The sequence below is a fragment of the Arachis hypogaea genome, chromosome 19, assembly GCF_003086295.3.
Source record: "Arachis hypogaea cultivar Tifrunner chromosome 19, arahy.Tifrunner.gnm2.J5K5, whole genome shotgun sequence".
Lineage (NCBI taxonomy): Eukaryota > Viridiplantae > Streptophyta > Magnoliopsida > Fabales > Fabaceae > Arachis > Arachis hypogaea.
Window position 1 is genome coordinate 22193575 of NC_092054.1, and position 72089 is coordinate 22265663.

The window sequence follows — 72089 nt, forward strand, 5'->3', positions numbered from 1 at the left end:
GTTGCTAAGTCAAAGAGGCTCTGCTTAGAAGTCTCCATATTTTACTGAGAAGATGGGAATGGTTTATTACTGTTAAACATAATCTCATTTTTTCCACCTTGATTATTGTTGAAGCCTTGCTGAGGCTTCTGTTGATCTCTCTATGAAAGGTTAGCATGATTTTTCCATGAGGAGTTGTAGATGTTTCCATAGGGTTCTCCCATATAATTTACCTCTTCCATCATGGGTTGATCTGGATCATCGGCATCTCCATCATAGGAGGTGTCTTGAGTGCTGCCAGCTACAGCTTGCATTCCAGTCAGATGCTGAGAGATCATATTAACCTGTTGGGTCAAGATCTTGTTCGGAGCTAATATGGCATTCAGAGTGTCAACCTCCAGGACTCCTTTCTTCTGAGCTACCCCATTATTCACAGGGTTTCTCTCAAAAGTATACATGAATTGGTTGTTTGCAACCATTTTAATGAGTTCCTGCGCTTTTTCAGGCGTTTGCTTCAAGTGGAGTGATCCACCAGCAGAATGGTCTAATGACATCTTGGACATCTCAGATAGACCATCATAGAAGATTCCTAGGATACCCCATTTTGAGAGCATGTCAGGAGGACATCTCCGGATCAGTTGCTTATATCTTTTCCAAGCTTCATAGAGGGATTCACCCTCTTTTTGTCTGAAGGTTTGAACTTCCACCCTGAGCTTGTTCATTTTTTGAGGTGGAAAGAACTTGGCCAAAAAAGCATTGACCAACTTTTCTCAAGAGTCTAGGCTTTCCTTAGGTTGAGAATCCAACCATATCCTAGCTCTGTCTCTAACAGCAAAGAGGAAAAGTATAAGCCTGTAGACCTCAGGATCCACTCCATTGGTCTTAACAATATCACAGATTTACAAAAATTCAGATAGGAATTGATGTGGATCTTCTAGTGGAAGTCCATGAAATTTGCAATTTTGTTGCATTAGAGAGACTAACTGAGACTTAAGCTCAAAGTTATTTGCTCTAATGGCAGGTATGGAGATACTTCTTCCATAGAAGTCAGAAGTGGGTGTAGTAAAGTTACCAAGAACCTTTCTTGCATCTCCTCCATTATTCTGTTCGGCTGCCATGTTTGTATTTTAGGTTTCTTGTTCGAAAAGTTCTGTGAGGTCTCTTCCGGAGTGTTATGCGTTAACTTGTTGTAAACACTTCCTTAGGGTCCTCTCAAGTTCAAGACCATGATCAAAGAGTGGTTTTTTATCTCTGTTCCTTCTCATAAATAAGAAAAAGAAGAACAGGAAAGAAAGAGAATGGGAGTTTCTATGTCAAAGGATAGAGAACTCCCTGTGAGATGTGAAGAAGAAAGAAGAATGAAGATAGGGGAATGAGAAGAAGAATTCGAATAGAGGGGTGGAAGAATTCAAAAATTTAAGTAGTAAAAAAGAGAAATTAGAATTTAAAATATTTTTGTTTTTATTTTAATTATTAATTGAATTAAAAAGAATTGAAAATTTTAAGTGTGATTTTCAAAAAAAGAGGAAGAGAGAGAAGTAAGAAGTTTTCGAAAATAGAAGAGAGAGTAATTAGTTAGGAAGTTTTGAAAAAGAGGGAAGAGAAAATAAGTAACTAATTAAGAAAGATTTGAGAATAAGATACGATAGGAGATTTGAAAAAGATTTTATCTTAAAAATTTTGAAATTTAAATTTGGAAAGAAAAAGTCAACAAGATAAGATAAAAATTGAAAAAATTTGAAAAAGATTTGATTTTGAATTTTGAAATTGAAACAAGATAAGATAAAGAATTGAAAATAAGTTGAAAAGATAAGATATGGTGAAGATTTGAAAAAGATTTGAATTTGAAATTTAAAATTAAGATAAAATAAGATAATGATTTGAAATTTAAAGAAAGATAAAGCAAAGATAAGATAAAGATTTGAAAAAATTTTGAATTTTAAAATTTTGAAAGAAAGATAAGATAGGAAAGGATCAAATTAAAAGAAAAGATTTGAAAAGATTTAAAAAGATAAGATTTGAAATTTGACTTTACAAACAAAAAAACACCAAACTTTAAAATTTTTAAATTAAAATAAAAAAGAAAGCAAGATTTTTGAAATTTTTGAATAAAGATAAAAAAAAAGATATTTTTTTTGAATTAATGAAGAAAGAGAAAGAACCAAAAGAAACCAAACTTAAAATTTTTAGATCAAAGACACTAGCTTTTTCGAAATTTTAATGAAGAACAACCAAAAGACACCAAACTTAAAAATTTTAAGATCAAAACAAGAAAAGAAACAAGAATAACTTGAATACCAAGAAGAACACTCAAGAACAAATTCAAAAATTTAAAGAAAATAAAGAACACACAAATGACACTAAACTTAAAAACTGACACTAAACTCAAACAAAAGACAAAGAAAAGATGGATTTTTGAAAAATTTTTTCAAAAAGAAAACAAAAGATACAAACAAAAGTAAAAAGTACCTAATCTAAGCAACAAGATAATCCGGTAGTTTGTCAAATCCGAATAATCCCTGGCAACGGCGCCAAAAACTTGGTGCGCAAAACTGGCTCCGCATTATTCAGCACAGATAGACCGGCAAGTGCACCAGGTCGTCCAAGTAATACCTCAGGTGAGTGAGGGTCGATCCCACGGAGATTTTTGGTTTGAGCAAGCAATGGTTACCTTGTAGATCTTAATTAGGCGGATAGAAAAGATGATTGTTGTGGAAAAACGCATAAAACAGAATAAATAAATAAAACGTTACTACATAGGTGTGAAATCAATGGTATGAGAACGGTTGAGGCTTTAGAGATGCTTATTCCTTCTGGATCAACTTTTTTCACCATCTACTCCAACTTCTGATTGATTCATTCCATGGGAGGTTTTAAATGATTAATGTCGGGTCAACGGTCACTAATCTCCTCTGCTTCAGATCAAACGTCGGGTCAGCGGTTATTCAATCTGAATGGAGGTGAAGCTCTAGCAGTCCATTCCCTTGGTAATCCTACTCAAAACACCACAGACAAGGTCGGATCTTCCAGATCAGAGAACGCTACTCCTGTGATTCTAGCCTATACCACAAAGGCCCTAATCACCCCGTATCTCGGATGTATTGATGTCTCCACGTACCCAACGAAGTCGTGGATTAGCCGTCTAAGAGATGTATAATCAAGCTTGTGGTTCAGTACTATCCCGTCAAGGACTCGCAAGAACCCATGTGAATAGGGATGACGGTCAAGTTACACTCCCAATCCATTAGGATGAAGAACAAAGATACATCTTAGAATAGAATCAAGCATAGATTGAAATAGAATAGTGATATTATTAATCCATAAGAATCAGCAGAGCTCCTAACCTTAACCTAGGAGGTTAGTGACTCATTTCTCACAGAAAAAATGTAAAATGTGTAGAGTAGGCAAGAGTTTTAAATAAGGGTGAACTCTTGTCTATATATACTAATCTGATAACTAAGAATTACAGAAATAAGATAAACTAGTCTTGTAGTGCAAAAATCCACTTTCTGGGTCCACTTAGTGAGTGTTTGGGCTGAGCATGAGTGAAGCTAAGAGTTGGTACTCCCTCTGGGGCGTTGGACGCCAGCTTGGGACTCCTGAATGGGCGTTAGATGCCAGCCGCTCCATTTTGGGCGTTGGATGCTAGGAATGGTGTTAGTGGCTGGCATTAATTGCCAGTTTTGGGCCTTCATTTTCAAAGAAAAGTATGTATTATTATATATTTCTGGAAAGTCCTGGATGTTGGCTTTCCAGAGCATTTGAGAGCGTGCCATTTGGACTTCTGTAGCTCCAGAAATGCTCTTTCGAGTGCATGGAGGTCAGAATCTGATAGCATCTGCAATCCTTTCTCTGTCTCTGAATCAGACTTTGCCAAAACTCCTCAATTTCAGCCAGAAAATACCTGAAATCATCATAAAACACAAAAACTCAAAGTAGAATCCAAAAATATGTATTTTGCACTAAAACCTATGAAAATATAATAAAACTTAAACAAAATATAATGAAAACTATATGAAAATGATGCCAAAAAGCATATAAATATCCGCTCATCAGGAATTTACGCTGAGTGAAGAGAGGTGAGAGAGGGGTTAGAAGACGCTATTCACCGCCAACTTCCGTCGCTGTAACTTTCAATTCGGAGCTCAGATTGACGAGCCGACAACGGCCATGCATTCATGTCGGAATCCTCTACAAAACCTACTAAACAATTTGGTAAGAAAATCTCAATGTCACACTCGGTTCCTCCTTTCCCCAATTGGAAATCTTTGAGTAATTGTGTTGAGATTTTGTTAAATTTCGGTGTTTAGGATCAAATTAGCTTTGTGGGCTTGCTGGGTCTTCTCTCCAAATGATTGACGGTAAGGTGAGGAACCTCTAACCCTTATGAAATTATTGGTATAGCAAACTCGTTGTTGATTTAGTGATGTTCACATGGTATTAGATTGAATTATGAGTTTTGAATGCAAATTGGTGGTGTTTGGAGCTTGAAATTGGATCTTGGAGGCTGAGTTGCTGTTTGGGGTGCTTCGGCATTAGTAAAAAATCAGCCAAGGTATGGTTTTGGTTTCTCATAGATAATATATAATGTTTCATGAAAACTTAGGCTAGATGACCATAGGATAGGTTGGAATGTACAATTAAGTTAATGTTTAGTAATCTTGATAAAAAATGTTGAGTTGTCTTGATAATAAATTGATGATTGATGCTTGTGATGAGGATGATAAATATGGACTATGATTGTTGATATATTGATGAATTATGTTGCTTGATTTTGGATTGTTAGGAGGAGAGTATGAATTTTGAGTATTGACATGTTGTGCAATAAAAGAAAGGTGTTTAGTTATATTTTGGATATGGTAGGTTTAAGTTTGAACTTGAAACTTTGGTTTTTGAAATGGAAATTTGTAACAAAATAGAGGTTTGTGATTTTATGAAAAACCTTATTTTTTACCAAACTTCAGCGGCCCATAACTTGGCTTCTGGATCCTTAAACTTTATCAAACTTATTTCAAATAAAAATTGAGTCCGTGAAGTCTATGTCGTTTGAAGAACGGACTAAAAATATTTTCTAACGAAAATGTTAAGCACATCGAAAGTTTGGTGTGTAAAAGCATTTCTACAAACTATAACAGCTTTTTGAGAAATCACAAGGCCCGCGTATGCGGACACATGGCTGTGTACGCGGGAATTTGCCTCAGTCAATAGGACTTGGGTATACGGACAATGGTCGCGTACGCGAGATGGGTAATGACACTCGCGCGTACGCTAAGACATGGCATGCGTATGCGGCCTTTCCCCTCTGTCCAGTGTACTCGCGTACACAGACAGAGCTCGCCAACACGAGACCCCCTGTTTTTGGGAAAATGTATTTTTGTGAACTTCAACCTATTTTCTAACCTCTAAACCTCTATTTTTACTCTCTAATGTCCTTAAACTTAGTTTTAACCATAGTGAAGGGGGTGAATCTTGAGGGGGTGGTACCTTGGAAGTGAAGAAAGCTTGTGAAGTGGTGAATTATTATTATTGATGATTGACTTGAGATAGAATGAATTTTTGATTGAGATACCTGTGCAGTAGCAAGCATTATGGTTCGTCCCGCTTGCTCTAGGTCAGTGATTGTAATACCTGGGTAGTAATAGTAGTAGTGGATTATTCCACTTGCTCCAGTTTGAGTGTTTAAACACCCGCCTGGGTAGTAGCAGCAGAAGTGGTTTATTCCACTTGCTCTGGGTTAAGCAGGTAGTAGCAAGGGGGTTGTGGCTCAAGTCCACTTGCTCCGCAATGGGTGTTTCTATTCAAGTTAGCTATTAGGATATGTCGGGTTGGCTATATAACTGACATATGATATCATTAGCCATAGGGCAGGTTGTTTGTCTTGCTTGAGTTTCCATTACTTGGGTTTGCCTATTTTATTTACTATGTCAAATTGCTATATGTTCTACCTGCTGTATCTGCATTCTACCTGTGTTTTTTTTTCTATATTGTTTGTCTGTGCAACTGAGATATCCCTTGTCTGGTGGAAGAGTGATGAGGGTAGTTCCACCAGAGTTCAGAGGGTTGGAGGAAGCAAGATTTGAAAATTTAAGTTAGAATTTGAGTTATAATTTGGAAACCTTAGATTATATATACCCAAAATCTGGTTTAGCTTATTCGTTAAGTTTAATTCTGAGTGTCAGAGTTCTAGAATCGCCTCTGGCTTTCTCGAAACCTTATATATTATGTATGTGAACACCATTACCATGCTGAGAACCTTCGGTTCTCATTCCATACAAATGTTGTTGTTTTCAGATGCAAGTCAAGATGCGCCTCGGTGAGCGTCTGGAGGTTCCTATGACAAGCGAAGTTGGGATGTTATATTTTGGGGTTGTCAGTTATGTATTTGTATTATAGACTCTCCTATGTATAAATAACTTATGTTTAATCTTCTTAGAGGCTTTCCGGAGAACTAGGTGCTTTCATGTATGTATGTTGGGATATTTTGGGATACACTTATATACATGTATGTATGTACATATTCTCTGGCTGGCCTTGACTTCGCAGGTCAAGCCTAAAGCTTGATATTATATATTTGTGGATACTTTGCTCTATGTGTATATGTATATATCCTTACTTTTCTTCCTATCTAAGTCTTCTGTTTACGTGAGCGTCACACTTTTCGTTTTGCGACTTTTGTTTAAACTTTTCTTCAAAGCTCCTGATTATAAATTCTTTCAATTATATATATATATATATATATTTTAGAGGTTGTAATACCACATCACCTCTGTTTTACGACTTAAGCGTAAAGCTCTGTGTGGTAGGGTGTTACATTTTTTCTATATTTTCATGCCCAAACATCTAAACAATCTGCTGTAAAAAAAAATCAAAAAGAGAAAGGAAGAAATTAGTTATAAACAGGGGTGGCCAACCATCAGAGACAAGGAGGAAGAGATCATCTTCACAACCTACTGTCCAATCTGCTATTAGAAGGAGGAAAAGATCAGTTGTTAAACAAAAATCAGATTCATAACCCCAACCCACCATATCCACAACACCAACAACAAGGTCCAAGTCATCCCAATTCAACTCCAAACCCACACCACCATCTCAGCCCAACACATCAATGGCAGCTCCTCTCAACCAAAGGCTCAAGATGAAGCCCATCAGAAGTTCAAACCAACCACCACCAATGCTCAAGGAGAAGGATACATCAATATCAAGCCAACCAATTCTAAAGAATTTCTCTATTAGCCACAACCTTGCACCTCATGTTTCACCAAGGAAGTTGAGGTTGATGGCAAAACTACCTCCAAAAGCTTAAGGAAAACTCTAAAATGTTGATTATCTGGATTTGTTGTTATGTGAAAATTTTATACTCTAAGTATGTTGAGAGTTTATTTTAGCTTAAGTTGATTAGGTACTTTTGATTCTTTTTTTTTTTGTTTACATAGAAATAGAGTTGCTTTAGTGTTAACTTTAGGCTTATAATGGTGACTTGGTTATTATGTTTGATGTTGTTGCCTTTTAGGTAGAATATTTTGTGTTGTCTATAAGTGTCAACTAAGACAACTATTGCATATGTTTATGAATTGATTGGGTTGTGTTTTAAGTTATTTGTCTGTGGTGCTCAATTGTGTTAATTGATATTGTATCTATGTGAGTTATGAATGAACCAGAGTCACTGTATAAGTGCAAAATGACTGAAAATTATATATTACTAAAGCATGTCAACATATACAATTCTTGTCAAAGATCACACCCTGCAACACAATTTCATTAACACAATTCGTGTCAAGCTATAAAGTCAGATTTCATTAATAGAAATCTTAGCAAGCTAAAAATCCAATTTTATTAACACAAATCTTCTCAAGCTACAGCCACATAATTTCATTAATAGCCTAAATACATACTAACTCAAAGAGCCCTATTTTCTCAACTAATTTCATCAAACCATTTTTAATGGTATTATACATGGTAGCCCCTGCTTCTGACTCAATAAAATCTAGAACCAGATAAAAAGAAACCCAACCCAACCAACCATGTCCAACACAGAAACAACCTTTAACTTCCACTCAAAACTCCTTTACTTTTGCTTTTAGTCCTACAACTTTCATCTTCAACCTTGCAATCTGCGGATCTTCAGTTCCAAGTTCTGGGTCTACCCAACGAAAAAACCAACATCTCTTCTTGAATTTATATGATCCCACCATAGTCAGTTCAACACCCAACAAAAAAACAAAATCATCAATCAAGAACAAAAATCCAAAAACGCACCTCATAGCAAACATAGTCCCAAAATTGTTGACCAGGGTTCTCTTTCGTGCCCAAAATTCACAGCACAGGTCTCTCACCATGCCCACAAAGAAGCTCCCTCTTCTACCCAGACGAGCGACTCCAAGACGATCATGAGATCTAGGAAGCCATGGCAGCACTACAAGCTTTAAAACGTTACCAGACCTTCTAATTTTTGGTTGGTGGTGACATTGTAATTTAAGCCTTTTTTCGTTCTGATGATTTATACAATCATATTTAACTTATTTTTTTAAATCAATAATAAAACCATTAACTACTAGTAACAAACTAAGGGGCAAATTTGTTAGAAAAAATTCGTTGCCGGAGAGAACGATGATTTTAAAGCGTTTTTTAACGTTGAGGATGCTTTTAATAAGAAAAAAGTTGGGGACAATTTTGATTTTGACCCCAGACCTTAGGGACGAAAAAAGTACTTAACCCTTAATTTTACTAAGTTTGTTGCAATTTACTCATTTAAATATATGAACTTTGATTTGTTTGTTTAATTATTATTTATGTGTTGATTATGTTTATAGTTTGCAATTGAAGCTGTAAAGTCTACTATTTTAAAAAATGCTCCTGTAGATAGTAGGTTTATGATGCAAAACCTGCAACTGAATTTGTAAGTTGCTAAAATTGTATAAGCTTAAATAGATATACCATTTTAAGAGTTATACATATGCAAGTTATTGGATTACTTAGAATCTTAAATAGATATACCATTTGTATAATTAATTTTTTCGTTTTAATATTTATTGTCTAGAGAGTTTCAACTGTGCAATTTACTTAGCCACTATGAGGTATATTGTTTTCATATCTAACCTTATATAAGTTAATCTTTTTTGGATTTAGAGTATATGTTTATAGTGCTACTTTTTTTCATACACAAGTAATTATTATTTTTCTTCTTTATTCTTAAACTTTGATGTGTGAAATTATTTGTGAACTTTTAACAAAAAATTATGGACAAATTATTATGAAAATTATAAAATTTTAAAATTTGTTAATTTAAAAATTATTGAATTTAAATATTTAAAATTATATATTAAATTTTTAAACAAATTTTTTAAAAAAAATAAAATTTAAGATTACTGTCGAATTTACTGGGAATAAATCTGACGATAACTGTAACACCCTACCACACAAAGCTTTATGCTTAAGTCGTAAAACAAAGGTGGTGTGGTATTACAACCTCTAAAATAAAATGAGTACATATAATAGCAGAAGAATTATAATATGCTAGGAGCCTTGAAGAATAGAGGAAACGAAAATCGCAAAATAAAAGCGCAACGCTCGAGAAATGAGTTAACTTGCGTGCTAAGAAAGCTACAGTTGTCAAGTGTAAATTAACCCAAAACAGGAACAGAGAGTCAATGATACAAAATAACGAGCTCCTGACTCAACCTGCGAAGTCAAGACTGGTCGGAGAATATACACACATATATACATATATATACATATCCAAAACCCAAAACTTCATATACACAATCCTGCCTCTCCATAAACCTCTAAGAGAATAAAAAAGAACAAGTTATGCGAAGAGAAAACTAAATACACATATATACATCACTGTACAGCAAAATTACCCAGAACCACTCCACTTCAAGAGTCCAGACGCTTAACGAGATGTCTCTCGACCTGCATCTGAAAAATAACAACATAGTATGGAATGAGAACCAGAGGTTCTCAGTATGGTAAAGGTGCCACACACATAATATATAAGGTCCTGGGAATGCCAAAGGCAATCCTAGAACGCCGATACTCAGATTGTAGAGCTTAAAGTATTAAATAGAAGCCATAAGAGGTGGTTTTCTAAGAATATTTAAACATAACTTAACCTTAAATATAAGTCATATACTACCATTCCTCCATACCTCCAACTCCATCATGCATTTTCACAGACAAATAGACAGATAAAGGCAAACACAAGAAGGTTACAACTACTGCAGGTAACAAATACACATTTAGCATGGCAAATACAGGTAGGCAATTAAAGCACAAGCAAGTAATTCAAGTAATATGCATATGATGCATGCCTGTCCTATGGCTGATGAGGTTCATCTGTCAGTTATCCAGCCAACCCGACAAGTCTGAATTGTCCTTAGACTGTCCCCCGACGTGCATCCCCAAGAGTCTATGCATAGCTTTTTCTCAAATAATCAATATTTCTCAATTGGGGTAACATTCCCAGGAATTTATATAGTGCCCGGTCACACTTACGTCGTAGGGTCAACAGAGTATCGAGTTTTCAACCTGGTACACGTGGTGGCAAGCCACGGCACTTATTCCAGGGAATCTCGTATCTCAGATTATTCAAATTCATAAGCCATATAAATAATTCAATTATTATTCATCAACATCCACATCATTCTCAATCGCATCTCATTTATCATTATACGTCAATCATATTCAATCCTTATCCTTCATTATCACACCTCCCATTCCGTCCATCAATAGTTCCAATTCAAAACATAATTCATTCTTTTCCAAATGAATCAAACTTAAAACATGCTCATTTTCTTAATAACTCAAAATCAAACCATATAACCTTTGAATCTGAATCTTTTTAAATAATCATATAAACAAAACCTCTCATTTTATAAAATTTCGGCAGCATCTCCTCTAAAACTCGGACTTTGCCACCCTTTTCGGGTCCAAACCTACATTCTTTTCAATTCTACATACCCTTCCTCATCATCATAACAATCATCACAATAAATCTACCTCAGATCAACAATTATACTCATACAATATTCAAATCCAACAACCAAAATTCAACTAAAAACCATAGTTCACAAATCCTATTACCACCAATCCAAATTGCCAACAATAATCCTCAGCAAGCTCCATATCTTTTCATCAATCATCATTCAACCAAACCAAAATATAGCCATATAATCAACAATTCAATCACATATCCTTTCAAAGATCCAACTAGCAACCAATATCATCTTACAAACAAATCACCAAACCAAACCAAGCATATTCATCAACCCATTACTAAACATTAAATATACACCTGCATTCCAACTTATCCTATGGTCATCTAGCCTAAGTTTTCATAGAACATTATATATTAAATGCAAGAAACCTAAAACATACCTTAGTCGATTCCCACGTAACGATCAAGGCACTTTAATTATAATAAACACAGCCCTTCCAAAACAAATACAACCCTTCTAGAATTCAATAAACACTAGGCTCAGCTTCCTCCAAGTTCCAATATCCACAATTCTAAGCTCCAATTATTTATTCATAACCTAATACACATTCATAACACATATATATCCAATTTAATACTCAAAGCTCAAATTCAAAGAAAATGAAATAGAATTATCATATCCTCACCTTACCCAAGCTTCACATAAGCAAGAGTGAACATTTTTCTCAAGCTAATTGGATCCTAAAACATCAGAAATCAAAGAAATTCAACCTTCCCATTAAAAATTCAAAAATTGGGGGAAAAGAGTGCCTGAGAATATTTAAGGGATTACCTATGAAATTGTTCTGGTAGAAATGTAGAGCTCGATGCGGTGGATGCGTGGCCGCAAACGGTGCGGCGATCGGAGCTTGGACGGAGAAGTAACAGTGAATTGAAATTTGCTGTAGGGTTCGGGAACGTTTCTCTTCTCCCTGGAGCTTCAGCTGCATTTCTGCTGAAATGAGGGAGAAGGAAGGCTTGGGTTCATTTAATGGGGCTGGTCCGGTTGGACCGACAGCCCGGTTCGGGTTCGGTTCAACCAGTTCGGTCCGTTCGATCCAATTTTGGACCGTTTTCTTCGAAATTGGTGTCAAAATTCTTGTTTCGATGAGCTCTTTCCTAATTTGATATAATATTCGAATTTCTAATACTCCTTATTAAAAACTAATGTATTGACTAATTATCTACTAATTTAACTGGGGTTTACATCCTACCCACCTAATAAAGAATTTTGCCCTCAAAATTCAAATCTAGTTACCTGAAAAGAGATGTGTATAGTCCTTTCGCATATCTGATTCGAGCTCCCAGGTATGTTCCTCGATACCAGCTCGACTCCAAGCTACTTTTACCAATGATACTTCCTTCACGCGTAATCGTTTAATACTAGTATCATCAATCCTTACTGGAATTACTGGAAGTGTTAGATCTTCTCTTGTTTGGACTGGTTCCGGTTCTAGAACATAACTTGCGTCGGGAGTATACTTTCGAAGCTGTGACACATAAAACACGTCGTGCAAATTCAAAAGATACGGTGGTAAGGCAATTCTATAAGCTACTGGCCCAATTCTCTTCAGGATCTCAAACGGTCCAATATAACGGAGATTCAGTTTCTTAGTCTTAATAGCTCTTCCCACTCCAGTGGTTGGTGTAACTTTCAGAAGGACATGTTCTCCTTCTTCAAACTCCAAAGGCTTCCGCCTTTGATCAGCATAGCTCTTCTGACGACTCTAGGCTATAAGCATTTGATTACGAATCTTCTTTATCTGTTCAGTAGTTTCAGCTATTATCTCAGGCCCTAACAAACTTCTTTCTCCAGTTTCATACCAACATAGCGAAGATTGATATTTTCTGCCATACAGAGCTTCATATAGCGCCATTCTGATGCTCGCATGATAGCTATTGTTATAAGAAAACTCTATTAATGGCATATACCGATCCCAGCTCACCGGTTGGTCCAAAACACAAGCCCTTAGCATATCCTCTAAGGTCTGAATAGTTCTCTCTGACTGACCGATGAGCGGATAATTTATACACTTTTTGACATTGTTTTTAGGTAGTTTTTAATATGTTTTAGTCACTTTTTATTATATTTTTATTAGTTTTTAAATAAAAATCATATTTCTGGACTTTACTATGAGTTTGTGTGTTTTTCTGTATTTTCAGGTATTTTTTGGCTGAAATTGAGGGAACTGAGCAAAAATCTGATTCAGGCTGAAAAAGGACTACTGATGCTGTTGGATTCTGACCTCTCTGCACTCAGAATGGATTTTCTAGAGCTACAAGAGTCCAATTGGCGCGCTTCCAATTGGGTTGGAAAGTAGACATTCAGGGCTTTCCAGCAATATATAATAGTCCATACTTTGCTCAAGGATAGATGACGTAAACTGGAGTTCAACGCCAGTTCCATGTTGCAGTCTGGTGTTCAGCGCCAGAAACAAGTTACAAGTTGGAGTTCAACGCCAGAAAACAGGTTACAACCTGGCGTTCAACTCCAGAAACAGCCCAGGCACGTGAGAAGCTTAAGTCTCAGCCCCAGCACACACCAAGTGAGCCCCAGAAGTAGATTTTTGCACTATCCATCTTAGTTTACTCATTTTCTGTAAACCTAGGTTACTAGTTTAGTATTTAAACAACTTTTAGAGACTTATTTTGTATCTCATGACATTTTTAGATCTGAATTTCATACTCTTTGACGGCATGAGTCTCTAAACCCCATTGTTGGGGGTGAGGAGCTCTGCAGCGTCCCGATGAATTAATGCAATTATCTCTGTTTTCTATTCAAACACGCTTGTTCCTATCTAAGATGTTCATTCGCGCTTCACTATGAAGAAGGTGATGATCCGTGACACTCATCACCTTCCTCAATCCATGAACGTGTGCCTGAAAACCACCTCCATTCTATATTAGATTGAATGAGTATCTCTTAGATTCCGTAATCAGAATCTTCGTGGTATAAGCTAGAATTGATGGCGGCATTCATGAGAATCTGGAAAGTCTAAACCTTGTCTATGATATTCTGAGTAGGATTCAAGGATTGAATGACTATGACGAGCTTCAAACTCGCGATTGTTGGGCGTAGTGACAGACGCAAAAGAATCAATGGATTCTATTCTGACATGATCGAGAACCAATAGATGATTAGCCGTGCTGTGACAAAGTATTTGGACCATTTTCACTGAGAGAATGGGAAGTAGCCATTGACAACGGTGACACCCTACATATAGCTTGCCATGGAAGGAGCCTTGCGTGTGTGAAGAGGAGTACAAGAGAAAAGATGAAATAAAGAGGACAAAGCATCTCCAAAACTCCAACATATTATTCATTACTGCATAACAAGTATTTATTTCATGCTCTTTTATTTATCTGCAAATTCAACTGATAATTATAATTGGTATCCTGACTAAGAGTTGCAAGATAACCATAGATTGCTTCAAACCAACAATCTCCGTGGGATTCGACCCTTACTCACGTAAGGTATTACTTGGACGACCCAGTGCACTTGCTGGTTAGTGGTACGAGTTGTGAAAAGTGTGATTTACAATTCGTGCACCAAGTTTTTGGCGCCGTTGCCGGGGATTGTTCGAGTTTGAACAACTAACGGTTTATCTTGTTGCTTAGATTAGGAAAATTTTGTCTTTTGGGTCAGAGTCTTTTATTATTGTTCTTGTTAAAATTTTAGAATCCTTATTTCCTTTTTCTTAATTATTTTTGAAAATTTTTAAAACCAATAACTTCATGATTTAGTCTTCTCTTTGAGTTTAGTTTCATGTTTTAAGTTTGGTGTCAACTGCATGTTTTTATTTTCCTTTAAATTTTCGAATTGCATGTTCTTTGTTCTTCCTTGATCTTCAAGTTGTTCTTGTCAATTTTTCTTGTTTGATCTTTATTTTTCTTATTCTGTGTCTTTTCTTGTTTTTCTTGTGCTTTTTCAAAATATCAGTTTTCAAAAAAAATTATATTATTTATTATATACCTTGTTAAAACACGTTAAATTTATAGCTCAATTGGCTAGAGCGTGGTGCTTATGTTCTTGGTAATTGGCTAACTTCTTTTTAAAACTTTTTCAAAAATAATTTTCTTTGAATAAATCTTGTGCCAAACTTTAAGTTTGGTGTTCTCCTGTTAACTTTTCTTTAGTTTTCAAAAATTTTATTTTGGTTTTCTAAAAATTTTAAGTTTGGTGTTCTTTCTTCATGTTCTTGTGTTCTTGTGAGTCTTCAAAGTGTTCTTGAGTCTTTCTTGTGTTTTGATCTTAAAATTTTTTAAGTTTGGTGTTCCTTGCTGTTTTTCCTCCAAAATTTTCGAAAACAAGGAGCATTAGATCTAAAAATTTTAAGTTGTGTGTCTTTTGTGTGTTTTTCTCTTTCATCATAAAATTCAAAAATCAAAAAAATATCTTTTCTAACTATTTTTAAGCAAATATTTCGAAATTTTTTATAAAAATTCAGATTTCAATTTCAAAATTTTATCTTATCTTAGTTTTAAATTTTCAAAATTCAAATCTTTTTCAAAAAAAAAATCATATCTTTTTCAAAATCTTATCTTATCTTATTTCAAATTCAAATTTCAATTTTCAACTTACAAAATTCAAAATTCAAATTTCAAATTTCAAATTTTAATTTTTAAACTTAAAAATCAAATCTTTTCAAAATTTAAATCTCTTTCAAATCCTTATCTTATATTGTTGACTTTTTCAAAATTCAAAATTCAAATTTTAATTTTCAAATCTAAAATTTAAATTTCAAAACTTCCTAACCACTTTCTCTCTCTTCATTTTTCGAAAATCCTTACCCCTTATTTTTCAAATCGTTTTAATTAATTAATTATTTCAGTTTTCAATTTCCTTTTAATTTTTGAACTTATATTCGAATTTTCACTTATTTTATTTTATTTTATTTTATTTTATTTTCGGTTTCCAAAAAAAATATTTACAATCCACGTCATCTCCCTTTCTCCATCATAGATCTAAGTGGAAATGAACAGTCCAGAAGGACTCTGGGGTCATATACTAACCCCACTACTGCTTCATATGGGAGTAGTATCTGTATACCCTCCATCAGAGTCAGTAGTTTTGAGTTGAATCCTCAGCTCATTATCATGGTGCAGCAAAGTTGCCAGTATTCCGGTCTTCCACAGGAAGAACCTACAGAGTTTCTGGCACAGTTTTTACAAATTGCTGACACAGTACATGATAAGGAAGTAGATCAGGATGTCTACAGATTATTACTGTTTCCATTTGCTGTAAAAGACCAAGCTAAGAGGTGGTTAAATAACCAACCTAAGGCTAGCATAAGGACATGGAAACAGTTGTCAGAAAAATTCCTGAATCAATATTTCGCTCCAAAACGGATGACACAGCTAAGGATGAACATCCAAGGCTTTAAACAAGGAGATAATGAATCTCTTTATGATGCCTGGGAGAGATACAAAGAGATGCTGAGAAAATGCCCTTCTGAAATATTTTCAAAGTGGGTGCAGTTAGACATCTTCTATTATGGGCTTACAGAGAAAGCTCAGATGTCTTTGGACCACTCAGCTGGTGGATCTATACACATAAGAAAGACAATTGAAGAAGCTCAAGAGCTCATTGATACAGTTTCCAGAAATCAGCATCTGTACCTAAGTAGTGAGTCTTCCATGAAAGAAGAGGCTAAAACAGTAACTGCTGAACTCAGTCCTGCAGAACAAGTTACTGAATTCAATCAACAATTAGATTTTCTAACAAAACAGCTAGTCGAATTCAAAGAGATACTACAAGACACAAGAATGGCTAATATGAATATGGAAGTACAGTTGAAGCAAACAAAACAGCAGTTATCAAAACAAATAACAGAAGAGTGCCAAGAAGTTTAATTAAGAAGTGGGAAAATATTAAATACCTCACTTCAGAGCAGCAGAAAGCCAAGAAGAGAACAACTTACAGAGGATGAGCAAAATACTATCCAAAATCCCTCTGAGGATAGTAAGAGCCCAGAGAGGAATAACTCTGGCGTTCAAATGCCAGAAAAGGGTGCAAAGTTGGCGTTAAACGCCCAACCCACGCACAGTTCTGGCGTTCAAATGCCAGAAACAGGTAGGAAGTTGGCGTCCAATGCCAATCAAGCTTCCAACCCTGGCATTCAAACGCCAGTGAGGGATCAGACACACACAAGTGCTGATAACAACCCCTCTAAAAAGGCTTTCCCAACCACTTCTGTAGAAAATAAACCTGCAGCAACCAAGGTTGAGGAGTACAAAGCCAAGATACCTTATCCTCAAAAACTCCGCCAAAAGGAGCAGGATAAGCAATTTGCTCGCTTTGCAGACTATCTCAGGACTCTTGAAATAAAGATTCTGTTTGCAGAGGCACTTGAACAAATACCCTCTTATGCCAAGTTCATGAAAGATATCTTGAGTCATAAGAAGGATTGGAGAGAAACTGAAAGAGTTCTCCTCACTGAAGAATGCAGTGCAGTCATTCTGAAAAGCTTCCCAGAAAAGCTTAAAGATCCCGGGAGCTTTATGATACCATGCATATTAGAGGGTAATTGCACCAAGACAGCTTTATGTGATCTTGGGGCAAGCATTAACCTAATCCCTGCATCCACCATCAGAAAGCTTGGCTTGACTGAAGAAGTCAAACCAACCTGGATCTGTCTTCAACTTGCTGATGGCTCCATTAAATACCCATCAGGCATAATTGAGGACATGATTGTCAAGGTTGGGCCATTTGCCTTCCCTACTGACTTTGTAGTGCTGGAAATGGAGGAGCACAAGAGTGCAACTCTCATTCTAGGAAGACCATTCCTAGCAACTGGACGAACCCTCATTGACGTCCAAAAAGGGGAGATAACCCTGAGAGTCAATGAGGATGAGTTTAAGTTGAATGTTGTCAAAGCTATGCAACATCCAGACACATCAGACGACTGCCTGAGCGTTGATATTATTGACTCCCTAGTGGAAGAGGTCAATATGACTGAGAGTCTCGAATCAGAGCTAGAGAACATTTTTAAAGATGTTCAGCCTGATCTGGAGGATTCAGAGGAATTGAAAGAGCCTCTGAAACTTCCTCAGGAAGAGGAAAAACCTCCTAAACCTGAGTTCAAACCATTACCACCATCCCTAAAATATGCATTTCTGGGAGAAGGTGACACTTTTCCGGTGATCATAAGCTCTGCTTTAAATCTCCTGGAAGAGGAAGCGCTACTTCAAGTGCTAAGGACACACAAGACAGCTATTGGGTGGTCCATAAGTGACCTTAAAGGCATCAGCCCAGCAAGATGCATGCACAAGATCCTATTGGAGGATGATGCTAAGCCAGTGGTTCAACCACAGAGGCGGCTAAATCTAGCCATGAAGGAAGTAGTGCAGAAAGAGGTCACTAAGTTACTAGAGGCTGGGATTATTTATCCTATTTCTGATAGCCCCTGGGTGAGTCTTGTCCATGTTGTCCCTAAGAAGGGAGGTATGACAGTGGTTCATAATGAAAAAAATGAACTGGTTCCTACAAGAACAGTTACAGGATGGCGTATGTGTATTGACTACAGAAGGCTCAATACAGTCACCAGGAAGGATCACTTCCCTTTACCATTCATAGACCAAATGCTAGAAAGACTAGCAGGTCATGAATACTACTGCTTTTTGGATGGCTATTCAGGTTACAACCAAATTACAGTAGATCCTCAGGACCAAGAGAAAACAGCATTCACATGTCCATCTGGAGTATTTGCATACAGAAGAATGCCTTTTGGTCTGTGCAATGCACCTGCAACCTTTCAGAGGTGCATGCTCTCTATCTTCTCTGATATGGTAGAGAAATTTCTGGAAGTCTTCATGGATGACTTCTCAGTATTTGGAGACTCATTTAGCTCCTGTCTTAACCATCTAGCACTTGTGCTGAAAAGATGCCAAGAGACTAACCTGGTTCTAATTTGGGAAAAATGTCACTTTATGGTGACTGAAGGAATTGTCCTTGGGCATAAAATTTTGAACAAGGGAATAGAGGTGGATCAAGCTAAGGTAGAGGTAATTGAAAAATTACCACCACCCACCAATGTTAAGGTAATCAGAAGCTTTCTGGGGCATGCAGGATTCTATAGGAGATTTATAAAGAATTTTTTAAAAATTCCAAAACCTCTGAGCAATCTGCTAGCTGCTGACACGTCATTTATGTTTGACATAGAGTGTCTACAGGCGTTTGAAACTCTGAAAGCTAAGCTGGTCACAGCACCAGTTATTTCTGCACCAAACTGAACATTACCATTTGAACTAATGTGTGATGCCAGTGACCATGCCATTGGTGCAGTACTGGGACAGAGGCATAACAAGCTTCTGCATGTCATTCATTATGCTAGCCGCATTTCAAATGATGCCCAAAAAAATTACACAACCACAGAAAAAGAGCTGCTTGCAGTGGTTTATGCCATTGATAAGTTTAGATCATACTTAGTAGGATCAAAAGTGATTGTGTACACTGACCATACTGCTCTTAAATATCTACTCACAAAGCAGGATTCAAAGCCCAGGCTCATAAGATGGGTGTTGCTTCTGCAAGAGTTTGATATAGAAATAAGAGACAAAAAAAGGACAGAGAATCAAGTAGCTGATCACCTGTCCCGGATAGAACCAGTAGCAGGAGCATCCCTCCCTCCTACTGAGATCTCTGAAACCTTTCTGGATGAGCAATTGTTTGCTATTAAGGAAGCTCTGTGGTTTGCAGACATTGCAAACTATAAGACACAAGGTTCTCCTTCTGTAATCATGGAGAGGAAGCATGAAAAGCTTCTCTCAATACAGAGTCAAACAAAACCCCCACATTCAAACTCTAAGTTTGGTGTTGGGAGGCCACAACCAAACTCTAAGTTTGGTGTTGGGAGGTTCCAACCTTGCTCTGATTATCTGTGAGGCTCCATGAGAGCTCACTGTCAAGCTATTGACATTAAAGAAGCGCTTGTTGGGAGGCAACCCAATGTTATTTAATCATATCTATTTTATTTTCTTTTTGTTATTTCGTGATTTATTAGGTTGATGATTATGTGAAGTCACAAAAACTACTAAAAAATCAAAAACAGAATGAAAAACAGCATTGAAAACAGCACACCCTAGAGGAGAGCAGTCTGGCGTTTAAACGCCAGAAACAAGCATCTGTCTAGCATTTAACGCCAGAAACAAGCACCAAGCTGGTGTTTAACGCCAGAAACAAGCATCTGCCTGGCGTTAAACGCCAGAAACAGGCTACATTTGGGCGTTTAACGCCAGAAACAAGCAGCAGTCTGGCGTTAAACGCCAGGATTGCACAGCAAGGGCGTTTTACACGCCTAATTGGAGCAGGGATGTTAAGTCCTTGACCCACTTGATCTGTGGACCCCACAGGATCCCCACCTACCTCACCATTCCAATTTAAACCATTCCCATCCCATACCCACCCATTCACACTTCTCCTTCTACTCCCTTCTATCTTCTTGTGCTCGAGGACGAGCAAACCTTTTAAGTTTGGTGTGGAAAAAAGCGTTGCTTTTTATTTTTCCATAACCATTTATGGCACCTAGGCCGGAGAGACCTCTAGAAAGAGGAAAAGGAAGGCAGTTGCTTCCACCTCCGAGTCATGAGAGATGGAGAGGTTCATCTCAAGGGTCCATAGTTCAGTGGTAGAGCATTTGACTGTAGATCAAAGAGCTATAAGGGAGGAGCAACAAAGACAAGGAAGAAACATAGAGGAGCTCAAGAGCACCATTGGTTCTTCAAGAAGAGGAAGATGCCACCCTCATTAAGGTGGACCCATTCCTTAATCTCCTTGTTCTTATTTTCCTGTTTTTCATTTACTATGCTTCATGTTTAATTATGTTTGTGTCTTCACTATATGATCACTAGTATCTAAGTGTCTATGTCTTAAAGATATGAATGTCCTATGAATCCATCACCTTTATTAAATGAAAATTGTTTTCTGAAAAAGAAAAAGAAGTACATGAATTTCGAATTTTAAAATAGTTTAATTATTTTGATGTGGTGGCAATACTTTTTGTTTTCTGAATGAATGCTTGAACAGTGCATATGTCTTTTGAATTTGTTGTTTATGAATGTTAAAATTGTTGGCTCTTGAAAGAATGATGAAAAAGGAGAAATGTTATTTGATAATCTAAAAAATCATAAAAATGATTCTTGAAGCAAGAAAAAGCAGTGAAGAACAAAGCTTGCAGAAAAAAAATGCGAAAAAAAAAGAGAGAGAAAGAAAAAGAAAAAGCAAGTAGAAAAAGCCAAAAGCTCTTTAAACCAAAAGGCAAGAGCAAAAAGTCAATAGCCCTTAAAACCAAAAGGCAAGGGTAATAAAAAGGATCCAAGGCTTTGAGCATCAGTGGATAGGAGGGCCTAAAGGAATAAAATCCTGGCCTAAGTGGCTAAACCAAGCTGTCCCTAACCATGTGCTTGTGGCGTGAAGGTGTCAAGTGAAAACTTGAGACTGAGCGGTTAAAGTCGAGGTCCAAAGCAAAAACAGAGTGTGCTTAACAATCCTGGACACCTCTAATTGGGGACTTTAGCAAAGCTGAGTCACAATCTGAAAAGGTTCACCCAGTTATGTGTCTGTGGCATGTATGTATTCGGTGGTAATACTGGAAAACAGAGTGCTTAGGGCCACGACCAAGACTCATAAAGTAGCTGTGTTCAAGAATCAACATACTGAACTAGGAGAATCAATAACACTATCTGAATTCTGAGTTCCTATAGATACCAATCATTCTGAACTTCAAAGGATAAAGTGAGATGCCAAAACTGTTCAAAAACAAAAAGCTAATAGCCCCGCTCATCTAACTAAGACTGATCTTCATAGATGTTTTTGGAATTCATTGTATATTCTCTTCTTTTGATCCTACTTTATTTTTAGTTGCTTGGGGACAAGCAACAATTTAAGTTTGGTGTTGTGAAGAGCGGATAATTTATACGCTATTTGGCATTGTTTTTAGGTAGTTTTTAATATGTTTTAGTCACTTTTTATTATATTTTTATTAGTTTTTAAAAAAAAATCACATTTCTGGACTTTAATATGAGTTTGTGTGTTTTTCTGTAATTTCAGGTATTTTCTGGCTGAAATTGAGGGAGCTGAGCAAAAATCTTATTCAGGCTGAAAAAGGACTGCTGATGCTGTTGAATTCTGACCTCTCTGCACTCGGAATGGATTTTCTAGAGCTACAGTAGTCCAATTGGCGCACTTCCAATTGGGTTAAAACGTAGACATCCAGGGCTTTCCATCAATATATAATAGTCCATACTTTGCTCAAGGATAGATGACGTAAACTGGCGTTCAACTCCAGTTCCATGTTGCAGTCTGGCGTTCAGCGCCAGAAACAAGTTACAAGTTGGAGTTCACCGCCAGAAACAGGTTACAACCTGGCGTTCAACTCCAGAAACAGCCCAGGCACGTGAGAAGCTTAAGTCTCAGTCCCAGCACATACCAAGTGGGCTCCAAAAGTGGATTTTTGCACTATCCATCTTAGTTTACTCATTTTCTGTAAACCTAGGTTACTAGTTTAGTATTTAAACAACTTTTAGAGACTTATTTTGTATCTCATGACATTTTTAGATCTGAATTTTATACTCTTTGACGGCATGAGTCTCTAAACCCCATTGTTGGGGGTGAGGAGCTCTGCAGTGTCCCGATGAATTAATGCAATTATCTCTGTTTTCTATTCAAACACGCTTGTTCCTATCTAAGATGTTCATTCGCGCTTCACTATGAAGAAGGTGATGATCCGTGACACTCATCACCTTCCTCAATCCATGAACGTGTGCCTGACAACTACCTCCATTCTATATTAGATTGAATGAGTATCTCTTAGATTCCGTAATCAGAATCTTCGTGGTATAAGCTAGAATTGATGGCGGCATTCATGAGAATCCGGAAAGTCTAAACCTTGTCTATGGTATTCCGAGTAGGATTCAAGGATTGAATGGCTGTGACGAGCTTCAAACTCGTGATTGTTGGGCGTAGTGACAAACGCAAAAGAATCAATGGATTCTATTCTGACATGATCGAGAACCAACAGATGATTAGCCCTGCTGTGACAGAGCATTTGGACCATTTTCACTGAGAGGATGGGAAGTAACCATTGACAACGGTGACACCCTACATACAGCTTGCCATGGAAGGAGCCTTGCGTGTGTGAAGAGGAGTACAAGAGAAAAGCTGAAATAAAGAGGACAAAGCATCTCCAAAACTCCAACATATTATTCATTACTGCATAACAAGTATTTATTTCATGCTCTTTTATTTATCTGCAAATTCAACTGATAATTATAATTGGTATCCTGACTAAGAGTTGCAAGATAACCATAGATTGCTTCAAACCAACAATCTCCGTGGGATTCGACCCTTACTCACGTAAGGTATTACTTGGACGACCCAGTGCACTTGCTGGTTAGTGGTACGAGTTGTGAAAAGTGTGATTTACAATTCGTGCACCACTGACCATCTGTCTGAGGGTGATATGCAGTACTTAAACTTAATTGAGTCCTAAATGCACGCTGAAAAGCTCCCCAGAACCTTGATGTAAAGCGAGGATCCCTGTCAGATATAATGGTAGAAGGCACGCTATGTAACCTGACAATGTCTTTGATATATATTCGAGCCAATTACTCCGTTGTGAAACTTATTCGGATAGGAAGAAAGTGAGCTAATTTCGTCAGTCGGTCCACAACTACCCAAATAGCATTACAACCAGATCGGGTTCTAGGTAAACCTATCACAAAGTCCATTGCAATACTCTCCCATTTCCATTGTGGAATCTCCAAAGGCTGAAGGGTCCCTGATGGTCTCTGATGGTCAATCTTAACCTTCTGACACGTTAAACATTTAGATACATGCAATGCCACATCATTCTTCATCCCTGGCCACCAGAACATCGCTTTCAGATCCTGGTACATTTTAGTGCTCCCTGGATGAAGTGAAAACCCGCTCTTATGAGCTTCCTTAAGATTCTCTGTCGCAGGTCTCCAATATCTGGCACAACAATCCGGTTTTTGAACCTCCACAAACTATCCTATCCTTCTGACACTCTCCATTGTTTTCCCTGTTCAACTGCTGGTAATACCTTACGTAACACTTCACTGTCTCGATGAACTTTCAGAAGTTTTGATTTAAAATTACTTGAAATCTACAACTGACTCAAACACAAAATTCCATATTCTTTTCTGATTCCCAAATTCAAACCTTGAAATTCCCTTAGTAATTCTTCTTCTCGTAGCATCATCCAAGCTGCATATAAAGATTTCCAACTCAAGGCGTCTGCCATAACGTTCACTTTTCCTGGATGATAATTCAATTCAAAATCATAATCTTTCAGAAGCTCCATCCGTCTCCTCTGACGCATATTCAACTCTTTCTTCTTAAAAAGATACTTCAAACTCTTATGGTCTAAGAAGACATGAAACTTAACGCCATAAAGGTAGTGCCTCCAGATCTTTAAAGCAAACACAACAGCAGCAAGTTCCAAATCATATGTCGGGTAGTTCATCTCATGCGGCCTTAATTGCCGTGAGGCGTATGCTACAACATTCTGGTGCTGCATTAGAATGCACCACAAACCTTTCAGTGATGCATCACAGTACACTTCAAACGGTTCACTTGGTTCAGGTAATACTAACACGGGTGCAGTAGTCAACCTGTGCTTCAATGCTTGAAAACTTTTCTCACACTCCGAAGTCCAGATAAAAAGCATATCCTTCCTAGTCAACTTAGTTAAAGGTAAGGCGAGCTGTGAAAATCCTTTAATGAATCTACGATAATATCCCGCCAAACCTAGAAAACTCCTTATCTCTGTCACTGAAGTTGGTCGCTCCCAATTCATTACTGCTTCCACCTTAGCAAGATCCACAGCTATTCCCTACTTACTCACCACGTGGCCGAGAAACTTCACTTCACTCTTCCAGAACTCACATTTAGATAACTTAGCATATAACTTCCTGTCTCTCAGAATTTGCAGCACAGTTCGCAAGTGATCAGCATGTTCCTCTTCAGACTTAGAATAAACAAGAATGTCATCAATGAAGACAATAACAAACCTGTCCAGGTACGGTCGGAAAATCCTGTTCATATAATCCATAAATACTGCCGGAGCATTGGTTAACCCGAAAGACATCACTGTATACTCATAATGACCATAACGGGTTCTGAAAGCAGTTTTCGGAATATCCTCGTCTCTGACCCTTATCTGGTGATACCCGGACCACAGATCAATCTTAGAAAACATACCGGCGCCCTGTAACTGATCCATTAGATCATCGATTCTAGGCAACGGATATTTGTTCTTCACAGTGATCTTATTCAACTGCCGATAGTCGACACACAATCGCATACTCCCATCATTCTTCTTACCAGTAACACTAGCGCTCCCCACGGAGAAATACTTGGTCGGATAAAATGCTTACCCAACAGATCTTCCAGCTGAGCTTTCAGTTCAGCCATTTCTAAAGGTGACATCTTGTAAGGAGTAATTGAAATCGGACTGGCCCCAGGAACCAACTCAATTGCGAATTCCACTTCCCGGTTAGGTGGAAATTCATTAATATCATCCGGAAACACATCTGGAAATTCACATACAACCGGAATCTACTCTAAACTCTAATCATCACCTGATACTCCCGCAGTTAATAACATAATACTCTGACATTCAGTTCCAGAACAGTTTACTATCATAGAATTCAGATAGTAACTATTCACCACAACTGGTGCTTCTGACCCTTCCGGCAGAAACTGTACTGACGTTTCAGAACAATCAAGCAAAACATGATTCTTAGATAACTAACCTCCTGGTTATCTCAGCGCCACCTAGCTACAGGATATGTCGGGTTCCCTGCCACCAATACTGAGCTTCACCTTGCAACTGATAAGTTCCAAATTCAACCCATTGCTCTTCAGAAACCTGCTGTGCCTGTAACGCCCTTTCCATAGCCTAAATCTAATTATCTGCATCAGTGAGATTTGAGGTTCCCCTAAAATTCGGAGGGTGAACTTTCAGAAATGTAGCAAGTGTCATAGAACCGTCCTCCTCATTATTGTTCCCATGATTACTCTAATTTATCTGGTTACCCAGCACCTCAGCTGTTGCCTGCATAGCTGCAGCCATATTTTCCAGGGTAGCCATAAAGTCTACTGGATCAGTCCCTGCTAAGCCAGGAGTAGCGTTGCCTATCATATCTATACCTCACCCGTGACCGCGTCCGCGAGTCGACATATGGTCCTTATACACACTAAACAAGTGATATTAAGTTGATCAGTCTAAATATCACAGGTCTAATGCTTTAAGTCCCAAATGCATGCTCATAAACGTTTATGCTATATATATCAGTCAGATATCCTAATAGCACATAAACACATATACAGAGAATGAAAAGAAGCACAATCAGTCCGTCTTTCAGGCTCTATAGGAACGAACTGCTCTGATACCATAATGTAACACCCTACCACACAAAGCTTTACGCTTAAGTCGTAAAACAGAGGTCGTGTGGTATTACGACCTCTAAAATAAAACGAGTACATATAATAGCAAAAGAATTATAATATGCAAGGAGCCTTGAAGAATAGAGGAAACAAAAATCGCAAAATAAAAGCGCAACACTCGAGAAATGAGTTAACTTGCGTGCTAAGAAAACTACAGCTATCAAGTGTAAAGTAACCCAAAATAGGAACAGAGAGTCAATGATACAAAATAATGAGCTCCTGACTCAGCTTGCGAAGTCAAGACTGGCCGGAGAATATACATACATATATACATATATATACATATCCAAAACCCAAAACTTCATATACACAATCCTGCCTCTCCATAAACCTCTAAGAGAATAAAAAAGAACAAGTTATGCGGAGAAAAAACTAAATACACATATATACATCACTGTACAGCAAAATTACCCAGAACCACTTCGCTTCAAGAGTCCAGACGCCTAACGAGATGTCTCTCGATCTGCATCTGAAAAATAATAACGTAGTATGAAATGAGAACCGGAGGTTCTCAGTATGGTAAAGGTACCACACACATAATATATAAGGTCCTGGGAATGCCAAAGGCAATCCTAGAACGCCGACACTCAGATTGTAGAGCTTAAAGTATTAAATAGAAGCCATAAGAGGTGGTTTTCTAAGAATATTTAAACCTAACTTAACCTTAAATCTAAGTCCTATACTGCCATTCCTCCGTACCTCCAACTCCATCATGCATTTTCACAGACAAATAGACAAATAAAGGCAAACACAAGAAGGTTACAACTACTGCAGGTAACAAATACACATTTAGCATGGCAAATACAGATAGGCATACCCAATTAAAGCACAAGCAAGTAATTCAAGTAATATGCATATGATGCATGCCTGTCCTATGGCTGATGAGGCTCATCTGTCGGTTATCCAGCCAACCCGACAAGTCTGAATTGTCTTTAGACTGTCCCCCGATGTGCATCCCCAAGAGTCTATGCATAGATTTTTCTCAAATAATCAATATTGCTCAATGGGGGTAACATTCCCGGGAATTTATATAGTGCCCGATCACACTTACGTCGTAGGGTCAATAGAGTATCAAGTTTTCAACCTGGTACACGTGGTGGCAAGCCACGGCACTTAATCCAGGGAATCTCGTATCTCACATTATTCAAATTCATAAGCCATATAAATAATTCAATTATAATTCATCAATATTCACATCATTCTCAATCGCATCTCATTCATCATTATACGTCAATCATATTCAATCCTTATCCTTCATTATCACACCTCCCATTCCGTCCATCAATAGTTCCAATTCAAAATATAATTCATTCTTTTCCAAATGAATCAAACTTAAAACATGCTCATTTTCTTAATAACTCAAAATCAAACCATATAACCTTTGAATCTAAATCTTTTTAAATAATCATATAAACAAAACCTCTCATTTTTATAAAATTTCGGCAGCATCTCCTCTAAAACTCGGACTTTGCCACCCTTTTCGGGTCCAAACCTGCATTCTTTTCTATTCTACATACCCTTTCTCATCATCATAACAATCACCACAATAAATCTACCTCAGATCAACAATTATACTCATACAGTATTCAAATCCAACAACTAAAATTTAACTAAAAACCATAGTTCACAAATCCTATTACCACCAATCCAAATTGCCAACAATAATCCTCAGCAAGCTCCATATTTTTTCATCAATCATCATTCAACCAAACCAAAATATAGCCATATAATCAACAATTCAATCACGTATCCTTTCAAAGATCCAACTAGCAACCAATATCATCTTACAAATAAATCACCAAACCAAACCAAGCATATTCATCAACCCATTACTAAACATTAAATATACACCTGCATTCCAACTTATCCTATGGTCATCTAGCCTAAGTTTTCACAAAACATTATATATTAAATGCAAGAAACCTAAACCATACCTTGGTCGATTCCCACGTAACGATCAAGGCACTTTAATTATAATAAACACAGCCCTTCCAAAACAAATACAGCCCTTCTAGAATTCAATAAACACTAGGCTCAGCTTCCTCCAAGTTCCAATATCCACAAATTCCAAACTCCAATTATTTATTCATAACCTAATACACATTCATAACACATATATATCCAATTTAATACTCAAAGCTCAAATTTAATGAAAATGAAATAGAATTATCGTATCCTCACCTTACCCAAGCTTCACATAAGTAAGAGTGAACGTTTTTCTCAAGCTAATTGGATCCTAAAACATCAGAAATCAAAGAAATTCAACCTTCCCATTAAAAATTCGAAAATTGGGGGAAAAGAGTGGCTGAGAGTATTTAAGGGCTTACCTATGAAATTGTTCTGGTAGAAATGTAGAGCTCGACGCGGTGGACGTGTGGCTGCAAACGGTGCGGCGATCGGAGCTCGAACGGAGAAGTTACGGCAGATTGAAATTTGCCGTAGGGTTCGGGAACGTTTCTCTTCTCCCTGGAGCTTCAGCTGCGTTTCTGCTGAAATGAGGGAGAAGGAAGGCTTGGGTTCATTTAATGGGGCTGGTCCGGTTGGACCGACAGCCCGGTTCGGGTCCGGTTCGGTCCGTTCGGTCCAATTTTAGACCGTTTTCTTCGAAATTGGTGTCAAAATTCTCGTTTCGATGAGCTCTTTCCTAATTTGATATAATATTCATATTTTTAATCCTCCTTATTAAAAACTAATTTATTGACTAATTATCTACTAATTTAACCGGGATTTACAATAACAAGTTTTAGAATTTTGCCAATTAAAAGTTCATATCTGCCGCTAAATCTGCCGATAATTAGTAGCAGACGAAAAAATCTGCCGGTAATTAATTATCAGTGAGGTTTATACCGTTGAATTTATTCTAACAATAATTTTGACGGTAAATATATTACTAGCCATTTTTTTAGTAAATCTGCCAGTAAATCCAACGGTATCCGACGAATTTTTTATAATATCTCACATTGAAGAAAATGAAAAAAAATTAAAGGGTATAAAAAATAAAAAATACATAAATTTAATGTCTTAAAATTTTGGGTTAAACGTAGTGTCTTTTAATTTTGTATATTCTCACTTTATTTTGTGGTATATACATCTTCTATGTTAAAAAATAAATAAAATAAAAAATTGAGGGTTGAACCCTTCTTTTATTTGGTTTGATTTCATAGTTCATTCCTAAAAAATAAAACACAAGGAAAAAACTCCGCTTTTATTTTTATCATTAGTGAAGTCTAAAAGATAAAAAGATTAGGATTAGATTACATATTTTGGATGTATGTTGAACCTTTTTATTTATAGTATTTAAAGATGAACCATATATGTAAAAAGAATCCGAATAAATTTCTATAAAATTTAGGCAACATCGCCTACAAATATGATTCAAATTATATCTCTAGTAAGCCAACGTGTTCTTAGGAGAAGCGTTCTTGGTTCTTAGACCAGTTATAACTTTAGGTCCAAATTAAAAGTTGTGTATGTCACAACAAAAATGTCCAATGAAAAAGGATAAAGTGCTGTATGTTTTGCTCTTTAACATTTGTGTTAATCTTTAATTTCGTTCCTATTGATGGATATTTTGGAAAATGAATTCCAATCACCTTAAAACTCACCGACAAGTGGACCGGGTCGCATCAAGTAATAATAACTCACATGAGTGAGGTCGATCTCACAGAGATTAAAGGATTGAGCAATTTTAGTTAAGTGGTTGATTTAGTCAAGCGAATCAAGTGTTGGTTTGAATGGTTTGTAATTGACAAAAGTTAAATTTGCATGAAATTTAAAGGGAGAGGAAAGAATTGCAGTAAATTAAAGAGAACAGAAAGTAAAAGTGCTGAATCTTAAAGAACAAATAAATTAAATTGCAAAAACTTAAATTGCAAAAAATGTAAATAACTGAATCTTAAAGTGTAAAAAATGTAAATTGCTTGAATTATAAAGGGAATTGGGAGTTGAAATTGAAGAAATTAAACAAGTAGAAGTAAAAGATAATTAACAGAGAAGTAGAAGAAGAATTAAGATGCAGCAGATTTAAACAAGAAAAGGAAAATCACTTTGAAAACCAAACAGAAAATGAAATGTTTATCAATTGCAATGGTTCAAGAGAAGTCAAAGATCTCAGGGGTAGAAGAGACTAGAGAACAAGTCTAGATCTCAATCCTTCCTTGATCCAACCAAAAACAATTACAAAAGAAGTGGAAAAGTAAATTGCAGAAGAGTTAGAAGATGAAACCAGTAAATAGAATTTAGATTCAAATCACAATTTCTAGAATTATGCAGAAAAATGACAAAGAGATCTCAAGGTGAGATTGAAACAGAATTTCTTCAATTCTTCACCCAAGATCCAAGGCAAGAAGTAGAGAATGCAAAGGTAAGAACAAGGAAGAAGAGAGATCAATTCTCCTTCCCAATTCTCCAAAATAAACTCAGAGATCCCAAAATCAAAGAAAAGCTCTCAAAATTACAAGTTAAAATTCAAAGAGAAAAGTAAAAGTCCTATCTAAATCAAACTAGCTTCTATTTATACACTTCTTATTTTTGGATTTTTGAATTTGGAGTGGGCTTTTTAATTTGGTGAAGAATTGAATTTAAATTGAATTTTGGTCCAATTATGGCCCATGAGTGTTTGCTCCCAGTAGTGTGCTCTGCTCCTCGTGAGAGCACAGCATTGTGGCACTGGCTCGTGTCCTTGGCCCTTGGTAGCGTGCCAAGCTTGTGTGCATCAGGGTAGCGCTCTGCTCTCCTTGAGAGCGCAGCATCATGCTGCCTTGGAGCTTGTCTTGTGCGCACCAATCCTCCCTGGGCCGTGTCAATGTTGCGCGCATGTATCAAGGAGTAGGGGAAAGTAGCGCGCAGCTCTTGGTAAGAGCGTAGCACTCCTTTTACTTGGGTGAGGTCTCAAGTTCGAAACCTTGGGGAGACATTGCTGGCTCTTTTTGTTTGTGAAGGAAATCAAGCTAGCGCATGCCTTGAGTGGGGCGTCCTTGAGTTCGAAACCTGGGGGATGCATTTGGCTAATTTTGGCTTATTTTCCTTGGTGAGTAGTGCTTCCTTCCTTCCTTAGGTGCCTGGTTCGAATCTTGTGGCAAGCATTGGCAACCATTACCCTTGAATTTATTTTTGGGTGAAGCTCGATAATGCTCTTGACAAGAGCGGAGCATTATGCTTCTCCCCTTTCTTTCTTGGTTCAAAATAGTGCTCAGCTCTCAAGGGGAGCGCAGCATCCAAGCTTTTGCTTTCTTGGTTCATTGTTGTGCTCCTTTGGAGAGCATTGAGCTCTTGGAGAGAGCGCTGTGGCTTTCTTCCTTCATTGTACCACACTTCCTTGTTTCTTTTCCCACGTTTTTCTCTTCCTTGGGCCACGCTTCTTAGGCTACGCTTTCTTGTTTTTTTTCTTTTCTTCACCTACAAGTAATCAAAACAACCAATCAAAGTATCACCAAATTCACAAGGTTTATAAATCATCAAAAAACCAATTAAATTTAGCTTAAACCTCATGATTTAGTATCAATTAAAGGGTGGTTGATTGATTCAAGGAAACCATGCAATTTCACTCCAAATTACTTACTTACAATGTAAGAAAGTGTATAAAAACTAATGAAACAAGTAAAAAAATGCTTAAAAAATTAGCATAAGATGACTTATCATCACCTATTATTTAAAATATTTTATTTTTATTTTTAAATATTTTATTTTATTTAATTTTTTTTTCATGATAATTTTCTTCTGCATAGCAATAGAAATTATAATTATAATGGTTATAGTAATTTAAAAGTAAAAATAATAAAAAAATATAAGATATATAACAATAAAAGAAAAATATATATTTTTAGAAGAAAAATTTTAATTTTAGTCAAAAAACAAAAATAAAATAAAATAAAATATTTTAAATATTAGAGATAAAAATTACAACTTAACCAAAATGTTAAGATTTAAATAATACTTTATCCAATAAAAAAAATAATGACATCTGTGTTTATGGACATGGTGATGCGAAGATGTTGTGTTGTTGGCAAAGCGACAGTTTGCTGGTTTAAATGAAAAGAGCGAAGCACGCGCTCATGTAGATAATGATGCAAAGCTAAGCAGAGAACGTGAATAATGTATTATTGGAAAAATCATAAAAATGACAAGCATCCTCTTATTAAAAATTTAAGCGGCTCGAGATCATGAGACATTATGGTTTCATTATATAACTATTATTATGGAATGTATTGGTTTCCTACTTGCCTTGTTTCTTGGGTTTGCACGTTCCAAAATCTCCATATCATTCTCTCTAATCATCATATCATATAATACTAAGTTTCTTAGCATATATTTCGTTAATGTAAATTAATTTAATTATGTGTAGCGCTAGCACAAGGAAGATATATACCTCATCTGCCAAGTTGGGAAGGTATGTTCTCTAGGAACTACTCAAATGAAGATGCAAAAAACATCTTTTTATGAAGATGCTTTGTATAAAAGTGTGATTTATTAATTTGGCCACACTTCAAATAAAAACAACACTTTTATAACATATCAAAATCTAACCCTACAATCCATCATCTAAGGGTCAAAAAGAAAAATTATCACATGAAGACAATTATAATATCTTCATGGAAGTACCCACCATGTTCTCTATCTGTAATCTGTTGTAGGAAATATATAATATAATAATATGATAAAAACCTATGTGGTTTCAGTTTTACGTAAAATTGATAGTTGAGAATTATTAAATAATTTAACTAATTTGATTATATTTTTAAAAATATTATTTGTATATTAAAATTAACTACTAATGTATTTGTGTATAAATATATGTGTGGCTTAATTTATTTTTAATGTATATTTATATTCTAACATATATTTTATACTGGTAGCTGACTTTAATAACTAATTTTGGTATATATATAGTATTATCTTTAAATTTTTATCTAACAATTCTTGTTATCAAATTTAGGTAAAGTTGACTGCACATGAATTTTCGCCAAATAATAGAACGGTTCGGATCATGTTGCAGGTATTCCACTCCAAGCTAAGTTATGAGGATGTTAACTTCAACTTTTCCCAATTGATCGTCCTATTTGACTTTACATTATATTCCGCCATGAAAATTCCTCGCTTGTTGGTTAATTAAGGGTAGCCTAAAAGATGATAATACAGCATCACTTTCGTTTTCTTTTAACCTTCGATGATGTGGCCAATCAGGCCAAAACCATGAGCTTTGCTGTTTTATACATTTAAATATGGCTAAAGTTTTGATGAGTCAAATTTAATTTGTGAATGCTAAATATTAGAATTGAGACCGACTATTCTTAACTCAATTCAAAAATTAATTTATGAGACGAAAGATGTGTTATATTTATGAATTTTTTAAAGATTTTATTCTTAAGAGACATAGAATTTAGAATAAATTAATAATATATTATTTTTATATTTAAAAATAATTATCTAAAATGTAAATATTTGTAAGTAGATGATCCAATAAAAATGGATCGAATATTCTAATATCATGTTAGAGTTTAAAAATATTAAATTAAATCTCAAAAATTAGTTCATTATAGAGTGAGAGATGTCTCATATTTATATACTTTTTTAAAATTTTATTTTTAGTAGATATAAAAAACATAATACTAAATAGTAAATGCTAATTAAAATAACTAGTGTAGGTTTAATCGATATTGATTTTTTTTTTCCAAAATTTATTAACATATAATAAAAATAGTTTTAGTAAATATTTTTGTAGTTGTTATTAAAATAAAACGATTATGTTATATGTACATTAAAATTAGTTATTAGTATAAAATATATATTAAAATATTAAATACACATTAATATATATATATATATATATAATAACTAATTTTAATGGTTAATTTTAGTGTACAAATAATATTTAAAAAAAAAATTACACAATTTTCTTCCGTGTATATAAAAGAATGGAATATTTAGTAGATTGGTCTTTTACTTCATATTTGCTACAACGAGCACTAAGTTGGCATGTTTCTTTTTTCATTCTTATGGGATCTTTTTTAGTATATTTAATTATTTATTATTAGAAATAAAAAATTAATCAATAAAATAATCTCCAAAAAGTATATCTTTTGTTGTTTTTTATTTTATTTCAAAATTATCAAGTTTCTTAATCGATTTCAAGTCATGTCAGATTTTGATAGACAAACTAAAATCTAGTCAAATACTTTATAACAGAATGCACATCAAGTTGGGGCTAATTAACTACATTGCAAACTCAACCTGTTAAAGATGAATTAAGTGTGTTCCTCGACGCCTATCTACAACGAATATTCCACTGAAAATTATGATGGTTGGTGTTACAAATTTCTTAAGTACAGGATAGTTACAGTTTGTTAAAATCAGACACATTAATTCTTACTCATAACAATTAGTCACTAAATGTGATTGAGAATTTGACTCTTTGTCTGGCAAAATGTTCTGATGATGATAGTGACTAATTTAGCTAAATATGTACCATGCATTCAACACTTTTAACATATAATTTGCTATGTTAATTATATATTTGACGGTGATATAATTTTTTATTTTTATTTTTAAATTTGAGCTTTTTGAAGTCTGAAGTATTTAAAAAATGTTCATAAAAAGTTCTACTCTCGTATAATTTGATAATTAAATTAATTACTGGAAAGCTATTTTATTTCAATATGATGAAATCACACGTGTTGTATAAGTTATTCTTAAAATTGAAAATATATTTATAAAAAAATAATATATATTTCGGTGAAGCCATTTATCAAAATGTTTTATTAATGTATATCAAATTTTTAATGGTCTAAAATTAAAAGTTTGATAGGTTTTATAAGTTAAGTATGACTGTATGAGATAACTTTTACTTCTTCATTATAAGAGATATATTGAATAGCGACGGTCTTTTTGAGGAATAGCAGCATATCATCGGTTTGGTAAATGTTGTGATTTAGGGCGCAGGTATTTGATTTTGCGACAATTTTTAAGAATCACTGGTATAACCGCTGCTAATCAAGGTGGTTGATTTTGCGGTGGTCTATAACTACCGCTATTTTAGTAAGTGCATTTAAAAAATAATTTGCAACGGTTACACAACTACCGCAATTTTATGTGAGTTTTTTAAAAATATTGCGACGATTTTGAACTGCTGCAATTTCATACACGAGCTTTAAAACAAAGGCTGACTAACTAGGACGATGACACTAGGACGGATGGGTAGCCACGCGACGCCACAACGACATGGACGTGTACGGCAGAGGGAAGAACAATGGTTTCACGCCCTTCCACTTTCCTTTTGCACGTAGGAGCTACACGGCGGAGGGAGCATATCAGTGACTGAAAAGACGTAGCAGCTGGAACTAATGGAGGTAGCTACACGACGGCAAAGATTTACAGAGCGTGTGATTTGCGCCTTTGATCCCTTTGAGTTTTTGTCAAAACGAGAAAATTAGTTCTCGATTATTAAAGGCGAGAGTTTTTTATTCAAACCAACAAAATGCTATTGTAGCGGTTAGGACCCAAACCACCGCTATCTTGATCAATTTGTAGCAAAGCTAAAAAACATTAGCAGAACAACCGCTATCCCACTAATTCGCAGCGATTTAGGAAAGTGACCGGTAATATTCTGTCGCAATTTTCTGTGTTTTTTGTAGTGTTGAGTTAGCTTATGGCAGGAATAAGTTAGATTCACTTAATTTTTTATATGATATAAAAGATAATTAAAAATTATTATTGGACTACCCTCACACCACACAAAAATTCAACTCGGCTTTAAATTTTAGAGTAATTACCCAAATTAGTCCCTGAGAATTTTAAAAGCAGACATTTTAGTCCCCGAAAAAAATTAATACACAAAAACACCCCCAAAAATTTTCTCCGGCGGACAATTCAGTCCCTGCCTTGATTTCTCCGTTTGTGACTGACGAAAAATGATGAAGTGGCATGTCTGAAGGCCACGTGGACTGCTACGTGTCAGGTGACGCGGCTGGAAAAATTAGTCCCTATTCTCGTCAGCAGAACGGCGTCGTTTTTCGCGTTTGAGAGGAATATAAAAAGTCTCTCTTCATTTCATATGAAGGTAACCCTAACCCCCACCTTTGTTAAGTTTTTTACAGAGAATACCATACCTTGTTGGAGCGTTCATCTTCTACATCATCTCCCACATCATTTTTCATATCACCATCGTGACGACGTTGATAAAATTCTGCATTCTGTTACCATTTGTAACGCCTCATGCTCAAATCCAGAAGCACGGAATCGCGTATAAGAGTGACAAGGACCACTCGAGACTTGCATTGAAGAAGGTAAGAATGTATTATATTCTTATTCTCTGTTGGAAAAACTAATTTAGATTTACTGATCATTTTTTGGGTTGGGGTATAGAGCACAAAACGTGCTATGGCATTGTTTGCTAGTTCTAATTTTGTTTTTGCATGTATGTTCCCTCACAATTGCTCAGTAGTATACAATGTTGTTAGTTTTTATGGTGTTAAAGGTAGATTTTTTATTTTTGTTTTTCCTTTATGGCATTTGTCAGAATTTAGGGTTATATGATTATGTTTGTTAATCATTAAACGTGTTGTTCTTGCAGAGAAATGGAGAAATTTGTGGTTCCTGTTTTTCACCATGGTGAAAATTTTGTTAGGGATAACAAAGGAGTTTTTCTATATCTGGATGAAAAAGTTGAGAAATTTTCTAAGATGGATGTTGATCTTATCTGTTTCTTTGACCTACAAACCCTATTCAAAGAGTTAGGCTATTTGAACTACACTACTATGTATTGGTATGATGTTATGGCTGCTGACTTTGAGAGTGGACTGCACCCAATAAAAGGAGAATTGGAGATTAATCAGTTGTGCGAGAACATACAAAAGAACAAGGGGACTGATGAGTTTCATTTGTATTTTGATCACCCGATAATGGTTACTTCACTTGAGGATATCGACTTGGACTTTGAGGGTGATGCAGATGCGGAGGAGGAATCTAGTGATGATGATAGGTATGAAACCACCGAGGACGAACCATATAAACCGCCCCCTCCAGGATTTGAAGATGAAAGCAGTGACTCTGACTATGTGATTGTCAAGAAAAAGAGTAGTAAAACTGGGAAAAAATCAGAGAGTGGTATGGAGAAGAAGAAGTCAAAGGTTGACAAGAAACAAACAAGTGGGCCTAGCTCAATTAGGCCAAGTGTTAATGGCCCAAAATCTGCAAGGACAAAAACTGAAGGACCAAGTGGTTCTTGATCAAAATCTGGTGGCCCAAAGGGTAGTAGGCCAGCTGGTGTTGGGTCCAATTTTATGTCCCCAGGCAATGTTAGACACATGAATACTAGTCCAACTTCATCACAGGCTCCAGTGCCAAATTCTGATGGTACTGGAAAGAAGTGACGAGAAACTGCTCCATGCTTGTTCTCGTTTTGGATGAACTTTAACATTTAGGAGAAAATTATAGTCTTTTGTGTTGAGAAACAACTTTATGCTTGTTCTTTTTTTGGATGAATTTCGAAATTTAGGATAAAACTCTAGTCTTTTGTGCTAAGAAATAGTACCATGGCTGTTTTTTTCTTGGATGAACTTCGAATTCAGGATAAAACTTTAATATTCAGTGTCGTGGTCATGCTAATGCCTTCCACGAAATTGGCATATATCTTTTCTATTGTTATGTTGTTATTTTTCATGGATTTGTGCAGTTAAATGTATGTGACTAAGTATGTTTTTAATTATGGTACTCCAGGGTGTCTTTTCTTAATTCATGTGTTCGTTCATTGATTAGTTAACTGTGATAGCTAATTAGAAAATACCCTTTTGATTTATATTTGTTTCTGAACATAATAATGCAGCTACTCCTATGAAATTCAACACAAATGCCCTCAAAATTCACCAAAAAATGCATAATATGCACAATACTTTGATTTCATTCATAAATTCAGAATAAACATACAAATCTAAACTTTTGCAGAGCAATTAAACACAACTACATAAATTAACACAATAAACCCAGCCGATAAGTATAGATTAAAGCAAATATTTTTCCAGTCTTTCTTCACAATTGTATTTTGATTGTTCTCTAACGCACCCACCCTATCTTGCAGCTCCAACAAAGTCTCTCGGAAATCACCCACCAAGTCATTAGCAACAGCAACTTCTTTCAACCCAACATTCTTTCCATTCAGGTCAAAAACCATGTCAACCCATACAAAGAATTTGCAGTAGGATAGTTTTTCCTGTAACATCCAAACCCTCAATGTGTTAACAAGATTCTAAATGATTTTAGTCCAATAACAGAATCGGTAATTACCTTATACCTTGGACACCCGAAGAACAACCTTCCTGAATTCTCGACAGTACCGGATTTGGAGATAATTGCATAGAGACCACATAAGCATTTCGGGTGTTGTCCCTTATTTAAACTCAGATTTTCACCGCCCCCATGGACGAACCTCCCTCCGCGGCAGCTAGAAGCGGCTGAGCCTCCTGCGCTACTTGCCATTTGGGACACGCTCAATTTCAGAATACGAGGAGGGCGCCACGGTAGGTTTTTGATTTATAAAGAAGAAATATGAGGGACACCACAGTTACAAACAACGTCGTTCTGCTAACGAGGATGATGTGGGAGATGATGTAGAAGATGAACGCTCCAACAAGATATGATTTTCTCTGTAAAAAACTGAACAAAGGTAGGGTTAAGGCCTTTTACCTTCAATATATTTAAATTATTTAAATTATTTTTTCAATAAAAAAAATTTTTCAAATTATTTTTTAAAATTTTAAATGTCATCAACAAAAAGTTTTATATTTGTTAAAAAAAAATTAGTGACTTAAAAATTTTACTTTTTGTTATCGAAAGGGTAAATATGAAAGTTTAACATTGTTTATCCATCCCTTTTCAGTTTTCATCGCAGTAATAAAAAGAAAAAATTTATATAAATCCCACACCTATTTTTTTATTTTTCACCCATTTTCCACTCTAATCCAAACAAAGAAAAATGAGCTTTTCCATCTATTTTCTCCCCTTTCATTTTTCTTCCTTCCAAAATCAGTTGTTCCAAATATTGTGTTAAAGTCATTTTCCATAACATATGCTACTGTTGTGTTCCCTGGTTATTATGAATCTTATGTTATGACAACGTTTAAGAATATCTCAAACATGTAGTTGTCGTTCTTGTTGTATCTTTCACCTTCATATAACTAATACAAAAAAGCTCAGCTCAACACCGTTCCAAACTGGGAAGGAGCAACAAAGACAATGCTCCACATGTATAAGTTCCTGTTTTCCAAGAGCAGACTTTAATAATCACGGACACTAGTTACGCTCACTAAAATTTTAGTATTTAGGTTAGTTAATATTAGTATTTAGGTTTATTATTATTTTTCAGTTTTAATAATTATATAAGAAATTAATTTTAAGTTATTAAATTGGGAGAATAAATTATAGAGTAGTGGAACAATTGAGTTAAAAAGAAATTGCTATATGTATCATTTTTTATATTTTTTTATAATATTTTTATTTCAAATATTAAAAATGGTTGATAAAAATTAAAAAGATTATATATAAATTAAAAATCAATATCAAATCAATCATTATTTATTTATGCACAAATACATATAGTGTTTAATTCATTTTTAATAAATATTTTGTATTTTAATATATATTTTATACAAATAACTTATTTAATAACTATTTTTTTAAAAAATATCTTTTATACATAAAAAAATATTCAAAAAATAATAGAAATATAGTATAATTTGTCCTGTGAGAAATTGGACCCTCCGAACTCAACTAACACCCAAAAATAAGTAAATAACGAATTCAGAAGAAGGTGGGCATGGGCATGTAGAGTTTAAGGAGTGACTGTAGCATCAGTGGCCTCCTCTAAACCCTGACCGCATTTACTATCTCCTCTTTCATCCAAATAAATTCAGCTTCTCTTCCCCGCCAGCACCATTCATTTCATGCCATCAACATTCAATTCAAAGTCCCACGTGCCCCTCACGTGCCCTCACCCCAACCCCTCCCTCCTTCCTCCCTCCATGCATACCTTGAGACGCCATTTATTTATTCTTTTCCCTTTTATATATTCTCATTATCCTTCTTTCTCTCTCTCATCATAATAATACTTACCATGGCTTCTCCTCCTCCCTTATCACTAGACGTCGTCGGATCAGACACCGTTACAACAACAGTTTCTAGCTCAAGCACAACGCCACCACGCCGTTCATCTCCGTTACAGAACCTCAGCCCAAGCATCCTCATCATCGTAACGGTTCTTGCCGTCACCGTTATAGTCTCCCTTGCACTCTGTTTCCTCCTCCGCCACATCAACCGCCGCTGCCTACGCCGTCTCTCTCGTTTCTCAGCCACGCCATCTTCCTCCGCCACGCCAATCTTCACCTCCAGCCGCCGAATCTCGCCGGAAGTCCCTCAAAACTCTTCCACTTCCTACTCTTACATCATCGACTCCCTACCGCTTTTCACCTTCTCCTCCGTCACTCGCCGCTCCTCCGCCGCCGACTGCGCCGTTTGCCTCTCGAAGTTCCGTAACGACGATCTCCTCCGCCTCCTACCTATCTGCTGCCACGCCTTCCACGCCGAATGCATTGACACCTGGCTTCAGTCCAACCTCTCCTGCCCGCTCTGCCGATCCGCCATTGTCGCCACCGAATCGGACCTCGGCAAGGTCGTCCGCTCGTCTTCCTCCACCTCCGGCAGTGACAGTTTCCGCCTCGAGATAGGGAACGTGAGCCGCCGCGGCACCGCGCCCGATGGCTCCGCCGCAGTTTCTGGCGAATCCCGCGCCGGAGGCGCTAGGTCTAGGTCATACTCCATTGGATCGTTCGAGTATTTCGTGGATGAAGATTCGGAAGTTCCATTCAGCCACGCTCATCGAAGAAGCACGTCTGATCAGAAGGACATTCCGGCGTCGGCGGAGGCTCCGGCGAGTCAGCATGAAGCGAATCTCGCCGGCGAGGTTGGCGGCGTAAGGAGCTGGCTGAAGGAGTACATGGATAGAGTCTCAGCTTCTATATCGACACGAACGGCGTCGTTTCGAAGTTCTGGAAGGTTCTTCAGCGGTACTGGTGGGAGTAGTCGCCGAAGCGACGTCGTTCCAGTCGTAGCTGCAGAATATGACATTGAAGGTAACAGAATTGGTGAAGAGATCACCGAAATGTTTCGCTGGCTCTCAGGGGTATGACAGTAAATTTCAAAAATTAAAATGATGAATATATAGTTTAGTTGTTTAACTAGGGGAACAATTTCTAAATTTTGATATTTTTTATTTTTTTAAAACAAAAATTAATCTTTTTTCAATATTTGTTTATTACTAGCTTCCATTATTCTTGTTTGTGTCTAATAATCTAATTTTGTTTGATTTGGAACTTCTGGACAAAATCCATTGATGTAACTATAAATCCATGTAGAATTGTAGATAATATGGGCTTATATAGCTTGGAATTGAATAATGGTAATATTTTGGGCACAAGTATGATAGTGTGGTCATAATATAAAGATGAATACGATGCATCATTCAATTGACTTTTTGAAATTAAAATATTCATCAATTGTGTTCATGGAAGATGCATACATCAGACATGCTTGATATGCAAATTTGCAAATCAAAATTAATCATCAAATTAATTATTGTATATAATATATGTTATTTAATTTATTTTTAATATATATTTTATATTTTAAAATATATTTTACATTAATAATTTATTTAATAGTTGATTTTGTATCGATAATGCTAAAAAAACGAAAGAAAATAGCAAAAATTTATCTTATTTAATATTTATTAATTATTATAAAATTAATTAATATTAAATAAAATAAATTTTGATTATTTTTTATTAATTTATTTTAGTTACCAAATTTCTGATTTTATATATATATACACATCATTGTTTATATGCAAATTAGTTTGGTTAAATATGATTTAGCGTTATTTATACATTCCTTAGTCAATTCAGTTATGTTTCAAATAACTTATTTATTGAGTACAACAACAAAACAAAATCATTTAACATTTCGGAAACCAAGTTGGGTTGGTCTAGTGGTTAGCTCACTAGTCCGCTTAAGCAAGTGTCGGGGGTTCGAATCCCGCCTTGTGCATGCAGCAACTCATTGGCCAGCGGCAAACCCTTAAATGGAGCTCAGTACCGCGACGGATTAGTCCTTGGCCTGTCGGGTTGGGGGATACCGTGGGAAACCTAACATTTCGGTTTTCAAAAAATCATCTTTAATTGGTAATTAGTGATAGGTCTTTACTCTTTACTACCAAATTTAATAAGGATACTTGTTGATAAACTAAAGTAGAAATTCTTTTGTCAGATAAATAAATTTTTATGCAGTTAACATTCTTAGGAACTTTCAAACATTTGTGATTTTTGATTTTCAACAAGTTTCATCAGAATACAAATCAAAGTAATTGTAAACAAAAGCTTTAAAACAATTGAATTTATTTATTTTATTATATCTTTATAATGGAAATTTTTTGTCAGTAATCTGAATAAAGTAAAATATACGATTTATAAAAAAATTTCGAGTGTTATTTAGAGATATAGATCTCTTAAAGAAAAAGTTCACTTTCTTAAAATATTCATATTGTGATCTGTTTAGGAATATTTCATATAGTGTATATATTATTGGTAACGTTTCTTGTGCAGATGAATGATAGTCTTTAGCCATTATTATCGGATTGAATCGTTGTTATTAAAAATATTTGGTCCTATATTATATATAGCAGAAAAAAAAGAAAACAATCTTTGGCCTTTGCAAATTATCCTCTCTTATTTATTTATTTATTAATGACCTGTTTGAAAATTTTTAAATGATATAAAATTAAATTGAATTGAATTCTATCAAAAATTGAATTCTAGTCAAAATTAAATTGAATTTTAGTGTGTGAAATAAATTAATAAAATTATAAAATTGAATTAAAATTCAGTATTTAAAATATTTATCAAATGAATTAAAATTTTATAATGAACAATTTTATCCTTAACATCATATTTTAAATAATAAAAATATTTATTTATTAAATTATATAAAATAATTATAAAAATATATTTTTTAATTAAAATTTGTTCACTTTTTTAAAAAAAATTAGATTAATTTAAAAATAATAAATTTAAAAAACATTGTAATTAATTAAAAAAATTAAATGGTTAATTCCAACGATAAGCCAACAACAAAAAACAAATATAAATTCTTAAAAACTAACTTGTTGACATACTAAGTAAAAAAAAGCTAATTATTAATAGCAAATTATAACAACTAATTTATGTTATTAAAATAGAATAAAATTATGCTATTTTTTGCCAGTATTATGAAGGTAGTGAAAAAAGAGGATGTGTGTTAAAAAATAAAAGACATTAAAAAAGAATGAGTATAAAAAGTAAAAAAAAAAATTAAATTATACAAATATTTTAGACGTTTTAAATTTTAAGTAAAATCTTAATAGAATGAAATTTTAAATAAAATCTATTTGAATTAAAATTAATTTTAAAAAAATAAATTGAATTTTATCTAAATTAATATAATTATTTTATTTTAAACACTAAAATTAAATTAAATTTATATGGAAATCGAATTTCAAGAGTTTCCAAAAACCCTGTAAAAGAAAAAAGACATGCCTTGTTCGGTGATTTATGATCTTATTGTCACGGCCTTGGACACACTCCAACGCTACCGTGCCGGCACTCGGACTTACTCAACCTCTTGAGCTAAGACTCTGGAAGGTCATAGAGTATTCTAGAAGAGTGTAGATGTATATAGAAGTATAAAGAGTGATATGGAATAATCTAGAAACATTTAGAGAGTTGTGGTAGGATAGATATTTGTAAAGAAGGTTCTAGATGATTAATTTGGACCGTTGATTAGATTTAATCCTAACCATCCATTGAGGAGGTGGATGGCTATAAATAGGGATGAGAGTTAGAGTTTGGGTGTGAATCATTTGTAACCACACTTGAGCAATAAAGTGTTCTTCCACCAAAGCTTCCTTTCTCTTGTGTTCTCTTATATTCTTAGCTTTCTTGCTAAGTATTGAGGGTTAGGCTGACTTGGTCTTAGCTCAAGAGGTTGAGTAAGTCCGAGTGCCGGCACGGTAGCGTTGGAGTGTGTCCAAGGCCGTGACATTATGCTGCTTTTGGTGGAAATAATATAAAATAAATACCAGAAGCACAGATTTCACGTAGCTAGGTGAGTGATGACTGATGCATTGGAATTAATGGCTTTATCATTTATTGTAGATTACCTACCATTTTAGGAGAGAAGGTCCTACTTCTGCATCAAATTTTAATTCACTTGCATCCTTCATTGAATAAATGAAAGATATTAAAAAAGAACTTGGAAACATGCTATTAATGATCACATTTGTTGGTGAGATCTTTTCTTGCTCTATAAAACAACGTTTGAATGTTTGATTAACAAGTGCCGTTAAGGAAATAAAAATTTAAATTTTTTGCATTCATTATAAACTAAATACATTAAAAGTTCTAAATTTTATTGTAAGCAACATCATCGGATGAAAAATTAATTCTTATCATAATTTTATTCTCTTTTAATTTATGTAAATTATTATAAGGTACAAATATTTACAATTGTATGTATCCTCTAACCTACATGCAACAATTTGATAGCAGAACTCATAAAAAAAAAAGAAAAAAAAAAAAGAAAGAAACAATTTTGATAGCATGAAATATTAACAAATTATACTCTTAATCCTTTATAAACTATTTGATATTAACCTTCCTACTAAAATCCATAGCTGATAGCTCATAGCTCCATCACGATTTAATATGAAAGGCCCATAAGCTAAAACCCTAAATATGATGCTATTTAACCCCATCAAATTTATCTAGACATATTTGTCCTATTTATATAGTTTAATCAAATATTTTCATTAAAAAACCTTATTACATAACAAGCCAAAAAAAATTATTATACAAAGGCACAATTTATAATCCATATTACTTTTTTAATTTTAGCACTAATAATATTGCATATTCTATTCCACACAATCTCTACCAATACTTACCTAAATAACAAAATGTACACAAAATCACAATATCATCCAACATAAATGGCTAAAATAAAAAAAAAATGGATGAGATTTATTTGATTTCACATTGGATTAGATTATACTAAGTTGATGCTAAAATAGAATGACGGTGATAGTCAAATGTGGTAATATTTAGTTATCACTGCAACAGATCAGATAAGATTAGTTTAATTTAAAAATATTTCGTAACTAAAATAAATTAATAAAAAATAGTCAAAATTTATTTTATTTAATATTTATTAATTACTATAATAATAAATAAATATTAAATAAGATAATTTTTAATTTTTTTGTCTCTTTAATATTATAGAGTTTAATTAAACTACAATTTATGTTTGATAATAAAAAAATAATAATTAATTAATATTAAATAAAATATTTTTTTTCTAGTATTACCGATTTTAGTTAAGCGCAGGTTCGTGCTATATTGCTTCAAAGTTATGGGTTTTAGTTAAAAAAGTGAGCCACGTATTAAATCATTATTGCAGGGTTCACGATGTTAGTTATTTGAGCTTTTTATGCTAAATCACCGTGGAACCATGATTTTTAGTAGATAGGGATACTAATACTGAGTAGTGTAATCTATATAACAATTCAAACTACAAAATCGTTATAACCAACTTGGATTTTGTCGGGTGATTAGCTCACTCGTCTGCTTAAATAAGTGTTGGAGGTTTGAATTCTGCTTTGTATATGTAGCAATTTATTGGTCAACGACATACTCTTAAATAAAACTCAGATCCACGACAAATTAATCATTAACTTATTGGGTTGGAGGATACCGTAAAAAAAAAACTATAAAATCGTTATAGTTCACAGGGTATTGTATACAAATCTAAATATTCTATATTTTATAATGATTTCAAAAATTAAAAGATGACAAATTAAAGCAAAAATGGGTTTAGACTTATTAGATAGAGTAACATGATAATTTTGGTTTAATTTCAATTTAATTTATACACATAAAATACTCTATTTAACAAGACATCTCTTATTATGAGCTAATTTCTATCAAATAGTAAAAAATATTATATACACCACTATTTTTGTGGATATCTCTTTTGCATATTTTTTATTTTTGATATTAAAAGTGATTGATAAGAAATAATAAAAAAAAGATAAAATGTTTGTTTTCTATACCCTAAAAAATTATATTAAATATACACAAAAATAGTATAAACATTCTTTATTGTTCAATATTATAAAAAACTGAAACACTAACATAAAGAATCATAAAATTACACCCGAAGATTTTAGACATAAAATAAGTGGTCTTCTTTATATGATCTTAAAAACTGATATATTCTTTTGATCATTAACTCCAAGTTAATTACATTATTAAGAACTTTTTATTATTTTATAATCTTGTTTTTTTCTTCATATTTATATATATTGATTTTTTTTTATATCTCACTCAAATTTTGGTTTCTCTTATTTCCTCTGAAAACAAAACATTTTCTTTTCTTTCAAGATTTAAATTCAAAATAATTAATTAAATTATAAGACTAAAGAGAATTATTTTATCATATTTATTACTATTACTCAATAATTATTTTAAAATTTTGTTAGAGAAATTTTAGGGCATGCAATGTTTATGACCGAAAGGATTGAAAATGATCAAATCAAGCAAAGAAATAAACTCACCTTTGAAGCTATCATATCATAACCTACGTTAATATAGCCGGTAATAAATAAGGTTCTAAAAAATAAATTAGTGATTGAACTGATAGAGTTAAAAATGTAAAAGTTGAAATGTTCAATTGAAATTTAATTGGAATTGAATTAAATATATATAATAAAATAATATATTTATAGAAAAAAATAAATCTGATTCATTGAGTTGTTTGATCAGTTTTTTTAATTACTTTAAGTGATTCACTGATGACTAATTTTTACCTTAAACCAAATTAATTTGATAGTCAATTTTCAATTAATCTAATGTTTAATTCTCGTTTTCAGACCATTAATAATAAACTTTGCTTGGCTATTAATTGGGTTAGAAATATTGATACCAACATAATTTTCTAGATAATTATCATTATTTCTTAATTCTTGATCACCTTATTTTATTGTCAAATTTGTTTTTAATGTGACAAATGGGGCATAGAAACCAATTTTTATTTTTACCAACAACATTTATTTCTACTTTTGGAGATAACATTATTAGACTATTCAAAAGGGGTTCTTGAAACCAATAGGTATTCCTTTTCTATCTTTTTGGAGGCTTTGTCTCGGAATCCTTGTTTACTTGTCAAAACAGCAAACGATACTGAGATTCCAAATGCAAAACTTAGATCATGAGAAGCAAACTTTTGGTAACCTAATAATAATTTTAATAAAGAGGGACTCCGATCGATCCATGAATTGAAAGGAGTACCAAGTTTTTTGCTTTTCCCTTCCTTACCTACTTTCGTCTCTGTTTAATAATCACTAGTAATATTCTATGTCACCATTTACATATCAAAACAGTTGTATCCATATCTTATAATATAATATTCTATTGAATGCTTTTTTTTTATATACTTTTATATATTTTTAATTATATTGCACATTACTTTAATTAATTAGCTCTTTTCTGAATTTTTTGTACATATACACATAAGAATTCTCTAATAATTATTGGTGCAATATATAATAGGTTAGTTCGTGGTTGTATATTTAAAATATTAATAATTGTTTGTGCAATTAATAATACTTTTAGGTGAGGTTTTCTAGAAAACTTAGGTTCATTAGAAATAATCTAATATTATACCATTAAAAGAAAGATGCCAATAAGTAAAATTTTAACGTGTTTTCAAAGAGAGAATTTGAGAGATAGGTTGATTATGGTGTTTCTTGTATAGTATTGTACCATATGTGTTAGCTTGCTTCATAACACAATGCTTCAGTGTTCATTCATATTACTATTATGCAAATTTTTAGTAAATTTTGGTTTGATATCTATAATTTGGGAGCAAAATTTATTCTTTTTTTATAGATATTAATTTTAAAAATTGTATCAAAAGACTTTATTTTTAAACAAATAAAAAAAAGAAAAAATTTAGAATATAAATTAAAATTAAATTACTTGAATTTGAAATTACAAAAGACAAAGTAAATGGCTCTAAATTTAAAGAAAGCAATAAAATATCTTCAGTTTAAGGACTTTGAATTTAAAACGACGGTGCAGAATTTTAAAGAAAAAAGAAGAACTTGTAAGAGAAAAGTAAATTGTAAAAAAAAAAATTACAAGGAATTTAAAAGAAATGAAAAGATATGGAAAAAATTCTACAGAAAAAAAAAACTCGAGGCAGACTCAGAAATTTGCTGGGATGTGAGTGTGCGTGAGTGTTTTCTGAAGACGAATCTTATATTGCCAAGTTAAGTGTCATCCCTTAAGGAGTTCAAAAATAACTATTTCCACCAAATGCATAATTAAGTAACTGCCCTTTGTACAAATCACCATCGATCTCGATACTCAATTTGTTGACCTCATTTTTTGACAAGTCTAAACAAATCGAAACTTTCTATGTCGGTTCCTATCCCTTGAATCAACGTCGCTTTGATTCAATTGGTCGAAATTCTTCGACTAACAAATTACCCCCTAAAATTATTATTATCATTGAAAATTCTAAAAAGATAAAATAATTAATCCTAGATAAGTTTTTTTCTAACACTAAAATAAAAGGGAAAAGAAAGCCCGTTCACATGCTTAATAACTGTCTTAGTTATGCTTAATAACTGTCTTAGTTAGCACGAACCCATTAATTACAAGCATCATGCACATCATTAATTCATTACGTTTCAATTTTCTAAAATTATAAATTTAATGAAAAACACCTTCTCTTTCAAAATTCAAAATTTTCTCTGAGATTGTTTATCTTTAAAGAATTTTTCTTTTCACCTTCTACCTTCATTTTTATTATTGCGAAAAATTTCAAGCTTCAAATCTCACTTCTTCTCTTGATTTTCTTGATACGTTTCTCTTTCTCTTCTCATCTTGTTATTTAAAGATATCTTTCTCTGTTAAACTTCCTATTCACATAAATTAAAAATAAGAAACCCTAATCTCTAAGATTTATTCACTATCATACGACTACCCTTTCTCACTTTATTGATTTCAAAAAACTAATAATCAAATTTTCCTTCATTCAAATTGTGTAGAAATAGATACTTCAACTTCCATAGTACTAACCCCGATAAAACCCAAAGAAAAACAGCCTGTAGAACACAAAAAAGAACAAAACCCCGCAAAATCCCTCAAGCACTCGAATCTGAAAGTCCTTTCCTCCAAAGCGAATATTATTATCGAGGATCCAGAAGATACAACCAACGATAGAAAGACTCTATTTTCTTTTTCTATTGAAAATGAACTCCATTGTTTTCTCTGCCCTTTAAACTCTTCAAGACAAGCGAAGAAAGTTTTTCATTATTTTCTTAGTATGTAGTGAAAACCAAGATTTGTTGATCAAACAAAACTTTTTTGTTGCCCCTTTTATTGATCATGCTCGTCCATTTCACAATAATCCCAACATTGCATTCAAAGGTGCGAGTTTTCTTACTCGGTTTAAAAGGTTAGAACCCTTTAAGATGGATGAATGGAAATTTTGAGGAATATATGATCTTCTCAAACTTTCACAATATCAAGCTTTCCCATTCCGTTTACCATGTGGAATGGTTGGCCCTACACTTTTTGATGCAGTAGCTATTACAGGTCTTCCATCGAACGGTCCTACAATTACTTTCGACATAAAGCCTAAATATAAATATAACATTGTCGAGAAAATCTCCTACGGAGAATTCATCAAACAAAACATGGGGAACAAGGTACACTAGTTACTGACGATTAGCATGTGGCCTTTCTTTACCTCTAGCTGAATGCCATAGTCTTTTATTCAAGAAGTGTCTCAATGCAAAAACTATATATCCCCTTGCTGCCCTCATCCATGAAAAACGAAAGCTGAATTTGACATTATTGCTTCTGGAAAATTTATATGATGAATTGGGTCAGATGGTTGACAGCCTTCACACTAGATCCTCAGTTAGGCAGGAGGTCCACTTTGGTTATTGCACCTTTGGCTGAATGCAGTTTTCGAGAAACACATGAAACACAAAGTAGTAATATCCTCTTCCGAAAAACCAAGCACTGAAGGTCTTCGACTGGTTACCTTCCAACCAAAATTCATCCATTCACATTCCACTACTGAATTTTTCTGGGAAGTCTTCACAAAATTTTACTCAAGCAAACATTTTTAGAATGAAGATCTACACTTTGCTCCATTTGTTGATTGAAAACGTGGGCTGACTTGGTTTTGACGCCCAATGGTTCGAAAAAACAATGACGATGATGCTCAACATCTAAATGACAAAATGTGGTCCAATTTTCCCTCAGTCCAAGTGATACCAACATGTATACCTCAATACAAGAAAGATCAATTTCGAGTTACTTTCCATGCTCCCCATTATGTTACAAGACAAATGGGTTTTTCCAAGCCATTCCTGCCCTTTTTCCAAGCAAAACTCCCCCCTCTCTGTCAGATTAATTTCAAGAATAAGCAAGAAATCAAAAAGTGCCTTGACCACAATGAGAGACACCGAAAAAATTACTTCCCATTTTTTTGTTCCCAGCAGTTACGTTACTAAGTCATTCATTGAATGGTGGCAAAGCTACTATTCCTGTTATGATCGATCATTAGAAAATATTTTCCAATGGCTTATCAAATCTCCTTCAAACACTCTCGTAGTGCCAACCTCTAAGACCTCAAAAAGGAAAACTGAACCACCACAATCTCAGAAAAAGAAGAAAACACGAAAAACTTCACTAAAAGTCAAACAAACCAACAAGGTAAATTTAAAGAACTTCTATTTTATCTGCTCTAACATATGTTTTCATATATTTATTTTTAATCATATCTTTTTATAGAGAGACTCTTCAGTTCAAGAAACTTTCGATAAACCTGCTGACTTGCTTATGGAGAACACTTCTGACAACTCAAGCAATTCCACTGCCTCCTCGAATACTTCAAATTTTAGCAAAATTGTCATAGATTCTATGCACTCTTCGAGCTCACCATCTCAAGAAATTGAGGTATTTCGATAATCTTTAACGATTTATTTCACTAAACCATATTATCAAATGATAAAACCACTTTCGGCATCTATAATTTAACCATTGCAGGTCGAAAAATCCACCAAAGAAACAACTTTAGTTCCAAACGCAGCATCGACCAAAACAAATCTCCTAATAAGGAGGACAAATAACCTTCACCATCCTTTTCGTCAAGTGGGCATGTCTTGTCACATTATTTGCATGATGAAAAAGAGAGCAATCAACCTAGCAGAGAAGCAGATCTTGAAAGCCAATAAGAACAAGAAAAATCTCTGAAAGTTCAATCCATCGAAAATGAAGCTTCTCCTGAGAGGATTGACGTTGATCTCACCATTCTTTCTTCTTCTTTTATCGAAAATAGTCCAACAGAGAAACCCAAAGCAGATATTAATCCTATCTCCCAAACTGATCCTCAAGCCAATGAAACATCCAACCCTGTTGATGAGGCTAACCCCTACTAAAGAAGCCAATCCTGATGTCGACACACATCAAGAATATAAACACTCTGCATCGGATCAAGCTCTCAGCCCACAAGAAGCTGATCTAAAAGAACTCATTTCTACTATTTCTAATTTATCCCATAAAATGGGGATGACTCCCCAATCTTCATCCATTAACAAGTTATCAGAATTTCAATTCCCAAAATAATTAACTCCTCAAGTTCTCAAAATTTTAAAGAGGCTTCTTCATCTATCGAAGTAGACTGTTGATGAAGGACTAAATTAAGATAATCTAAACAACTTGCTTTCTGACATTCTGAGCTCAACTCTCAAATATTAAATACCTATCAGATTTTTCAAACAAGTAAAGAAATTCAAAAAAATTATTAACAACTTGTTCATCTCTCACGAAAAACTTACTGACTACAAAAAAGGTATGATTGAGATTCAGACAGAATCTGCGCAATTCAAAGTTTCATATGCATCATCACAAAAAATTTATCAAAAGTATGAAACAAATGTTGCTCATGTAGCTAATACACTCGATCAACTGGTTCGTCGAAGAGAAGAACTTGAAAAAAAACTTGCTCAAGTTCGTGCAGATAAAGCTCTAGTGCGAGGTCCTCTCCTTAAAGCTGATAAGAGAAAAAAAGATCTTAATTGAGAACTGTGCGAAATAGAAAGCACTCAGGCTGAAATCAAAAGGAAATATGAGAAGTTACAACTAAAAGAACATGAAGAAATTCTCATTCATCTCAATTGATGAAGAAAGAGTACGTCTCAGATTCGACCTGGAAGAACTTTTGGAGCCCTATCTATGAAGAAAGTCATGTAAAAATCCCTTTTTTATATATATTTTGTTGTCCTTCGGCTTTCGATATCTTGACTTTTATTTCAAATGTTATCTTTTAGACATCGATACTGTTTTAGATAATTTCCATTAATCGACTTTACTTTGATACCAGTATCCACATGTTTGACTTTATAAGCATTTTCTGAATACAACTTAGCAAATCTTGGTTGGTTCGCTATCTATGATTTGGGAGCGAAATGTAAGACCCAGAACCTTTGAAAAGTCTTATTATGATCAAGTCTCAAATCATATGGTTATTTATAGCCTTAATTTCAGAAATTATTTTATTAAAGATAATTAAGGTAATTATTATCCAATTTTATAATTATTGGATTATTTTCTATATTCAGAGTATAAAGTTGGTAGTTGTGAAATAATAAGGATTTCTATATGATTTGAATTAAATAAGTAATATTTTCAATATTAATACTGCTACCTTGGAAAATAAGGGATTTAATTATATTACTCCTAATTATTTGATTTGGACATTTTATTGAAAATAATTTATGAAATTGATGAGCAAATAGTATTTTTATACATTATTATTAATGGATTAGAATTTATTTCCAATTATTATAATATCCCTATTTTTATTTGAAATTACTAAAATACCCCTAATCCTAGTTTTAAAAAAAAAAATGAATGAAACCCTAAACCCTTCATCCCAGCAGCCAAACCCTTACCCTGTTTTCCCTTTCACCCACGGACAGCACACACGGTTTCCTTTTCTTTTCCATAGAAGAAGGAAAACAGAAATGGAGAGAGGGGGAAGCTGGGATGCGGACTGCCGAACGAAGAGAAGGGAAGGACGGCGCCGGCGGGCGTCACTGCCGCCGCGCCGCCGTGTTACACCGGGGAGAGTGAGCTTGAGAAGGGAGATCGGGCAGAGAGGGAAGGGCTGCGCTGTGACCCACACCTCGTCGCCGCTCGCGCCGCCGACTAGCTCGCCGCTGCCTCTGTTCGTCACACCATCACTCCTAGCCGCGCCATCGCCGAGGAGTCATCGCTGTCGAGGGAGCCCAGAGGAGAGAAACTGCGCGACATTGAGGGAGGAGAGCACGGGCCAGTGACGCGAGGAGCACGACCCGTTGCGCCGCCGTGTGGTAACGCCGTCGTCCTCACCGTGCCGCCATCACCTTTGCCACCGAGACAGTCGCCGTCATTTACGGTAGAGCAGAGAGGGAGAGCTCGGGAGCAGAGCAGATGCGAGAGATCTGGGCTGAGCTGGGAGTCCAGCCACCGCACCCGGCCGTGCTTGCGTCGCCGGCGCCGCCTCCGTTGGAACCGCCGTGCTGCGCGAAGCTAACGCTTCCTCCGTCGGAAAAAGCCGCCATTAGAACCATTACTGATTCGGTGAGCTTTTCCCCTGTTTCTGGTTCTGTCACAGCCATTCCTGGAGAAGAAATCAGTAGTGCCGCCGTGCCTGGCCGCCGGAAAATGCCATTTACCGTCACCGGAATACACTGCCGGTAAGGTCTTGTTAATGGATTCTGTTTCCTTTGAATTTCAAGAATACCATAGTCACGGCTTGTTGCTGCAGTGGTCATCTGAGTCGCGTGGAGGGAGGAAGAGCCGCTGGGTGTCGCCGCACCTTGCCTCCGCCGCCGAAAATAGCCGTTGAGTCCTCAGTATCGGGTCATGTATCCATGCTTGCCTTCCGTGCTCGATGTTCGCAGCTGCCTTTGTCATTTCAGTAAGTATGTTTCGGAAAGCCTCGTGTTAGTATTTCGTTGTGTTTGGTTAATGAATGTGAATTTTAGTAACGTGGGGTCGAGTCCTGATTATTATATGTTGCGAATAGTGTTGCGATGGTTATTGTGAAAGTGGCTGGGAGCTGAGGTTTTGGTTGCCGTCAGTCTGGGTTGAGGCGAAAAGGACCCTGTGAGGCATTTGGGTTATGGATTTGCGTTTTGAGGTAGGGGCGCTTTCCGAAAACTATAGTTTATTATTGGAATTATTACATATGGATACTGATGTGAGATATGGTGTATTTAGTGATTGTATCGGCCTTATGTATTATTTGATTGACTCGAATGTTTATGAATGTTGGTTTGGCTGAGTTGTTGTGCGGCTTTGTGAAATGTAATGTTTTGAAGCTGATTCTTTAAATATTTGAAATCTGAGTTTAATCCGTTGAGGATTGATTTGAATTGAATTGATTATTTTGATGATGTGAAAGATAGAATACCCTTGAAATTCAGCCTGGGTTACTTTAATTGATTTGGTTTTGATAAATTATTTATTTCTGAACTGATTCTTTAAAGCTTTGGAAATGAGTTAAATCGGTTGATATTGAGTTGACTTTGAAATGGTTTTCTCGAGATATGCCACTGAGGCGACTGTTGGAATTTAGCTTGCTTTGAATTGGTTTCTGGTTTTGAGCTGTTGAAAAGGAATGAGAAACGGTTTAGTTGGGACCCGAACCGGGTGGCAAAAGTCCAAGTTTTAGGGGAGGTGCTGCCGAAATTTCTGCAAAATCCTAGTCGTGTTTGAAAAGTTATTTAAAAAGGGCTGGATCTGAGAAATTGTATTATGTGATTTATTAAGAGAATAATTATGTTTTCAAGCTTAATTTATTTAATGAACTTTATGCGTTGAGTTCGGCCCATTTAGAAATGAACTATTTTCACCATTTGAATCACTGAAGGAAAGAATGATGCTCTAATATTGATTACAATATAAAAAGGGTCTTTTAGTGATTTCAAAGGAATCTAGACTTTTGATTGAGTAATTAAGTTTGAGGCATTTTGGAAGAGTTATAAAAATGGATTCCAAAAAGAAACTTGAAGGTGAATTGATTCAAATGAACCGGTTCCGTTTCAAATGAGTTTATTTTAGGACCGGGTTGGAACTTGTGATTTTGTATGGTCGGTTTCATAATAAATTCAGTTTTATTTGCTTGAACCGAGAATCCATGATTTTAATAGTTTCAATGAATTTTAAGGAATTGATATAGGTTGACCTTCCCTAAAGACTTTGGACTCTGCCGAGAAACTTTTGTTATAAAATCCCATTGTTGGATGGGTGATTTTGAATATCTCAAAGAGGCTTTTAACTTGCCATGATTATGGAAGTTTTGGAAAGAGGATGCCGAGAGTGGCATTGTTTTTAAAAGGGGAATTTACCTTGAGAAAAAGTGGCTTATGAGCCGAAATGATTTGAGAAATGAGATCTTTAAAGCAAAGGCTGAAAAGAGTTGAAACTTGATTTCGAAGTGAAATGAATTGAGAAAATGATTTATGGCTTAAATGCCGGTTTCATGAATTTGATGATTTTGAATGTGGAAGTGTTGTTTTGTTGTGAGCCGGAATGGCTGTGTATGATTATACATATTGATTGGTTCTGGATTGAACCGTGAGCCGGAATGGCCTTGAATGATATGAATATTGGCTGGTTCTGGATTGAACCGTGAGCCGAATGGCTGAGATGGATGTTGATCCATGATTGAGAATGAAAGCATTTATGCTGAGATATTGATAAGTTGTGATGTTGCACTTCCACTATTGGAGATGAGGGTTTCCCTGGGTAGTAGCAACGGCTAGCCACCATGTGCTCCAGGTTGAGACTCGAAGCTCTGTTAACCCAATGTCGTAAGTGTGGCCGGGCACTGTGAAAGGCCCGGATGAGCTCGCCCCCATAAATATTCACCAGTGATGGTGATGGATAAATATTCACCAGTGAGGGTGATGGATATGGATCATGATTATGATCAAGTTTATGTTGAGTATAACTCGAGTTTGGGATGCACGACAGAGGGACAGTCCAATGGTTAGCTACCAGGACTTGTCGGGTTGGCTCTATAACCGACAGATGATATCATCAGCCACTAGGGACAGGCATGCATCATATGCATTTGTGTGACATTGGTTGGGTGTGCATATTATACTTGGTTTGCCTATGTGATTAATTGCTAACTGTTATACTTGTAATAACTGTTTGTTTGTGCTTGAACTTCCTAACTGTGTTTGCATCTGGGACTCTGTTGGATTGTGGTGATTGGTTGTTGGTTGGATTGTTTGGGCCTAGGGCCGTGATTGGAAAAAGATGAACTGATGGTTGATTTCGGTTTTGTGTTTCTGGTTTGGAATAAATTATGAAAGGCTATTTTGGTTCCGCATAGATAAACCGTTTTGAAAGGCTTTTGAGTTTTTGAGAATTGAACGGTTCTTCTTTCTGAAAAGATTTCCGACTTTACTTTCATTGTAAACCGTTGTTTTTTTAAAAGAGGCATAAGACGGTTATGAGTCACTGGTGCAATTATCTTTATGTATCCTATTACAGTAATTCCCAAAAACCCTCTACTGAGAACCCTTTCGAGGATGATGTTCTCACCCCCCTACATTTTTCCCCTTTCAGGATATGGGCGCAGAAGTTACGAAGAGCTTATTTAATTGTTGTTGTGATGCTCTATATTGTTTTAGTTATGGTTTATTGTACCCTCGCCTTTATCTTGATATAATCTGTAAGAGGGATAGGGATTGTATTGGATTATGTTTGTAATATTATTTATATATATGTATGTATATATATGGATGTACTCTTTATGAGTTTTTGTAAGTTGTATGGTATTTATGGATGTACATTATCGAACGAAAGTATCTTTGGGAGCAGTATTGCGGTTTAAAGTTTTAAACAGGCTCATATTTTAGTATTAAATAGTATAAGTGTCGTCGTAATGTCCGAGCTATCAGAGTAACGCAGCCGGAAGCGTGAGCTTTGGTAGTTAGGGTGTTACATTATGGTATCAGAGCAGTTCTTCCTGTAGAGCCTGAGGAATGGACTGACTATGCTTCAATTGCATACTCTGAGAGTTTGTCATGTACTAGGTCTTGTTGAATGACGAGGATTAGAGCTTTATGCACATGACGGTCTATTGATTTAACGCTGTTAGTCTTGCATTGCATAATTCCTGAGATTAAGTTTGGCCGGCTTAATATTAGTGAATTATGTATATGAAAGCACTAATGGGTTATCATAGGCGATATACGAGTTTTGAGTAAAGCGAATCGCGGGTGTTGGGAACGTTGAAAACTATTTCTCGAGGCTATTCAGTTGTGTGTCTTGAATTCTGTTCGAGTCGACCTGTTCCTTCATGTCCTAATTTGAAGTTCTTGTTTTCTAATCCTTTTGAAAAGTAGTTTGATTTTTCAACTTTATTCCTCTATTCATATGCATTCTTGTTTGATCTTAATTGCATATGCTTGTTTGGAATCCTTGTTGCGTCTATCTTCCTCTGTTTGAGTTCTTCTTGATTCAAGTATTCTTTGATATAGCTTTGAATTTGTCTTAATGCGCTATGCCTTTTAACTTCGGGTTCTGAGTCCATTCTTTGAGAAATTGTTGATTCAGTTTTTCTCTTACTTGATAGTGATCACAGCCAATTTTGAGATTTTATAAATTGCTGTTGATTAGATATATACTTTTCTATATATGAGACTTTGAGATTATTTATACAGTTTAACAACTATTTCTTTCTAATACCTCGCCTGTACTTTTACTGGTTTACGGAATTGCACTTACTTTAAAAGTAAATTTGACTTTCTAGTAATTTTACAATAGTTCCAATGTACATCTTCATTTGATTATGTATTTGAGGTATTCTTCAAAATTCTGGAAAGAAAGGGGATTTCTCGCTTTTATCCCGGTTGAGTTTCATTTGATAAACTTTACTTAATTCATTTTGATTTGAGTTTGATTTAGCATACTACATGGTTTATGCTATTGTTGTTCTTTTGAAAATGTTGGACTCATAGCTTTCTTCTTATGATCATACTCACTCCTTCTTAAGCTTTTCACCTCTATGACTGTCATACATGATTCTGTTTTTAACTAATCTTTTACATCTTGTGAAATTACCATTGATCTTGGTTTGTCCTCTCTTGTGAATCTCATTCGTATGTGAGTCAGTTTGATTCGTTTCAAATTAGTGCATTGTTTATTCTCTCATTTTCTCTACAAGAATTTTTAGTTAAAGATTTACCTTTGAGAAATTACTAATGATTAAGTTGTCTTTTCCTATGACTTTTGTATTTTTTTTTTGGATCAATTGAAAGCTTGTTTGATGACTCATGCCTAGTGAATCTTGTTTGGACTACTTTGGTTTAAGATCCTTTCTTGCAAGGCTGGACTCCTTTTTAGTACATCTTAAACTTCTTGAATGTTCTTCTGAGATGGTGATTTCAAGAACACTTTTGGAGTCTTGTTTTGAACCTTTTAAAGAAGTTTTGAATTCTCCTTGACGAAATATTAAACGGAATTTACTTTCTGTTGTTTGATTGAGATTAAAACCATTGTCCAATTTTGACGAAATTAATTTAAAGTTGGCATGCGCCATTTTAAATGAAGTTTTGGAAAGCTTCCTTATTTAGTGGAAACCGGTTTGTTTGTAACACACCACTTACTTCCTTACCAGATTGTGTGCAAATTTTTACCTTGGAGTTTCTTTTCTAAAAGGAGTTTAATTTTCTCTTTCATCCTTGCTACGGATGTTATACACGCTTGTTTGAATATGAACCTTAAGAATTTTTGAACAAGCCTTTGATTTCTCTCCCGAGTTTTATGAACTGCTTTTGGTTAAGTTGTGCATCTAATTATCTTTCTAAAATATTTGAAGAAATATTTTAGCCTTTAGCCAAACCCGTGTGCACCTTGTTTTTAGAACTCTACAAAATCTACTTCAACATGAACTTGCATTAAAGCAAAGTCACGATTATGCTTTTGTTACTCTCTTGAAGAATGTTGTTTAACTTCTCTTCCAGACTACGAAGTGATATTTTTACACGCTTTCGATTCTTTTAAGGACAATGTATTCGGAAGTATTTTAATTATGCTCTTGAGTTCTGTGAGCTTTGTCTTGGGTCTGAGATATCCTTTTCTGTAAACCTCATGCTTCCTCGACTCAACTTGAGTTTGTTTCAAACTGATGCGCTGGTTTTCTTCTTATTGATCCTATTGAACTTCTTTGATCTAAGGGTTATATTTGAAGTTGTCAATTGAATTGTGTCTAGCAAACTTCATTGCTTGAACATCCTTGTTTATCTGGAATTGGATATATTCTTTCAAATCTATGAGTATTGTCTTTGACAATTGTCTCTCCTTTCTAAGATCTTGTATCCTTCTGAGTAGACTCGAGAATTGTTTGATATCACGTGGGACTTGTAGACGTAGTGACGTGATGTGTTAGTTCTTTAAAACGCGATATGTATATACGGAAGTTGAAACGGTAGGTGTGCAACGTTATGAGTTGTGGATGTTTTGTTCCTTGCGAACGGGCTTGCGGTTGTCAGGCTTGTGATCGGTTATGAGGTTGTAAAATGCTTGGTGGAGTTGGAAGGTTGAAGCTTGGAGGTTGACATGAGATTAGCGTGCGGATGTTAAGCACGTCGTTTTAACCTGTTTTATAGCCTTCGATGCCTTTCTTTTCTACCACATGTTGAACTATGTCACCTTTTACATTGAGCCTGTCTTGTAACGTTTACTTTGCAATCACACTCCTATCTTTACATCCTTATGCTTATGACAATCAAAGTATTTGAAAATCGTATATATCATTATATTTTGAGATATTTTTGCTTCTTCCTTAAAAGTGTTCAAGGATGAACTGTTATGAGATTCTTTTGTTTTGTATCAATTTTCGAGGGCGAAAATTTTTATAAGGTGGGTAGAATGTAAGACCCAGAACCTTTGAAAAGTCTTATTATGATCAAGTCTCAAATCATATGGTTATTTATAGCCTTAATTTCAGAAATTATTTTATTAAAGATAATTAAGGTAATTATTATCCAATTTTATAATTATTGGATTATTTTCTATATTCAGAGTATAAAGTTGGTAGTTGTGAAATAATAAAGATTTCTATATGATTTGAATTAAATAAGTAATATTTTCAATATTAATACTGCTACCTTGGAAAATAAGGGATTTAATTATATTACTCCTAATTATTTGATTTGGACATTTTATTGAAAATAATTTATGAAATTGATGAGCAAATAGTATTTTTATACATTATTATTAATGGATTAGAATTTATTTCCAATTATTATAATATCCCTATTTTTATTTGAAATTACTAAAATACCCCTAACCCTAGTTTTAAAAAAAAATGAATGAAACCCTAAACCCTTCATCCCAGCAGCCAAACCCTTACCCTGTTTTCCCTTTCACCCACGGACAGCACACACGGTTTCCTTTTCTTTTCCATAGAAGAAGGAAAACAGAAATGGAGAGAGGGGGAAGCTGGGATGCGGACTGCCGAACGAAGAGAAGGGAAGGACGGCGCCGGCGGGCGTCACTGCCGCCGCGCCGCCGTGTTACACCGGGGAGAGTGAGCTTGAGAAGGGAGATCGGGCAGAGAGGGAAGGGCTGCGCTGTGACCCACACCTCGTCGCCGCTCGCGCCGCCGACTAGCTCGCCGCTGCCTCTGTTCGTCACACCATCACTCCTAGCCGCGCCATCGCCGAGGAGTCATCGCTGTCGAGGGAGCCCAGAGGAGAGAAACTGCGCGACATTGAGGGAGGAGAGCACGGGCCAGTGACGCGAGGAGCACGACCCGTTGCGCCGCCGTGTGGTAACGCCGTCGTCCTCACCGTGCCGCCATCACCTTTGCCACCGAGACAGTCGCCGTCATTTACGGTAGAGCAGAGAGGGAGAGCTCGGGAGCAGAGCAGATGCGAGAGATCTGGGCTGAGCTGGGAGTCCAGCCACCGCACCCGGCCGTGCTTGCGTCGCCGGCGCCGCCTCCGTTGGAACCGCCGTGCTGCGCGAAGCTAACGCTTCCTCCGTCGGAAAAAGCCGCCATTAGAACCATTACTGATTCGGTGAGCTTTTCCCCTGTTTCTGGTTCTGTCACAGCCATTCCTGGAGAAGAAATCAGTAGTGCCGCCGTGCCTGGCCGCCGGAAAATGCCATTTACCGTCACCGGAATACACTGCCGGTAAGGTCTTGTTAATGGATTCTGTTTCCTTTGAATTTCAAGAATACCATAGTCACGGCTTGTTGCTGCAGTGGTCATCTGAGTCGCGTGGAGGGAGGAAGAGCCGCTGGGTGTCGCCGCACCTTGCCTCCGCCGCCGAAAATAGCCGTTGAGTCCTCAGTATCGGGTCATGTATCCATGCTTGCCTTCCGTGCTCGATGTTCGCAGCTGCCTTTGTCATTTCAGTAAGTATGTTTCGGAAAGCCTCGTGTTAGTATTTCGTTGTGTTTGGTTAATGAATGTGAATTTTAGTAACGTGGGGTCGAGTCCTGATTATTATATGTTGCGAATAGTGTTGCGATGGTTATTGTGAAAGTGGCTGGGAGCTGAGGTTTTGGTTGCCGTCAGTCTGGGTTGAGGCGAAAAGGACCCTGTGAGGCATTTGGGTTATGGATTTGCGTTTTGAGGTAGGGGCGCTTTCCGAAAACTATAGTTTATTATTGGAATTATTACATATGGATACTGATGTGAGATATGGTGTATTTAGTGATTGTATCGGCCTTATGTATTATTTGATTGACTCGAATGTTTATGAATGTTGGTTTGGCTGAGTTGTTGTGCGGCTTTGTGAAATGTAATGTTTTGAAGCTGATTCTTTAAATATTTGAAATCTGAGTTTAATCCGTTGAGGATTGATTTGAATTGAATTGATTATTTTGATGATGTGAAAGATAGAATACCCTTGAAATTCAGCCTGGGTTACTTTAATTGATTTGGTTTTGATAAATTATTTATTTCTGAACTGATTCTTTAAAGCTTTGGAAATGAGTTAAATCGGTTGATATTGAGTTGACTTTGAAATGGTTTTCTCGAGATATGCCACTGAGGCGACTGTTGGAATTTAGCTTGCTTTGAATTGGTTTCTGGTTTTGAGCTGTTGAAAAGGAATGAGAAACGGTTTAGTTGGGACCCGAACCGGGTGGCAAAAGTCCAAGTTTTAGGGGAGGTGCTGCCGAAATTTCTGCAAAATCCTAGTCGTGTTTGAAAAGTTATTTAAAAAGGGCTGGATCTGAGAAATTGTATTATGTGATTTATTAAGAGAATAATTATGTTTTCAAGCTTAATTTATTTAATGAACTTTATGCGTTGAGTTCGGCCCATTTAGAAATGAACTATTTTCACCATTTGAATCACTGAAGGAAAGAATGATGCTCTAATATTGATTACAATATAAAAAGGGTCTTTTAGTGATTTCAAAGGAATCTAGACTTTTGATTGAGTAATTAAGTTTGAGGCATTTTGGAAGAGTTATAAAAATGGATTCCAAAAAGAAACTTGAAGGTGAATTGATTCAAATGAACCGGTTCCGTTTCAAATGAGTTTATTTTAGGACCGGGTTGGAACTTGTGATTTTGTATGGTCGGTTTCATAATAAATTCAGTTTTATTTGCTTGAACCGAGAATCCATGATTTTAATAGTTTCAATGAATTTTAAGGAATTGATATAGGTTGACCTTCCCTAAAGACTTTGGACTCTGCCGAGAAACTTTTGTTATAAAATCCCATTGTTGGATGGGTGATTTTGAATATCTCAAAGAGGCTTTTAACTTGCCATGATTATGGAAGTTTTGGAAAGAGGATGCCGAGAGTGGCATTGTTTTTAAAAGGGGAATTTACCTTGAGAAAAAGTGGCTTATGAGCCGAAATGATTTGAGAAATGAGATCTTTAAAGCAAAGGCTGAAAAGAGTTGAAACTTGATTTCGAAGTGAAATGAATTGAGAAAATGATTTATGGCTTAAATGCCGGTTTCATGAATTTGATGATTTTGAATGTGGAAGTGTTGTTTTGTTGTGAGCCGGAATGGCTGTGTATGATTATACATATTGATTGGTTCTGGATTGAACCGTGAGCCGGAATGGCCTTGAATGATATGAATATTGGCTGGTTCTGGATTGAACCGTGAGCCGAATGGCTGAGATGGATGTTGATCCATGATTGAGAATGAAAGCATTTATGCTGAGATATTGATAAGTTGTGATGTTGCACTTCCACTATTGGAGATGAGGGTTTCCCTGGGTAGTAGCAACGGCTAGCCACCATGTGCTCCAGGTTGAGACTCGAAGCTCTGTTAACCCAATGTCGTAAGTGTGGCCGGGCACTGTGAAAGGCCCGGATGAGCTCGCCCCCATAAATATTCACCAGTGATGGTGATGGATAAATATTCACCAGTGAGGGTGATGGATATGGATCATGATTATGATCAAGTTTATGTTGAGTATAACTCGAGTTTGGGATGCACGACAGAGGGACAGTCCAATGGTTAGCTACCAGGACTTGTCGGGTTGGCTCTATAACCGACAGATGATATCATCAGCCACTAGGGACAGGCATGCATCATATGCATTTGTGTGACATTGGTTGGGTGTGCATATTATACTTGGTTTGCCTATGTGATTAATTGCTAACTGTTATACTTGTAATAACTGTTTGTTTGTGCTTGAACTTCCTAACTGTGTTTGCATCTGGGACTCTGTTGGATTGTGGTGATTGGTTGTTGGTTGGATTGTTTGGGCCTAGGGCCGTGATTGGAAAAAGATGAACTGATGGTTGATTTCGGTTTTGTGTTTCTGGTTTGGAATAAATTATGAAAGGCTATTTTGGTTCCGCATAGATAAACCGTTTTGAAAGGCTTTTGAGTTTTTGAGAATTGAACGGTTCTTCTTTCTGAAAAGATTTCCGACTTTACTTTCATTGTAAACCGTTGTTTTTTTAAAAGAGGCATAAGACGGTTATGAGTCACTGGTGCAATTATCTTTATGTATCCTATTACAGTAATTCCCAAAAACCCTCTACTGAGAACCCTTTCGAGGATGATGTTCTCACCCCCCTACATTTTTCCCCTTTCAGGATATGGGCGCAGAAGTTACGAAGAGCTTATTTAATTGTTGTTGTGATGCTCTATATTGTTTTAGTTATGGTTTATTGTACCCTCGCCTTTATCTTGATATAATCTGTAAGAGGGATAGGGATTGTATTGGATTATGTTTGTAATATTATTTATATATATGTATGTATATATATGGATGTACTCTTTATGAGTTTTTGTAAGTTGTATGGTATTTATGGATGTACATTATCGAACGAAAGTATCTTTGGGAGCAGTATTGCGGTTTAAAGTTTTAAACAGGCTCATATTTTAGTATTAAATAGTATAAGTGTCGTCGTAATGTCCGAGCTATCAGAGTAACGCAGCCGGAAGCGTGAGCTTTGGTAGTTAGGGTGTTACATTATGGTATCAGAGCAGTTCTTCCTGTAGAGCCTGAGGAATGGACTGACTATGCTTCAATTGCATACTCTGAGAGTTTGTCATGTACTAGGTCTTGTTGAATGACGAGGATTAGAGCTTTATGCACATGACGGTCTATTGATTTAACGCTGTTAGTCTTGCATTGCATAATTCCTGAGATTAAGTTTGGCCGGCTTAATATTAGTGAATTATGTATATGAAAGCACTAATGGGTTATCATAGGCGATATACGAGTTTTGAGTAAAGCGAATCGCGGGTGTTGGGAACGTTGAAAACTATTTCTCGAGGCTATTCAGTTGTGTGTCTTGAATTCTGTTCGAGTCGACCTGTTCCTTCATGTCCTAATTTGAAGTTCTTGTTTTCTAATCCTTTTGAAAAGTAGTTTGATTTTTCAACTTTATTCCTCTATTCATATGCATTCTTGTTTGATCTTAATTGCATATGCTTGTTTGGAATCCTTGTTGCGTCTATCTTCCTCTGTTTGAGTTCTTCTTGATTCAAGTATTCTTTGATATAGCTTTGAATTTGTCTTAATGCGCTATGCCTTTTAACTTCGGGTTCTGAGTCCATTCTTTGAGAAATTGTTGATTCAGTTTTTCTCTTACTTGATAGTGATCACAGCCAATTTTGAGATTTTATAAATTGCTGTTGATTAGATATATACTTTTCTATATATGAGACTTTGAGATTATTTATACAGTTTAACAACTATTTCTTTCTAATACCTCGCCTGTACTTTTACTGGTTTACGGAATTGCACTTACTTTAAAAGTAAATTTGACTTTCTAGTAATTTTACAATAGTTCCAATGTACATCTTCATTTGATTATGTATTTGAGGTATTCTTCAAAATTCTGGAAAGAAAGGGGATTTCTCGCTTTTATCCCGGTTGAGTTTCATTTGATAAACTTTACTTAATTCATTTTGATTTGAGTTTGATTTAGCATACTACATGGTTTATGCTATTGTTGTTCTTTTGAAAATGTTGGACTCATAGCTTTCTTCTTATGATCATACTCACTCCTTCTTAAGCTTTTCACCTCTATGACTGTCATACATGATTCTGTTTTTAACTAATCTTTTACATCTTGTGAAATTACCATTGATCTTGGTTTGTCCTCTCTTGTGAATCTCATTCGTATGTGAGTCAGTTTGATTCGTTTCAAATTAGTGCATTGTTTATTCTCTCATTTTCTCTACAAGAATTTTTAGTTAAAGATTTACCTTTGAGAAATTACTAATGATTAAGTTGTCTTTTCCTATGACTTTTGTATTTTTTTTTTGGATCAATTGAAAGCTTGTTTGATGACTCATGCCTAGTGAATCTTGTTTGGACTACTTTGGTTTAAGATCCTTTCTTGCAAGGCTGGACTCCTTTTTAGTACATCTTAAACTTCTTGAATGTTCTTCTGAGATGGTGATTTCAAGAACACTTTTGGAGTCTTGTTTTGAACCTTTTAAAGAAGTTTTGAATTCTCCTTGACGAAATATTAAACGGAATTTACTTTCTGTTGTTTGATTGAGATTAAAACCATTGTCCAATTTTGACGAAATTAATTTAAAGTTGGCATGCGCCATTTTAAATGAAGTTTTGGAAAGCTTCCTTATTTAGTGGAAACCGGTTTGTTTGTAACACACCACTTACTTCCTTACCAGATTGTGTGCAAATTTTTACCTTGGAGTTTCTTTTCTAAAAGGAGTTTAATTTTCTCTTTCATCCTTGCTACGGATGTTATACACGCTTGTTTGAATATGAACCTTAAGAATTTTTGAACAAGCCTTTGATTTCTCTCCCGAGTTTTATGAACTGCTTTTGGTTAAGTTGTGCATCTAATTATCTTTCTAAAATATTTGAAGAAATATTTTAGCCTTTAGCCAAACCCGTGTGCACCTTGTTTTTAGAACTCTACAAAATCTACTTCAACATGAACTTGCATTAAAGCAAAGTCACGATTATGCTTTTGTTACTCTCTTGAAGAATGTTGTTTAACTTCTCTTCCAGACTACGAAGTGATATTTTTACACGCTTTCGATTCTTTTAAGGACAATGTATTCGGAAGTATTTTAATTATGCTCTTGAGTTCTGTGAGCTTTGTCTTGGGTCTGAGATATCCTTTTCTGTAAACCTCATGCTTCCTCGACTCAACTTGAGTTTGTTTCAAACTGATGCGCTGGTTTTCTTCTTATTGATCCTATTGAACTTCTTTGATCTAAGGGTTATATTTGAAGTTGTCAATTGAATTGTGTCTAGCAAACTTCATTGCTTGAACATCCTTGTTTATCTGGAATTGGATATATTCTTTCAAATCTATGAGTATTGTCTTTGACAATTGTCTCTCCTTTCTAAGATCTTGTATCCTTCTGAGTAGACTCGAGAATTGTTTGATATCACGTGGGACTTGTAGACGTAGTGACGTGATGTGTTAGTTCTTTAAAACGCGATATGTATATACGGAAGTTGAAACGGTAGGTGTGCAACGTTATGAGTTGTGGATGTTTTGTTCCTTGCGAACGGGCTTGCGGTTGTCAGGCTTGTGATCGGTTATGAGGTTGTAAAATGCTTGGTGGAGTTGGAAGGTTGAAGCTTGGAGGTTGACATGAGATTAGCGTGCGGATGTTAAGCACGTCGTTTTAACCTGTTTTATAGCCTTCGATGCCTTTCTTTTCTACCACATGTTGAACTATGTCACCTTTTACATTGAGCCTGTCTTGTAACGTTTACTTTGCAATCACACTCCTATCTTTACATCCTTATGCTTATGACAATCAAAGTATTTGAAAATCGTATATATCATTATATTTTGAGATATTTTTGCTTCTTCCTTAAAAGTGTTCAAGGATGAACTGTTATGAGATTCTTTTGTTTTGTATCAATTTTCGAGGGCGAAAATTTTTATAAGGTGGGTAGAATGTAAGACCCAGAACCTTTGAAAAGTCTTATTATGATCAAGTCTCAAATCATATGGTTATTTATAGCCTTAATTTCAGAAATTATTTTATTAAAGATAATTAAGGTAATTATTATCCAATTTTATAATTATTGGATTATTTTCTATATTCAGAGTATAAAGTTGGTAGTTGTGAAATAATAAAGATTTCTATATGATTTGAATTAAATAAGTAATATTTTCAATATTAATACTGCTACCTTGGAAAATAAGGGATTTAATTATATTACTCCTAATTATTTGATTTGGACATTTTATTGAAAATAATTTATGAAATTGATGAGCAAATAGTATTTTTATACATTATTATTAATGGATTAGAATTTATTTCCAATTATTATAATATCCCTATTTTTATTTGAAATTACTAAAATACCCCTAACCCTAGTTTTAAAAAAAAATGAATGAAACCCTAAACCCTTCATCCCAGCAGCCAAACCCTTACCCTGTTTTCCCTTTCACCCACGGACAGCACACACGGTTTCCTTTTCTTTTCCATAGAAGAAGGAAAACAGAAATGGAGAGAGGGGGAAGCTGGGATGCGGACTGCCGAACGAAGAGAAGGGAAGGACGGCGCCGGCGGGCGTCACTGCCGCCGCGCCGCCGTGTTACACCGGGGAGAGTGAGCTTGAGAAGGGAGATCGGGCAGAGAGGGAAGGGCTGCGCTGTGACCCACACCTCGTCGCCGCTCGCGCCGCCGACTAGCTCGCCGCTGCCTCTGTTCGTCACACCATCACTCCTAGCCGCGCCATCGCCGAGGAGTCATCGCTGTCGAGGGAGCCCAGAGGAGAGAAACTGCGCGACATTGAGGGAGGAGAGCACGGGCCAGTGACGCGAGGAGCACGACCCGTTGCGCCGCCGTGTGGTAACGCCGTCGTCCTCACCGTGCCGCCATCACCTTTGCCACCGAGACAGTCGCCGTCATTTACGGTAGAGCAGAGAGGGAGAGCTCGGGAGCAGAGCAGATGCGAGAGATCTGGGCTGAGCTGGGAGTCCAGCCACCGCACCCGGCCGTGCTTGCGTCGCCGGCGCCGCCTCCGTTGGAACCGCCGTGCTGCGCGAAGCTAACGCTTCCTCCGTCGGAAAAAGCCGCCATTAGAACCATTACTGATTCGGTGAGCTTTTCCCCTGTTTCTGGTTCTGTCACAGCCATTCCTGGAGAAGAAATCAGTAGTGCCGCCGTGCCTGGCCGCCGGAAAATGCCATTTACCGTCACCGGAATACACTGCCGGTAAGGTCTTGTTAATGGATTCTGTTTCCTTTGAATTTCAAGAATACCATAGTCACGGCTTGTTGCTGCAGTGGTCATCTGAGTCGCGTGGAGGGAGGAAGAGCCGCTGGGTGTCGCCGCACCTTGCCTCCGCCGCCGAAAATAGCCGTTGAGTCCTCAGTATCGGGTCATGTATCCATGCTTGCCTTCCGTGCTCGATGTTCGCAGCTGCCTTTGTCATTTCAGTAAGTATGTTTCGGAAAGCCTCGTGTTAGTATTTCGTTGTGTTTGGTTAATGAATGTGAATTTTAGTAACGTGGGGTCGAGTCCTGATTATTATATGTTGCGAATAGTGTTGCGATGGTTATTGTGAAAGTGGCTGGGAGCTGAGGTTTTGGTTGCCGTCAGTCTGGGTTGAGGCGAAAAGGACCCTGTGAGGCATTTGGGTTATGGATTTGCGTTTTGAGGTAGGGGCGCTTTCCGAAAACTATAGTTTATTATTGGAATTATTACATATGGATACTGATGTGAGATATGGTGTATTTAGTGATTGTATCGGCCTTATGTATTATTTGATTGACTCGAATGTTTATGAATGTTGGTTTGGCTGAGTTGTTGTGCGGCTTTGTGAAATGTAATGTTTTGAAGCTGATTCTTTAAATATTTGAAATCTGAGTTTAATCCGTTGAGGATTGATTTGAATTGAATTGATTATTTTGATGATGTGAAAGATAGAATACCCTTGAAATTCAGCCTGGGTTACTTTAATTGATTTGGTTTTGATAAATTATTTATTTCTGAACTGATTCTTTAAAGCTTTGGAAATGAGTTAAATCGGTTGATATTGAGTTGACTTTGAAATGGTTTTCTCGAGATATGCCACTGAGGCGACTGTTGGAATTTAGCTTGCTTTGAATTGGTTTCTGGTTTTGAGCTGTTGAAAAGGAATGAGAAACGGTTTAGTTGGGACCCGAACCGGGTGGCAAAAGTCCAAGTTTTAGGGGAGGTGCTGCCGAAATTTCTGCAAAATCCTAGTCGTGTTTGAAAAGTTATTTAAAAAGGGCTGGATCTGAGAAATTGTATTATGTGATTTATTAAGAGAATAATTATGTTTTCAAGCTTAATTTATTTAATGAACTTTATGCGTTGAGTTCGGCCCATTTAGAAATGAACTATTTTCACCATTTGAATCACTGAAGGAAAGAATGATGCTCTAATATTGATTACAATATAAAAAGGGTCTTTTAGTGATTTCAAAGGAATCTAGACTTTTGATTGAGTAATTAAGTTTGAGGCATTTTGGAAGAGTTATAAAAATGGATTCCAAAAAGAAACTTGAAGGTGAATTGATTCAAATGAACCGGTTCCGTTTCAAATGAGTTTATTTTAGGACCGGGTTGGAACTTGTGATTTTGTATGGTCGGTTTCATAATAAATTCAGTTTTATTTGCTTGAACCGAGAATCCATGATTTTAATAGTTTCAATGAATTTTAAGGAATTGATATAGGTTGACCTTCCCTAAAGACTTTGGACTCTGCCGAGAAACTTTTGTTATAAAATCCCATTGTTGGATGGGTGATTTTGAATATCTCAAAGAGGCTTTTAACTTGCCATGATTATGGAAGTTTTGGAAAGAGGATGCCGAGAGTGGCATTGTTTTTAAAAGGGGAATTTACCTTGAGAAAAAGTGGCTTATGAGCCGAAATGATTTGAGAAATGAGATCTTTAAAGCAAAGGCTGAAAAGAGTTGAAACTTGATTTCGAAGTGAAATGAATTGAGAAAATGATTTATGGCTTAAATGCCGGTTTCATGAATTTGATGATTTTGAATGTGGAAGTGTTGTTTTGTTGTGAGCCGGAATGGCTGTGTATGATTATACATATTGATTGGTTCTGGATTGAACCGTGAGCCGGAATGGCCTTGAATGATATGAATATTGGCTGGTTCTGGATTGAACCGTGAGCCGAATGGCTGAGATGGATGTTGATCCATGATTGAGAATGAAAGCATTTATGCTGAGATATTGATAAGTTGTGATGTTGCACTTCCACTATTGGAGATGAGGGTTTCCCTGGGTAGTAGCAACGGCTAGCCACCATGTGCTCCAGGTTGAGACTCGAAGCTCTGTTAACCCAATGTCGTAAGTGTGGCCGGGCACTGTGAAAGGCCCGGATGAGCTCGCCCCCATAAATATTCACCAGTGATGGTGATGGATAAATATTCACCAGTGAGGGTGATGGATATGGATCATGATTATGATCAAGTTTATGTTGAGTATAACTCGAGTTTGGGATGCACGACAGAGGGACAGTCCAATGGTTAGCTACCAGGACTTGTCGGGTTGGCTCTATAACCGACAGATGATATCATCAGCCACTAGGGACAGGCATGCATCATATGCATTTGTGTGACATTGGTTGGGTGTGCATATTATACTTGGTTTGCCTATGTGATTAATTGCTAACTGTTATACTTGTAATAACTGTTTGTTTGTGCTTGAACTTCCTAACTGTGTTTGCATCTGGGACTCTGTTGGATTGTGGTGATTGGTTGTTGGTTGGATTGTTTGGGCCTAGGGCCGTGATTGGAAAAAGATGAACTGATGGTTGATTTCGGTTTTGTGTTTCTGGTTTGGAATAAATTATGAAAGGCTATTTTGGTTCCGCATAGATAAACCGTTTTGAAAGGCTTTTGAGTTTTTGAGAATTGAACGGTTCTTCTTTCTGAAAAGATTTCCGACTTTACTTTCATTGTAAACCGTTGTTTTTTTAAAAGAGGCATAAGACGGTTATGAGTCACTGGTGCAATTATCTTTATGTATCCTATTACAGTAATTCCCAAAAACCCTCTACTGAGAACCC

At 35.7% G+C, this 72089-nt stretch overlaps 1 protein-coding gene and 1 long non-coding RNA gene across 2 annotated transcripts; one reads left to right on the forward strand and one right to left on the reverse strand.

The window, feature by feature from the left end:
* Positions 1 to 26604: 26604 nt before the first annotated feature.
* LOC140182021 (uncharacterized) lies at positions 26605 to 28900 on the reverse strand. Its single transcript, XR_011877823.1, has 4 exons — positions 28751 to 28900; positions 28605 to 28659; positions 28358 to 28516; positions 26605 to 26892 (listed from the first exon to the last, which is right to left on the reverse strand). It is a non-coding gene; the product is annotated as an uncharacterized lncRNA (long non-coding RNA).
* Positions 28901 to 40371: 11471 nt separating this feature from the next.
* LOC112780047 (E3 ubiquitin-protein ligase ATL4-like) lies at positions 40372 to 41883 on the forward strand. The gene has a single exon (XM_025824394.3). The coding sequence runs from the start codon at positions 40525 to 40527 to the stop codon at positions 41593 to 41595; it is 1071 nt and encodes a 356-aa protein (XP_025680179.1). The 5' UTR covers positions 40372 to 40524; the 3' UTR covers positions 41596 to 41883.
* The last annotated feature ends 30206 nt before the right edge of the window (positions 41884 to 72089 follow it).

Excerpts from the sequence above, each read along its gene's own strand:
- LOC112780047 (XM_025824394.3), top strand. The coding sequence starts at position 40,525 with ATGGCTTCTCCTCCTCCCTTATCACTAGACGTCGTCGGATCAGACACC.